Genomic DNA, 66,039 nt, shown 5'->3' with positions numbered 1-66,039 from the left:
TGGTGACCACACGATCACAGTAATATATTTTAACGATAAACATATGTTTTAACAAACAGACAAATAAAGAAAGAAAGAAACTATCAAAGAAACAAATAATCATAAAAATATTTAAACAAACAAGTTATGAAAAAAAATACATTAGTACCCACCATAAAACAACATTATCATCAATCATAAACAACATTATCATCAATCATAAACAACATTATCATCAATCATAAACAACCTCAACAGCAACAACTACAGATCACGTGTTTCATGTTGACAACTACCAGCACGGGGTCATCATCTCGTTCACGATAATAATAATAATAATAATAATAATAATAATAATAATAATGATGATGATGATGATGATAAGGGTAATAATAATAGTAATAATAAAAATATATCTAATAATAATGATAGTAATAAAAATAATAATAACAATAATAATAATGATAGTAATAAAAATAATAACTAATAATAATTAATAATAATAATAACAATAATAATAGTAATAATAAAAATAAAAATAAAATGATAATAAAAATAATAAGTCATAAAAATAACAACAACAACAACAACAACAACAAAAATAACAACAACAACAACAACAACAATAATAATAGTCACGTGTTTCAGGTTGACTACTACCAGCACGGGATCATTATCTCGTTCACGATGTTCGACAAACCTCCGATCATAATAATAATAATAACAATAATGATGATGATGATAAGGCGTATCATAAAATATTGTTTGTTTCCGGTTACCCGACCGACCCTAATTTGAACCTGCCGACCCTAAAACTTTTTTGTATATCCAAAAATGTTTTTTTAATATAATAACGATTTCCACGAAAACATTCCAAAACTATCACAAGCACTAATTTCGTGTCATTTAGGGGATAACCCTACTGTCTTTTCCGATTTGAGGACGTATATCGGTGGTTTTACTGTCGCAAATCTAGTTTTATTGGCGACCCATTAGCCACGAAATGTTTTCTTCTAACAATTGATTGATGGAGTTACTTCCCTTCAAATTGAAGTTCGGTAACTTTCGTGAGATATCGGGCGAAGAGTCGGAAAATTGTTTTCACGAATATATGCGATCTTTTCCGATTTACTCTACATCTAGCGCAGCGAGGTGTTCCGATTAATAATAATAATAATAATAATAATAATAATAATAACTATATTTAATTATTTACTCCAGCGACAAACTGGCCTTGTAGAAATTTAGTGACCTTCTGATAAACTAGGGGAGGGAATGTTTACCGATACTGATGGAGTTTACTGCCAAATCAAATGATTAAACATGTCAGTAAGATCTCGATGCGTTTCGTTATTTTTTGTAAGTGGTCACTGGGAACTTCGCGGGTTTCCTCTAAAAACAGTGTCAGAATGACCATGTGTTTGACGTCCAATAGCCGATGATATTAAAGATACAAATCAATGTGCTCTAGTGGTGTCGTTAAATAAAACAAACTTTACTTTTCAACATTCGTTTGAGCATCCTGAGCATTTGTACTGCATTTCTATTCATTGGACCAATTGACTGCATCAAACCAAGTGTGTACTTTAATACTGGATGCATACAGAATAAAACTAACATTGCAAATTATAAAATTGGTAAGTCTACCATTTCTTAGATACACTAGGAAAGATAATATTTATAAAAAAAAAAAATAATGTTATTGATGGACAGATAAATATAGAACCCTTCTTGTTAGTTTTCATTAAAAGAAATTGTTATAACTTATTTACTGGTTTCTATCCAATTAAAGTTAAACCAAGTCTGTCCTGGACCAATACAGAAGTTAAGTGTTAGTATGAGAGTAAACCTGCCTATTATTAAACAGCAAGGGGTCTTTTGTATGTACTCTCCCACAGATAGGTTAGCACCATGTTGCCCTCAAAATCAAAATGCCTTATCTTTTATAAAGTTATAAGTTGCCCATGTAAAAAGAAGCCTTTAAACACACCTATTTGGATAGTACTACATATTTTAATTTTTTAAATTAAGTTATGAAATGGATATAGAAAATAAAATGGCCATACGGTTTTTGTCCTTTTGAAAATTGTATAATGGAAAGAAAAGTCATTATATTTTAAACTGCACATAAAATATGCCCCCAAAACGTCACTTTACTATGCCTTACTTCATTTCTAGGGAAAACACTGTGATGAATGGTATTGTTGGTTTGCATAATGCATTTCTATACATGCAGAGGTTATTTTGGATACCGGTAGTCAACACCTTTATTTAATATCCATAAATAAAATTATTTTCCAAAATAAAATGTTTTTCCTACCTACCTACCTTATATTTTTCCAGCATGTAATAGGAAACAAGTTTTAAAAAAATTCCGGCCTAATAATAATAATGGTAATAATAATAATGGTAATAATAATAATAGTAATAATAATGATGATAATAATAATAATAATAATAACAGTAATAACAGTAATAACAGTAATAAAAATAATAACAATAATAACAATAATAATAATAATAATAGTAGTCACGTGTTTCAGGTTGACTACTACCAGCACGGGATCATCATCTCGTTCACGATGCTCGACAAACCGCCGATTCAGGGCGACACCCACGCCAACACGATGGAGGTGCAACTCGGAGACGCCGTCGCCAAACTCCGGATCACCGTCACAACCGGACAGTTTGTCGTCGCTCTCAACCCAAACATATTCAAAGGGGTAGGCTTCCTGTACACTCCCACTCGTGCAGAGATACGATTTTACATATTACATTGCTCACTTTTTGTCTCTCTCTTTCTCAGGACCGGCCTCGGTGGCGTCGTGGCAGGCCATCGGTCTACAGGCTGGTAGGTACTGGGTTCGGATCCCAGTCGAGGCATGGGATTTTTAATCCAGATATCGACTCCAAACCCTGAGTGAGTGCTCCGCAAGGCTCAATGGGTAGGTGTAAACCACTTGCACCGACCAGTGATCCATAACTGGTTCAACAAAGGTCATGGTTTGTGCTATCCTGCCTGTGGGAAGCGCAAATAAAAGATCCCTTGCTGCCTGTCGTAAAAGAGTAGCCTATGTGGCGACAGCGGGTTTCCCCTAAAAAAAATCTGTGTGGTCCTTAACCATATGTCTGACGCCATATAACCGTAAATAAAATGTGTTGAGTGCGTCGTTAAATAAAACACTTCTTTCTTTCTTTTTCTCACGTTTGTTTTTCTACTCACTCTTTCTCATTCTCTCCACCACCCACCCACCCCCCTCCATCACACTTTCTCTCAGTGTCTCTCTCATTCTCTCTCCCCTCCGTCACACTTTCTCTGTCACTTTATCTCCGTCTCTCTCTCTCTCTCTCTCTCTCTCTCTCTCTCTCTCTCTCTCTCTCTCTCTCTCTCAAACTTTCTCTGTCAGTTTATTTAAGTGAGTCACTCTCTCTTCTCTCAAACTTTCTGTCACTTTTTCTCAGTGAGTCTCTCTTTGTTGTTGTTCTCACACTCATCATACAACGTTTTACTTCCAGGTGAAGCCGCTGGTAGCACAGCCATACAGCGACAACGGGGACGTCGTCGTCAACTACTACTACGGCAATCAACCGCCACCTCAAGGCTACAGTGGAGGTGAGTTCTTTATTTCTCTACAGGGCCGGACCTGACTGAAATAAGTGGGGTGCATAACACAAAGAATCCAGACTCTTAATAGGACATTTCAAAGTAAACAAAAATAACTGTGTTAAAGAAAAATTAGGAACAATGTTTCATGTTTTCGGGTGGGTAGGATGCAAAGGAAGCAGGTACGCCCCACTCACTCACTCCCGCCCCCCCCCCACCCCCCCCCCCCTTCTCATACGCTTATGCTCGATATCTCCTTCCACCCCTATCTTTCTCCTGCCCTATACCTACCCCACCCCTTGTCTCTGAGTTGGTCCCTCTCGTTCTGTGTCTCTTTGTGTCTCTCCCTCTCTGTGTCTCTCTCTCTCTGTGTCTCTCTCTCGCTCCCTCTCTCTCCCTCTGTCTGTCTGTCTGTCTCTCTCTCTCCCTCGCTCTCTGTCTGTCTGTCCCTCGCTCGCTCTGTCTCTCTCTCTCTCTCTCTCGCTCCCTCCCTCGCTCTCTCTGTCTGTCTGTCCCTCGCTCTCTGTCTCTGTCTCTGTCTCTCTCTCCCCCACCCCCCAGCAGTTAGGACTAGGGATGGGACGGTTCTGTTTTTTGTTTTTATTTTCGGTTTGGTTTTCGGTTTTTGGTCCACGGTTCGATTTATTCGTGGTTCGGTTTATTCACGATATGTTTTACAAGTAGTACAAGTACGCCAATTATCATACATATATTTTTATAAACTACTTTAAGAGCAAGACATTTTTATTGTTAAAGGTCATTTGTAAAATAATTCTAAATATAAAATTATATCTTGACTAGAAAACAAAAATTGCAATTTTGCCGTGCCATGTTAGCGTGTTGGGTCTGGAATACTTGGGCAATGTGTCCCCAGGATTTGAGTTCAGAGAGTTGGCAAAATAAGTTGGGGGCGAGAATGCTAGGGATAGTCTCTTTTTTTCTTTTTTTTTAATTCAGTTGTCTTTAGATGCATTCTGGCCTACATTATATATGGGTGTGACCGTGTCATGTACACATTATAGAAATCTAAAAGAAAGATATATGTCAAGACATATTTCTGTCATGTTTATGATTACTTTGATGATCTCAAATCTTTGATGAGAAGTACGTGTGTGTGTGTGTGTGTGTGTGTGTGTGTGTGTGTGTGTGTGTGATGTGTGTGTGTGTATGTGTGTGTATATATATATATATATATAGTCAAACCTGTCCTAGCGACCACCTGTATTCTGCGGTCACCTTCCTTAAACGGCCACTTTTTTCCCTCCCTAACAATTTATAACGTAAATGCGCCTGCAATAAGCGGTCACCTGTCTAACGCGGCCAGCGGCCACCCAAATCGGATCCCAAATCGCTAAAATACCTGTATTAAGCGGCCACAGTGAATGTTTACTATTATATAAAAGTGATATTTAACAACAGCGATAAGGTGCAGCAAATAATCGATCTTCACACCTTCAGGAATACTAGTGCCCATTCAGTCCCGACATCTCTACTGTGTATCAGTTAAGAAAGTATGACTGTGGAAAACATCTAATTGCCTCTTGGCAGGCTACACTTGACATTTGTAGATTCACATACTATGACAATACACTGCATGAAGTAGAAATTAAACAATTACATGGAAAGAGAAAACAAACGTGTTGAGAACGGTTAATTTAATATTCCAGTTGCAGTTTTTTTCTGAACGTTTATTTATAGTAAACTGTGAAGCACATATCCATTAATTAGCAGTACAGATGCTAAAACAAGAAACGACAACATATGTTTTAAAGACTATATGTCGCAACCTGTAATCAGCGGCCACCTGTCTTAAGCGGCCAATTTTATCTACTCCCTTGTGTGATCGCTTAAGACAGGTTTGACTGTATATATATATACAAACTTCGCCTTGATCTCGCCAACTTTGCCCTGGTCGTGTGTCTGGAGCGACACCAAAGTCGCCCTGTCAAAACTGAGGCCACATGCTTGGCAACATGCGTTCACGGGTGACTGACCAGGAATTTGGAGATGGCGACATGCGTAATTAAGGATTAATTATCCCGGTTTAAATGCTTATCGTGGTACATTGCTTTTTTGTTGTTTATTACTGTAAAAAATAGAAATAAATTCAAGTCTCCCTCTGGTTAAAAACTTCTCCCTCTCAAGGTCTAAATATATATATATATATTAAAGTACGGATTACTCGATATATGCACAAATACATAATATATTGGCCTACTGTTTAAAGTGAAAAAAGTGAAAAGTAGTTTGCGTACATTGTAGTTCAGGAACTGCGGACGATTTCGTCCCAATAAAAACTTACGGAAATTAACGATGTTGAATCGTTTTAAATTAATATGACGGAAATTGGGCGTCATTTTATAATTCTTAAAGTTAAAGGGACACTCCTGAGTTTGTTGCAATTTTTAAGATGTTATCGACTAACAGAGACTTTTTCACGACTGTAAATACATATCAAATATATTTTTTGCATAAAATATTAGTGGCTTTATATTAAACGTGTTTCTGATCGTTTTAATATAGGTACTAGGTTACATTTTATTTTATTTCCTAAAAACTATTTTTTTCGTATGTATGAAATTATTTGAAGACAAAATGCAGTTTGGGCTTGTTTACAAATATTAAGACGACCAGAAACACATTGAATATATATACAGACACTTATATTCTAAACAAGAAACTGTATTTAATTTGTAAGTTTAATCGTAGAAATATTTTATTAGTCGGAAACATCTTACAATGCAGCAAACTCAGGAATGTCCCTTTAACACTTGTTTCCTTTTTTTTAAATTTTGACAACTGGGACGAAACATACTTAAAATGTTTATTCTCACGGCGGATAAATCACTGAGGTCAGTCCCTATTTTGAGATGTTACAATTTGTACTGTCCCGGCAAGAAATTCGCGAGTTCTGTGCAGGATCCGAACAACACCTATCGCCCATACAAACATGTCCGGTTTAAGGAAATCGAATGTTGTGATTGGCCGAAATACTTTATGGGTCATCGGGATTACCAGCAACGTTTATACATTTAATTATTTTTTTTTAAAACAACAACAAACAAACAAACAACAACAACACCCACACAACGAAATGAAAATTTGGAAACGGTGCAGCGACCTACAACTGCAGTTTTCGACAACATCGAATAGTTGTTCCATCCCTAGTTAGGACCTGACGTAGTTCAAAATGTTTTCAGGTGTCGGTTTAAACACAAAAACAAATCCATTTTCTTTCCTAACATTTACTTATTGTCTGTTTATTTTCTATTGCAGGCGCCATGGCAGGACTTGCAGTTGCTATGCTGTTGATAAGTTTTCTTATCGGGTTTGGTGTTCTGTTTGCCATAAATAAACTGAACTTGTTCGGTAGGAAAAACGTGGAAGGTGGTCTTGGGTTCGAACCGAGAACCTACGAAAACACGAAGCAAGCAGTGGCTGAGGAACATAACGCTTAGTTTGACGCAAATCTGAGTCTTATAGACTGGTCGCCCACATTGCAGCGTTTTAAAAAAAATCTGGCGACCACTCTACTCCTATTAAAGGGACATTCCTGAGTTTGCTGCATTGTAAGGTGTTTCCGACTAATAAAATATTTCTACGATTAAACTTACATATTAAATATATTTTCTTGTTTAGAATATCATTGTCTGTATATTTAATGCGTTTCTAGTCGTCTTAATATTTGTAAGAATCCCAAACTGGGTTGTCTTCAAATAATTTCGTACGTACGGAAAAATATATTTTAGGAAATAAAGTGAAATTTAACCTAGTGCAAATATTAGAATGATCAGAAACACATTTAATATACAGCCACTACTATATTATGCAGAAAAATATAATTGATATGTAATTATAATCGTTAAAAAGTCTCTGTTAGTCCATAACATCTTAAAAATTGCAGCAAACTCAGGAATGTCTCTTTAAAGGAGCATGATATTAATAACCTTTTAACAACAGGGTGGTATTTTTCGCCAAGACAGACTTTTAACACGAGAGATAATATTACGCTTGTTTACTTTTGTGAATGATAAACGGTCGAAGGCTATTTTATGGTTTGAGCACTGCGTCGGAATACATGTGTAAACTGCTGCACGTGCGAGTATTAATCTATAGCCACGTAAGAAACAAAAGTTGGGAAATAAAATGAACTTTGACCTACTACAAACATTAGGATGGCTACAAATGTACTGTATATAAAACACGGATATTAAAAAAAAAGGTTTTAATTATATTGTCCAATTTTAGTCGTTGAAGGTACAAACCCTAGTTTTTAAACACTAAGGCATATTTTTCACTATTAGAGCCCTTTATGATCACTGAAATCAAACATTACTTATATTGCATTGTTTAGAATATCCATTTCCGTACAACTGAAGTGTTTCAGGTCATCCTAGTGTTTCTAGTACCACGAAATGCATTTTTCATAGTTTTAAAGACAAACATGCGTCTGAGAAGTAAGTGTTACGGAGTCGCGTTTTAGTCTATTTTAAGGGTATTTCAACGTCACAGACTCTTGTTTCTCTCTGTTGTATACAATTTTGTTACATTTTGTAAATTAACCAAACTTAGTGTCCTTTTTTACGGGTTAAAACTGGTCTCCAGGTGAAAAATATGCCTTAGTGTTTAAAAACTAGACTTTACCCATTTTAGTTGATATTGTATGTCAAACATTTGACAAGTTGAGCATATCGTCTTAGAGGTATTTGTCCATTAGTAGCAAAGGGTATTTTATATGCACCACCCTACAGATAGGATAGCACATACCACGGCCTTTAATGTGCCATTGCATTGGCTGGAACGAGAAATAACCCAATGCGATTCCGGTCAACTATTTTTCATTCCAGCCTATGCACTACGACTGGTATATCAAAGGCCGTGGTATGTGATATCCTGTTTTGGGGTTAGTCCATGTGAAAGACTCCTTGCTAAGGAAAACATTTAGTGGGTTTCCTCTCTAAGACAATGTGTCCAAATTACCAAATGTTTGCCATCCAATAAACGATGATTAATAAATCAATGTGCTCTAGTTGTGTTGTTAAAGAAAACAAAATGAAACTAGTTTTATACAAAAATGTCCAGCGCACACAAACGGGTCCATGTGCCTTTAATTTTAGTATGCTACCGTGTCCTCGTCTCAATTATACTCAACCCCGCTTTCACTCATTATGCACGAGTCGTGGACATTCCTCGAATGAAAATCGGAAAACTCCATCAGCATTATGGTCACCAGTTACTGTATGCCAGGCATGGCGAAAGCAAGTAGACATTGGGGGGGGGGGGGGGGGGGGCCTGACAGATTAAGGGGGGGGGTGCAAAACAAAGTCTCTAGGGGGTTAGGGGTAAGGCTCTCCGGTAAAATTTTCAACACTAGATGTCCTGAACACGTAGTAGTCTTGGGAATAGGTTATTTAAACTGCAAGAATAATAAGAGTTTACGTTTTGCCACACAATCGATTATTGCTTTTCATAAGCGATCATCACATCGGTAGAGTCAAACCGATCAATGTTCGATTATAACCAATCACTGGATCGTCACTAACACGTGGTATTCGAGATTACATTTAGAGTAGTTGTGCCTGTATAAAATAGAGGGCTGTGACGTCGGACTTAATGTCAGTAATGTGAGACTGAATATCAGTAATGTGAGACTGAATATCAGTAATGTGAGACTGAATGTCAGTATTTGGGGACTGAATGTCAGTACTGTGAACTGAATATCAGTAATGTGGGACTGAATGTCAGTACTGTGGACTGAATATCAGTAATGTGAGACTGAATGTCAGTAATTGGGGACTGAATGCGAGTAATTGAGCACTGAATATCAGTAATGTGAGACTGAATATCAGTAACGTGAGACTGGATATCAGTAACGTGATACTGAATATCAGTAACGTGAGACTGAATATCAGTAATGTGACTAAGCAAAAACGGTTGGGTATAATTTTGATTAGGACCTTAGACCTTTTGACCCTCCTGAGACGTTTTCATGTTGTCATGTCCATGTAAGACTTTTTTATTGTTTTATTTGTAACACTTCATCAATATTATTTCGGGTGATCTAAACGTATTGCGAAATTAAACGGAACATAAATAACACAATAATAGAAAATAATCAGTCAAACATATTTCAAACGGTGTGTTTGTATATCGTTTGTTATAAAGGTTGCTTGTATTAATATGTGCTCGCTCGCTCGCTCGCTCTCTCTCTCTCTCTCTCTCTCTCTGAATCCCCACCTCTCTCTCTCTCTCTCTGAGTCTGAATCTCCCCTCTCTCTCTCTCTCTCTCTCTCTCTCTCTCTCTCTCTCTCTCTCTGAGTCTATCTCCCTCTTCCACCCTCCCACCCTCTCTCTCAGTCTATCTCCCTCTCTATCTCTCTCTGAGTCTGTCTCCCTCCCCCCCCCTCCCCCACACCTCTCTCTCTCTCTTTCTCTCTCTCTCTCTCTCTGCTTTTCTCTTAATTCTTCTTTTCTCGAATTACGTGTGCATGTCTTTCTCGCTCTTTCTCAGTCTTACAGAAATGGTAAGACTGTTCATTGGATGTAAGCACGTATCAGTGTTTGATTGGTTGATTCAAGGGCACGTTAGTTTGAATATTACAGCTTGTATTGTGTGTTTAATTTATTATACCGCTTCTATATAGAGAATATTCTATGATTAAAGATTTTTGAATTAATTTTAATTTTGAGTTGTATTACATTTATAATATCGGCTGAATGTAGAAATAAGTTTCCCATTTCACACCTCACCGCATGCAACCTTTCATGCCTACACTAATACACGTCACTGGGGGTTTCGTAGCTATCAAACATTTATTTCCATGGCAATAAAATTGAGGAGAAGAGGGTACTATATACGTGGGGTAAGTGTTGTGAATCGTGTGCAATGCGAGTAATACCATATGCCTAATACGATTTCTATCTAATGTCTCGTCTACTGGAGGACAGCCACTCCCGAGATCCTTATCTGGGTAATACATCCTTCCTGTACCGCCACGGAGGACTGCCACTCCATTCACAGAACAGAACTGTATTACACTCAGGCCGTTCCACAACGGCGTTAGAGGAACATACATAATAAATAGTATAAACGTGACAAGATGGTTTACAGGAGGATGAAATAATAACATATGATAATACATAATACATGCATTTACTTGTATATGATATTAATTGATAATAACTGTAACAGTAGTAGTAGTAGTAGTAGTAGTAGTAGTAGTAGTAGTAGTAATAATGGTGGTAGCAGTAATGGTAGTCGTAGTAGTATAATAATAGTAGCAGTAGTAGTAATAGTAATGGTAGTACATGGTACAGTAATAATAATAATAATAATAATAATAACTGTAATATAGCTAGGAAACAGTTTTGATTGTGACATGAGTTATTCAGTTACCAGGACGTTTAAAAACCTGGCAAATTACATTTATAAATTTCGCCAACTTCGTTAATACACTTATTTTCTTACTGCTCATTAGTTCTTTGAATTTGTAGGTGCTTGGTCTAGTATAATAATAGGGATGTAAAAATCTTACTCGGGAATTATGAAAAAATATACATACAAATAAATAATGGAATTCATCACCAATGTCACTTTTATCACGAACACCTGATATCGCCGTTTTGACAGCGACTCGTGAGCAGTGGCGTAGTGTGGGCGGGGCCATCTGGGCGGTTGTCCCGGGCGCACAATTCTGGACTGGTGGAAAGGAGTCAGGAAGTGCTAACGGTCCACTGGTTAGGGGGCGCAATACTTGCCTTGCCCCGGGCGCTGGCAACCCACGTTACGCCACTGCTCGTGAGTGCATGTGATAACAGCTGTACTTATTCTAATGAGCTCTGTCCGATGCTAAGTTTGATTTAGTAAACTAGTCGGGAGTGGCAGTCCTCAATTGAGCGGTGTAGGAAGGATGACACTGTATTATCCGGTAACGATTCTGCTCGAGTGGCAGTCCTCAATTGAGCGGTGTTGGAAGGATGACACTGTATTATCCGGTAACGATTCTGCTCGAGTGGCAGTCCTCAATTGAGCGGTGTAGGAAGGATGACACTGTATTATCCGGTAACGATTCTGCTCGAGTGGCAGTCCTCAATTGAGCGGTGTAGGAAGGATGACACTGTATTATCCGGTAACGATTCTGCTCGAGTGGCAGTCCTCAATTGAGCGGTGTAGGAAGGATGACACTGTATTATCCGGTAACGATTCTGCTCGAGTGGCAGTCCTCCTGGGATTTTGGGGTATGGCGCTATGGAACTGATTATTTACAATATGCGTGTTTAATGAAACCACAGTCAACAAAGGGTATGAGGACCTCCCCCATAAATAAAATTGGTTAGGTTTAAGGTTAGGGATAAGAAAATCATTCAGTAATGATAAGAGTCCTTAATTTTATCAAAATCTGCAAAATATTTGGGTTTGGCGCTACTATACCCGTTTTACCCTTGAGTTTGGCGCTACTATACCCGTTTTACCCTCTGGCAGAAAGCCTGATAATGGAGTCCATTACTATTTTGTGATACAGTTTTGATCACAAATAACGGTTTTGTCGTTCTGACCAGATTTAATTCTCCATAAAAAAAAAACTGACAACAGGATAACTTGTTCAACATTTGAAGACAAAACACCGCGAGCGCCATAACACTGGACACAACTATTACTATTGCGCATGCGTGTGTTGTGGCATTTCATGTCTTTACACCTAGTCATATATGGAAGGTGTCTGGTCCCAGTTCCACGAAGCGATCTTAGTCCTAAGATCAACTAAAGTGAATAGGGTAGCTATGCGCTTAAGGTAATCTTAGGGCTAAGATCGCTTCGTGGAACGGGGCTCAGGTCAGTGTGAATCAACGTATGCCTCCTCAACTTGGAACCCAGTGCAAAACATTCTGTGCACACCTCACAATTGATTTTGAATCATCATATGCGTTCTCAACGTAGAACGCAGCCTAAAACATTGTGTGCACACCTCACATTTGAATGGGGTTTTTTTTCTCACTATTGTGAATCATCATATGCTTTCTCAACGTTGAACGCAGCCTAAAACAGTTTGTGCACACCTCACATTTGAAAGGGTTTTTTTTCACCATTGTGAATCATCATATGCTTTTTCAGACTGGATTTATGAGTAAAATAGTTTGTGCATATCTCACATTTGAATGGTTTTTCGCCCTTGTGGACCATCATATGATGTTTCAGGCTCGATGTATGAGTGAAACATTTCGCACAGATTTCACACACGAATGGTTTCTCGCCGGTATGTGTCAGTGTGTGACATCTCAAGTCTCCATTCTTTGTGAAACGTTTTGAGCAAATTTCACATTTGAAACGTTTCACACCCATATGAATCAACATGTGCAGTTTCAAAGTGGAACTCTGGGTAAAACATTTTGTGCACAATTCACACTTGAATGGTTTCACACCAGTATGAGTTAACTCGTGGCGTCTCAAGTTGCCACTTCGTGTAAAACATTTTGTGCACATTTCACATTTAAATGGCTTCTCGCCAGAGTGACACTTCTTGTGCTGTCTAAATGTCGCAGACTGGCTAAAGCGTTTTGTACAAATCTCACACAGGAATGGTTTTTCACCAGTATGGATCAACATGTGCTGTGCAAGTAGGGGGCGCTTTTTGAAACTTTTTGTGCACACATCACACAAAAACGACTCATTAGAATGTCTCAACAGGATATGATTTTGCAAGCTGGCACGCCGTCTAAAACATTTGGTGCACAGTTCACACGTGAACGATCTTTCACCAGTGTGGATCTGCATATGTTTTTTCAAGCTGAAATTCCCCGTGAAACCCTTTGTGCACTTTTCACACTTGTAAGGTTTGTCATCACTATGAATCATCGCATGCTGTTTGAGTCCCGATTTGTTAACAAAACGTTTTGTGCACACATCGCATTGAAATAGTTTTTCTCCGGTGTGGAGCCACATGTGTTTCTTAATGTTACCTATGGTTGTGAAATCCTTGAGACACACCCCGCACGTGAAGGGTCGTTCCCCGGTGTGCACGCGCATGTGTATCTCTAAGCAAGACTTGCTTTTACAGCACTGCGAGCAGACGTTGCATATGATACACGACTTACCACTGAATGGCATGCTTCAGCTGACGATTTCAACACTCCTCAAACTTGACGTCTTCAGTTGACGATTTCAACACTCCTCAAACTTGAAGTCTTCAGCTGACGATTTGAACACTTCTCAAACTTGACGTCTTCAGATGACGATTTCAACACTCCTCAAACTTGACGTCTTCAGATGACGATTTCAACACTCCTCAAACTTGACGTCTTCGGATGACTATTCTAACACGTCTCAAATTTGCAACCAGTAAGCGTCACAAAGTGCCGCACAGTGTCCAGCTCTCAAACGTTGTACCACGAAGTCAGCAAGCTCTACACAAGAAACAGATTTATGAATAAATAAAATAGAAATTAAGACTGCTACATATCTAAAAATATTCCGTAGCAGTATAGTTAACTGCCCTGTTCAAGGATTTTAGCAGGATGTGTGTGTGTGTGTGTGTGTGTGTGTGTGTGTGTGTGTGTGTCTGTGTGAGTGTGTGTGTGTGTGTGTGTGTGTGTGTGTGTGTAAGGGGGGGGGGGGTCTAGCTTCTGGCGAGCGAAGTTCATAGTGGGTTGAGTCAAAATATATTGAAAACAAAACCTTACCCTGCTCGCTCCAGCCAGTGCACCACGACTGGTATATCAAAGACCGTGGTATGTGTTATCCTGTCTGTGGAATGGTGCATATAAAAGATCCCTTGCTGAAATCAAAGAGAGTAGCCCATGAAGTGGTGACAGCGGGTTTCCTCTCGCTATATCTGTGTGATCCTTAACTATATGTCTAACGCCATATAATTGTAATTAAAATATGTTGAGTGCGTCGTTAAATAAAACATTTCCTTCCTTCCCCTACACGCACACGTCACAAAACTGATTTGGCTCATTTGCACAGATTCGTGTTTAAAGGCTAATTATTAGGAACTTGAAGTGTGTTTTGTTTAACGACACAACTAGAGTACATTGATTTGTTAATCATCGGCTATTGGATGTCAAACATTTGGTAATTTTGACAAATAGTCTAAGAGAGGAAACCCGCTGCTTTTTTCCATCAGTAGCAAGGGATCTTTTATATGCACCACCCCCACAGACAGGATAGCACATACCACGGCCTTTGATATACCAGTCGTGGTGCACTGGCTGGAACGAGAAATAGCCCAATGGATCTACCGACGGGGATTGATTCCAAACCGACCGCATATCAAAAGAAAGAAAGAAATGTTTTATTTAACGACGCACTCAACACATTTTATTTACGGTTATATGGTGTCAGACATATGGTTAAGGACCACACCATTTTCAGAGGAAACCCACTGTCGCCACTACATGGGCTACTCTTTCCGATTAGCAGCAAGGGATCTTTTATTTGCGCTTCCCACTGGCAGGATAGCACAAACCATAGCCTTTGTTGAACCAGTTATGGATCACTGGTCGGTGCAAGTGGTTTACACCTACCCATTGAGCCTTGCGGAGCACTCACTCAGGGTTTGGAGTCAGTATCTGGATAAAAAATCCCATGCCTCGACTGGGATCCGAACCCAGTACCTACCAGTCTGTAGACCGATGGCCTAACCACGACGCAACCGAGGCCGGTGACCGCACATCAAGCAAGCATTTTACCACTGATGTACGTCCTGCCCTAGGAACTTGAAGTACGTTCATAAGCTGAGTGATAGCCAATCAGTTATTTGGTTTTACATAAATGGTTGCATGCCCGTAGCAGGGGGGGTGGGGTGGCCAGCCCCACATAATTTTGGCTCTTTTTTTTCTTTTTTTTTTCTTTTTTTTTTTGATAACTTTTACATCTCAACTGAATGTAAAAGTTGTAGCGAGATTAACAGATGGAGATTAACGGCGAGAGTTACAGTAACGTGCAAATAACCTTTGAATCGAACCCCCCGACCCCCCATATATCTCTCGCCTTCGGTGCTCGTTCAACTGCCCCTTCCCCCCCCCCCTCCCCCAATAATGTCCACCAGAGCTTCTAAGATTATGGTTGCCCCACTCCCATGGCTAGTGATATTCAATGTTGGGCTAGTAAATAACTAATATTACCACTCCCAACAGCTGGTAAAAACAAAAGTTGGCAAATCCTGCATTTTAGTCTATTTTTTTAAATATTAATATCCTGTAACCCACTACCCCCCCCCCCCCCCACACACACACACCCCCCCCCCCCACCTCCCACACCCCCAACCTTAAGTGTTTTTAAGCTCCATCTCCCTCTTTAGGTGACAGATCCGATTATTACTGTTATTTAGTAAAATTGTATTTACTTAAAGTAAAGTAGGGCAAGTGGATTATTAATCGTGGCTAGTAAATGTTTTAAATCACTGATCTCATGGCTAGTGGATTTTATAAAAATTCTAGAAGCCCTGTGTCCACCTTGCGCTCCTTCAATTGCCCCCCCCCCCCCCCCCACCCCCACCTCACCCAACCCCACCCCACTCCCCTCCCAATAATGTCCACCATGCTACGGGCCTGGGTTGGTTATGTAATTAAACAGGCTTGGTATCTATGCACCATACTTCACTTGAGAGAAATATGGATCACAGCAATCGGTAATTTTCTTATCAAGCTGATTTTGGAAAACTGAATATCTAAACAACTATTCAAAAATGAGGATTTGTGATATGTGTGATAAACAAAATATCCACAAATATATGTCTCATATCCGTTATGTGATTTACACGGACGTGAACATAGAACGTAAAATAAAATATAATAAATAATAATAATAAAAAGGGTAACTTGGGAACATATTAGGAATTTTGGGCTCGACGTTATGGAAGGAAGAAGGAAGGGAATGTTTTATTTAACGACGCACTCAACACCTTTTATTTACGGTTATATGGCGTCGGACATATGGTTATGGTCCACACAGATATTGAGAGAGGAAACCCGCTGTCGCCACTTCATAGGCTACTCTTTTCGATAAGCAGCAAGGGATCTTATATATGCACCATCCCACAGACAGAGTAGCACATACCACGGCCTTTGATATACCAGTCGTGGTGCACTGGCGGGAATGAGAAATAGCCCAATGGGCCCACCGACGGGGATCGATCCCATACCGACCGCGCATCGAGCGAGCGCTGTACCACTGGGCTACGTCCCTCCCCCTGCACATTATGGAAATAACACAAAATGATACAGGCATCTGTGTATAGTGCTTACCACCCCACCCCCGTCACCATTCCCTCGCATTTCTGCACGTCTGGAGACTAGAGAAAAATACGTACGTTGTTTTTATCGAACAGTCCGATTCCGTGTTCCGCTTCATTGATAACGTAACACTGACTGAAAGTATACGATATATAAAGTACTTGTGTTTAGTGTGATATAAGAAACATATACAGTCTCTATAGTCATTTACTTCATAAGCACCAAACGAGCACAGCAAGCATACAATATTTTTGTCAAACATTTAAACCTACACTAGCAAGTTAATAAATTTACTCGATAAATATAATTATGTTGATTACAAAGGAAGTAGACACAAAGAAACTATTTTAACCTCTTGTTTGGACTAGATCAGTTGAAATGCGGATTTTTATTAATAATGTGACAATCAGATATAATTCCGTTTTCCATATCGTATGGCTGGTTATTTTACATTTTATTTTATGTAGTGGAATTTTTTTTGTTTAACGTTACTACTAGAGAGCGGCGACCGTACGTAGCCCAGTGGCAAAGCACTCGCTCCATGCGCGGTCGGTCTGGGATCGATCCCCGTCGGTGGACCCATTGGGCTATTTCTCGTTCCAGCCAGTGCACAACGACTGGTATATCAAAGGCCGTGGTATGTACTACCCTGTCTTTGGGATGGTGCATATAAAAGATCCCTTGCTGCTAATCGAAAAGAGTCGCCCATGAAGTGGCGACAGCGGGTTTTCTCTCTCAATACCTGCGTGGTCCTTAACCATATGTCCGACGCCATATAACCGTAAATAAAATGTGCTGAGTGTGTCGTTAAATAAAACATTCCTTTCTTTCTTTCTACTAGAGAATATTATTTATTAATCATTGCCCTATTGGGTGTTAAACATTCAGTAACATCCATTCAGTAATTTTGACATGTAATCAGTGTTTCTGCCAGAAAGAAAATTGTGGGTGTGGCGCTAACGAATTGAATGCAACCATAGTCAACAGAGGGTATGGGGGCCTCTCCCAGAAAGAAAATGGGTTCAGTTTCGGGGTAGGGTTAAAAAAAAGAATACAGTAATGATAAGAATAATTAATTTTGTCAAAAGGTTAAAAAAATGTTTATAAAAATCAGCCATAGCCTACCCGTTTTACCCTCTGGCAGAAACCCTGATAGTCTGTATTTTGCTAATGGTAGCAAGGGATCTTTTATATCCACCATCCAACAGTACATACCATGGCCTTTGATATGCCAGTCGTGAAGCACTAGCTGGAAAAAGATGTAGTTATATCGAGTGTATCTGTGTTATATTGGAGTCATTTTATATAGTGATCATGTATGCTTCTACTTGAGGTCAAACTTTAATAAACAATTATGCAAACCAATTAAAATTAGCTCTACTGGTTAATTGCTATTACCTGTGGATCTAACAGCACCCCATTGGAGCTTATGTCCATTTGACCTATGATTCGATCAATTAAAACCTTACTTGCAAAATCATGCCAGTGATTTGAATATAATTTGAAAACATTCAAAATTATGCCGAGGGTATACGAAATGATTCAAGTGAATTACGAAGTATGCCGGAAACTAATTTCAATATAAAATTTTATATAAAATTCGTTTCAAGACCAGGGGGAAAAAAACGTGATGGTATAGCCATAAAATCTGTTTATACTAGTATACAATCCAGAGTTTATTACTGCACTTTACCCCCTGTTTTTTCAATGTTGAAATAGACCAACAAGTTCGCCTATTGCATAAATAGTTTCGACCGATATTTTTATAATTTGTATGCTCCCGAATAACGCAATAAAAGGCGATGTGTAATTGGTCGATATTTAAATTGTTATTTATAGATGAAATGTCACCTGGACATGGGGAGTCCACGCAATGCTGTTAGATCTACTGGTAGACCAGTAGAGCTAATTTTAATCAGATTGGCAATTATGTATCTGCCTGATAGAGAGCCCGCGAAATGTTTCAAAGTGTGAGGGGGGGGGGGGGGGGGGGGGCGTATTGTCGGTGCGGTGATCCGGGGGAGGGCTGGAAATACGTGGTTCGGAAAACCATAACTTGTTTTCAGGTGTTCAAATACGGTATTTACACTCACTGTTTAGCTCCCTCAAAAATATTGTTAAACATGACCTGTATGATAAAGTCATGAAAACAAGATTTTAAAAAGAGAGAGAGAGAGAGAGAGAGAGAGAGAGAGAGAGAGAGAGAGAGGATTTGTCACGAGTGGGGTTTTTTTTAATATAGAAAATATCAACCGAGTCTATGTTAATCGGGTATTAACTAGACGAGATCCACCTCTAGATCCGTCTCTGCTGTATATTAAAAGTGTCTCTGATCGTACCACCGGCCTCGGTGGCGTCGTGGTTAGGCCATCGGTCTACAGGCAGGTAGGTACTGGGTTCGGATCCCAGTCGAGGCATGGGATTTTTTATCCAGATAACGACTCCAAACCTTGAGTGAGTGCTCCGCAAGGCTCAGTGGGTAGGTGTAAACCACTTGCACCGACCAGTGATCCATAACTGGTTCAACAAAGGCCATGGTTTGTGTTATCTTGCCTGTGGGAAGCGCAAATAAAAGATCCCTTGCTGCTAATCGGAAAGAGTAGCCCATGTAGTGGCGACAGCGGGTTTCCTCTCAAAATCTGTGTGGTCCTTAACCATATGTCTGACGCCATATAACCGTAAATAAAATGTGTTGAGTGCGTCGTTAAATAAAACATTTCTTTCTTTCTGATCGTACCAGTGTTTGTGTTAGATCAAACTTCTTTTTTCCCCCTATTATATATTGTTTTGTCAAAACCAAATGCAGTTCGGGCTTCTTACAACTATTAAAGGGACATTCCTGAGTTTGCTGCATTGTAAGATGTTTTTGTACCGGCCTGTGGCGTCGTGGTTAGGCCATCGGTCTACAGGCTGGTAGGTATTGGGTTCAGATCCCAGTCGAGGCATGGGATTTTTAATCCAGATACCGACTCCAAACCCTGAGTGAGTGCTCCGCAAGGCTCAGTGGGTAGGTGTAAACTACTTGCACCGCCCAGTGATCCATAACTGCTTCAACAAAGGCCATGGTTTGTGCTATCCTGCCTGTGGGAAGCGCAAATAAAATATCCCTTGCTGCTAATCGGAAAGAGTAGCCCATGTAGTGGCGACAGCGGGTTTCCTCTCAAAATTTGTGTGGTCCTTAACCATATGTCTGACGCCATATAACCGTAAATAAAATAGGTTGAGTGCGTCGTTAAATAAAACATTTCTTTCTTTTTTGCAAGATGTTTCACACCAATAAAATATTTCTACGATTAAACTTACATATTAAATATATTTTCTTGTTTAGATTATAAGTGTCTGTATATCCAATGTGTTTCTGGTCGTCTTAATATTTGTAAGAAGCCCAAACTGGATTTTGTCTTAAAAAAGTGAAGCAAATTCGGGAATGTCCCTTTAAGACGACGAGAAACACGTTGAATATACGTACACTGATATTGTGAAGGAAAATCTATATTCTGTGTGTAATTTCACATTTTGAGTCGTTCAAACAATTTATGAGTTGCAAACATCTTATTAATTACAATGCAACAAACTCCTACAAACACACACACACACACACACACACACACACAAACACACACACACGCACACGCACACACACACACGCGCACACGCGCGCACGCACGCAAACACACGCACACAAACACGCACACGCACACGTACACACACACGCACACGCACACACAAACACACACGCATCACCAAATCATAGTACTTACCACAAAACCTACCAGGTAGACTGGTAGTAATAAACACAGGGTCTTGTCCATGGAGGCAAGCGGGGAACTTTTAAAAACTTTTTTTTGTGCATTTGTCCCCACCCATGCACCTCCGCTAGGTCCGACCCTGAAACCAATATATAGGCCCGTAGGAGCCAACTAGACTGTGTGTGCACACACACACACGCACACGCGCGCACGCACACGCGCACGCGCACGCACACACACACACACACACATACACATACCTGTAAATGGGGCGTACCGGGGACATGGTATTTTTTAATACAAATTGGGGACATTTTTAATTGAATGTTTTTTCTTAATCCATTTGCATTTCTGGGAAGTGACTGGTGTTGGGAATTATTTGGAAGCCTCATTTTATGAAATTTGTAATAAAATAGTGTTTGAGGATTTTTACTAACAAACTGGGGACACACATATACATACACACCTTGTGAAAAATACCATCAGACCGGGCACATTTTAGAACTAATATAGTTGATACGTCTTCAGTAATTCATTTGTTAGTACATGTCATGCGCTGATCCAGGTATTTTGTACGGGGGCTCCATGAGTTGTGGCTGTTTACAAGTTGGGCCCCTCTTCTTTAGATGAAAAAAAGTCCAATACTATTAGACTTCTTGTATACGTGAGAATTTTAGATGCAGCATAGAGCTGAGGATAATGAACAGTTGAACTCCTACTGGTCATATTATATTATGTATAATATATATATATATATATATATATATATATATATATAAACCTTTGGAATGCACTTAAAAATCGGAAACTTAACTTTTGCTAAATATTTTGCTTTTAGATGCTAGCAGTTATTTGTTTTAGTATAAACCTTACAAGTTTTGTCTGCTAATAATAATAAATCATGATGTAATTAGATGAAGAACTATTTAATTTATTCTGGCTCCTGGAACTTGAACACAAACAGCTCCAACCAGCATGCCAGAGCAAGCTATTTTATAAACAGTTTTTCTTACAGCCCAGCATGTGACAAATTGTGCGAGTCCACGTGGCATACAGTAAACGTTTAATTTCGCAGCAGCTCCGAGACACCTAATTGGGTGTTTCCAGCTGTGTGCACAGTAACCTTATCCTACATTGAGATGGTGAATTGGGCTCCCTGGTATTGTAACAGGTTGCTAGAAGCTCTTAACAACTTTAGAAAAACAATTTGTCAAACAAAGCAAAGCCTTAAAACCAGTTATAACAGATACATTTGTTATACTAATTATTACATGAAATGTAAGCTATCATACCAGTTATAACAGATATATTTATTACACTAATTAAACAGGAAATGTAAGCTATCAGAGTAAACTGCTCCATTTGTAGTGTTGAGCTACTGACTGAATTAATAATCAACTGTTAAGATAAGTTAATACGTTTAATGATTTTTAATACACAGTAATTTAACAAAACAAAATGAATACAGGGCCAGTAACTATATTCGGCATTTTCCCTTAAAAGTTTTCACTCGTTCTAAAGTGTCTACGTTTTGACATGTTCTAAAACAAATGTTCTTCAACTTAATGATATAAACAGCAATTTAGAGAGAATAAAATAACAAATATATTTACAATCAACGTGTAATGATTCCTAGCAGAATGCGCATTTTCGTAGGTTTTACAAAAATGGACAAAAATCTCATCGAGTGTAAGATGTTTGCATGTAACATGGGTCAGATATTACTGAAACAATGTTTAGAAGTTATATGTGATAAAAACTTACTAAAATAAAGACATTAGCAAATAATTACCACAATTTTACTGTCCCTTAATTCATTTTGTTGAGTACATTTTAAATATGCAAGTAATACTACTAAAGGTACCTGTGTTGAAACCGAAATCTATTGATCAATATACTTTAAATTACACATACATGCACTGGCGTATCCGGGTAGCCAGGGATTGGGCACAAGAGGACCTTGCCTTCTCGAATATATCTCTTTTTCATTTCACAATACCAACTTTTATAATGCATGTCACCCCATAACATGTGTAAAAGCAGTGCCCTCTATCTCCACTCCACCCCCAATAAACAATCCTGGCTACCCTAATATATATATATCTGCCCCGTTAGGGTTTATTGACTAGTTGGATATTGGCATGGATGGGAAAGAAATATTTAATGGCACGCCAGCGCATGCTATTTTTATTGAATCGTGATCGTGACTATGTGGATCTACAAAACAAAGCTGGCTATGACACAGAACAACTCGAAACGAATCCAGCAAGTAATATCTTGAAATCTGAGCTGGATTATTATCACATCTTTTTTAAGCCAGTGTCTTTCCGCAACGTTAATTTTTAATCCAGACCCTGGCATCTTGATGTGGAAGTTGTTTAAACCACAGTTATCATATATCCTCTCTGTAAGGTATTTAGACACTTGGTCTGTAAAATGCTGCATGCGTGTACAGGAATGAACTACTCTACTAGTCTTATCATATTAAATTGCAAATACATTGCGGTAACTGTAGATTAAAAATAAGACATGTTCAGGTATAGTTTCATGTTTTGATTGTCAATGTTTTGAAAAAATTGTATAAAGATTGTTGATTAAAATATTTAATAAACTGATGTTATAATAATGATAACAGTGAATGCCATTAAGTACAATAAGACCAGGTGTAAAAATATCTAAATACAGTGTAATGCATTCGTCATCAGCATTGATCTGAAGCGTGATTAAGTATAATGTTTGTCTAAGGCGCTCGTAGAATGATATACATGTACACACACATATTTTATTTAAACACACTATAGCAGTAACCACTTTGTTACAATGACCAGAGATCCCTCATCATTGGAATATCTGAAATGTTACAATTATTCCAGTTAATGTAGTAATATATAGATATTTTAGTCCAGGAAATATGAATGTGCATACATTTCAACTACTACAATGAACAATATTTATTATTAGTATGCATATTTATTTTATGCCATTTATATAAAGGGGTCGCTTCTTCTAACCAATTAGTTATAATATGAAAATATGAACTACCATGAACGGACTCCGATTTAAAGAAAAATACTTGACGTTTATCTACTAATTCATGTTCAACTATATGTCAGATATTATATAATGTCTATAAAATATAAAAAGACTAGAAAAGTTACAATCCTGTGATGATGCCTTTGAAATAATATAAACTTATTTCCCTCTATGCTAAGTAACTTAAAATATTTTATTGCGTATGTTCATAAAACATTTATCATCTTTGGGCTGGCATCCTTTTACAATAAACAATTCCTAGGCATTTTCATTTTAAATTGCAACTTAAATTTATTTTTTATATAATTCAAATTTTATATAATTCAAATTGTCTACAAAATACAGTCATAGCTAGACCATAATTTTTAACTAAGGTTGTTGCATATGGGAGCCATGTTTAAAACAAAAGAAAGAAAGAAAGGAATTTTATATTTAATGACACACTCAACACAACTACAGGTACGTGGTGTCAGACATGTGGTTAATGACCACAAGTATATTTTAGAGAGGAAATTATGGGCAACTATTTTTTTATTAGCAGCAAGGGATCTTTAATATATGCATCATCCCACAGACAGGATAGTACATATCATGGTCTGTAACACCAGTTGTGAAGCACTCGCTGGAACGAGAAATAAGTCCAATGATTCCACTAACAGGGATCGATCCTAGACTGACCGTACACCAGGCCACCACTTTACTACTGGGCTACGTCCTGTCCCCGGCAAATTAATTTAATTATATTATTTTTTCTCTAATACACATAGTAACTATTCAGACTAAAATAAGGGAAAACAACTTTCCTGTTTAACTAGTTTCTCTATGTCTCTGTTCAGTTAATATTTTCTCAACTGCGTGTTTCTTTTGCAGAACTAAATGAACTCTGCAATCACTTCTGATTAAACTATTCACATAACCGGCATTTATTCAGCAACTAGCTAACAACATACACATTTTACCACATTCCAGATGTCTAAGCACTACACACTTCCAGCCCCCCCCCCCCCTCCCACCCACCCCGCCCCCCGCCCCCATTGTCAGCAGTCCATCTCAGATTACCACCAACGGACCGGTCATTGTGATGCGTAAACAATTAATTCTAGCTACCTCTGCCAGCGTTGTTATTTCGTTGTAAGCCAAAACACCCAGCCAGAGATAGTTTACATAAAACACCATTGTTGGATGTAAGCCAAAACACCCAGCCAGAGATAGTTTACATAAAACACCATTGTTGGATGTAAAGACTTAGAGCTAGCATGTGTCATTAGCGTGTCATGCGGTATTGCACCTAGGATTCAATCTTCTCGGACAGTTCACAGCCCACCACAATCCAATGTTGTGAGCTAACGTGTTATGTCTGTCAGCTATGGGTGATACTACAAAATTCAAGAGAGACAGAAAAAGGTAGTGCTGAAAACATGGTTTTGGCCTTTTGTGGAAATGGACATAAAAGATAAATGTATAAAAGCATAAATAAATGATTGATTTGAATGAGACATTGTGAAATGATAGTACACATTCCCATGATGCTGACAAGGTGATTAACTCATGTTTGTATAATTCACCATATAATGTATATATAAACAGTAATTTGAACATTTAAATGTGTATGCTTCCTCACTAAATTAATAAGTCCCCATTAGGAACATAGTGTGTATATAACTGTTCACATTTGTATGCACCATATTAAAACAATATGTTTTTAAGTCCCAGGTTTGTATGTACCATATCAAAGTAATATGTGTGCAAGTCCACGGTTCGTATGTACCATATCAAAGCAATATGTGTGTAAGTCCCCGATTTGTATGTACCATATCAAAGTAATATGTGTGCAAGTCCACGGTTCGTATGTACCATATCAAAGCAATATGTGTGTAAGTCCCCGATTTGTATGCACAACTGTGACAGGCCTAGACCTTCCATTTTTCAGGGGTAGCCCACCGAATGAATGTTTAACGACACCCCTGCACGAAAAATACATAGACTATTGGGTGTCAAACTAACAGAGGAGGAGACACAAATATGTATGATGTAAAGACTATGTAACTGTCTCTCTCCTAGATATTTGTCTATCCAACTACCTCGAACTGTCGGTCTAATAAATAGATATCCCCTGCGGAATATCGAACACTTTCAATCATATCGATGTCGTTCAAAATTATATTCTGAATCTTTCTGAGCATCTAGCATTAATTTATGAAACAATTTATCAATGAATATTAAAATTTCCATAACAATCAGATCTTTCAAAAAAAAAATTAAAAGCAAAAGATCTGGGCGAAAGAAAGCTACACATTGCACTGCAGACTTCGATTAGGAATAAGTGATTTAAACGGCCAAAAATTTACACGCTTGGTTGGAGAAAATCCACATTGTACCTGTGGTCATCACGCTGAAGACTCGGAACATTTCATGTTATTTTGTCCTCTATATAATAGAGAGCGCCAGTCTTACTTATCGAGTTAAATCATTTAAATTTAAATATCAACACATTAATATATGGCGATCTCAACTTAACACTATAAGAAAACAGTCTCATCTACAAAGCAATTCACAATTTCACTGGTGAAAGCAAACGTTTTGACTGATAAAACCGTTCACCTTCTCCTTTATTCTTGTCTCTCTGTTCTAATCTATTTACAAATATTTATATTTTGACAGGTTAAATATACAGTAATTTTATATTCTTCAACACTAAATGCATATTTTGTACTTTCTATGTTGACCAGTTAATATTTCAGTTGTATAATGTAGGGAAAGGTCTTTATATAGGCTATGCCTGTTGACCAATCCCATATGTTAATATAAACAGAAATAAATATTGTTTAAATCAAACATTTATGAAGGTATAAAAATGCCAGATTTGTGCTCTACGGTGAATGAATGAATGAATGAATGTTTAACGACACCCCAGCACGAAAAATACATCGGCTATTGGGTGTCAAACTCCGAACATTGACAAACACATTAAAGTAAAATAAACTATGGGGGTATATGAACATACAGCCATACAAAAATTACCAGTCATAAAATATATACACTTTGGTGACTAGATATAAGCACCAAAAAATTCTTTGTCAAGTAATTAATTAAACACTTGGGTAAATATTTGTCGTTTTACGGACAATCTTTAGATGTATAATATGCTGTAGTTGAAATGTTTTGAAACAGTATAATGTTAAATTTCGTAATATCCGAGCATTATTATCATTACATATTTTCTAAAATATTGTATATCTAATCGGCAAATAAGTTGAAAATGATATTCATCTTCTACGTCTTTACATATATAACACATTCTAACATCTAATAAAATAGGTTTAAGCTTGGTCTATTGCCCTGTTTCGACCGATAATCTATGTTATGTCATATGAAGATAGTCAAACAATGCAGATTTAAATTCTTTGTTTGTTTTGCATTTCCATATACGAACCATTTGATGTAAAGACTTTACCTAAACATGAAAATCTACTTACAGTTTCTACATTGCTATCACCATACTTAAACTCCATATTGTTTGACAACTGTATCCCTTTCGAATATCATGATCTTTCTCTTTTCAGTATTCACATATAATTTACAACATATACTATAATAACGAATAGTATCTAAACATAATTGTAAGTCATCCTTATTATCTGCCAATAAGTCTGTGTCTCATCTCCATACAATAGTAAATTTAATTTGATCATTCAATATCGATCCCCTTAAAACCTTTAACCTTTAAATTGTTAATATACACAAGAAAGGGAAATACGTTCTCCTTATCTTACTACATCTGTACACATAGACACAATGTTCAGATCATGTGCCATGCATTTTAACAAACGATTTTGTACAATTATACATTCTACATATACTATTTAACATTCTTCCTTTAATTTCATTTTTTAAGTTTATACCATAAATTGTCACACTACATAATGAAAATCTTTTGAAAAATCAACAAAGGCGCAAAATAATTTACGGATATCTACAAAATGCATAATCAGAGAATGTATATAGGCTATATATATATATTATCTGTAGTGCCCACGCCTGTGCGGAATCCAGACAGTCCTTCAGTATAATAGGTTTCTGCCAAATACTTAGGTGATTGATCAATATTTCAGTAAAACATTGAGTAAAGTTTTTCTTGATGGTTCAGCAATTTCTATTTATTTATTATTTTTGTGTGATTTTTATTAAAAAAACATTAGAGTGGCAGTTTTTTCAGGGATGGTCAGATAATCGGAACTACAAATATTCTTTTGTTTTGCCTTATTACGGATGAAATCTTTTATGTTTGTCCAGTGTCGCGTTTGCAGACAAGGTTCTGCAGCAACACACTGATCTATTTGCTTCTTCCCAGGAAGACACTTCATTGCGAAGTAGCAATGCAGCTGCTTTTGCACCGCCTCTCTTTCTTCTTTGTTCCATGATATTTTTCGTCCTTTTGGAACAGTTGTTTCGAGCACATCATTATTTTGCTTTTCTGTAAAGAGACGTGTGTTGAAGGGTTAATATGACAGGAACAAACTATATAGGTCACAAAATATTATATACAAATGAAACATTTGATGTCTTGGTTTGAAGAATTATAGACTGACAGTTAAAACAATAAGTTATTAATATATGTAATTATAACCAACTAATTTCTTTACTACTAGAAATGTTTTTTAAATTACGGTTTTCGTATCTTTCTCTCCCGAACTAGTGTTGTCATTTTTAAATTGTCATGCAGTTTTTCTGTATACGTTCTATTCTTTGAGAAGCCATTGTTTATATCGGGTTACGGTATATTGGAATTTTAATATGTTCAATCTAATTATGCAATTGTATTTGTCTAATTAATTTTTAATTATCTATCGCAAATAAATGTTAAAATAGTAAAATATGGTTCGTGCAACTGTGATGAAGCACTTTTAAAAACGTACTATTCAACCTTAAATAAACCTATCTGTATAATATAAATTTTTAATATTAATTTTATTTAATAAGTTGACTTCTAGTTGTGGACATAAATAATGTATAAGATAGTTCCAGTAAAATAGGATGCTTGCGCAATACAAACAGAATACAGGGTTTTTCTTTCTTTCTTTTTGATTTGTTCCTTTATTTTTGGTGTTGTTGGTTTTGTTATTTATTTATTTATTTATAATATTCATTATTTATTTATTCATTTATTATTATTATTAATTTTATTATATTTTTGGTGGGCCTATGTTTATTATTTTGGGCGGTTTGGGTGGGGGTTATGCGTGGGACTAATACATACGTCATAATATTTAATTTACGTTATGAAAACGAAAATAAATAGTTATCAAAATAATTTTAAAAAACCCAAAATCATATCGAAATATTATTGTTGTTATATAAACGTTTGATGCCAAAAGAAACACGTGGTAGAACATGCAACACGTTTCCAAACTACATCTTTATATATTATGCATGGAGAGTAACATCATGTAACGAAATTATTAGAATTATTATACTATGAATTATTCGCACCTTTAATCATTCTAAAAGTAATAAAAACATTTAAATAATGAATAAAAAGACATATTCCATTACTTACCGATATCGAATTCGGCTAGAATTCCTCATGGCTGAGGAGTAGACCGGACTGGAAACCTGTGTATTCACACTTATGTCTCCGTTTCGCGGCATTTACCAACGCACGCACGCACACACACACACACACACACACACACACACAACCCAACTCGGACAAATGTACGCGATTTTTAATTGTTGTTTTTTGTCCTATTGTATATAAATACCGACACCCCCCCCCCCCCCCCCCCTTTAGAAATTGTGCCCCCTTTGACTGCAGGATGTGCCTCCCCCCACCCCTCTCCACCTCCAGTTGTATTCATTCATATGGTGCTGATACAACAATGTTAGAACATGTTTCTAATTTCCATTATTATTCATACGTATCTAGTGCTAGCACAACCAATAAGCTATACACGCCAAGTCATCTCCTCCACTGCAGAACTGTCTTCTCATGTGTCCATATCAATATCGGCGCATGGGCAGACAATCACGCTCGTCCTCGATTCAAAGCCCCAGATGACCGAATCAAGGGAAGACCTCGTAGGGGCGGTTCGAAGGTTACCTTGGTTGTGCTAACACTAGGCAAGTATGAAAAATAATAAAAATTAGAGAGAAAAAATATCGAAGTGTTATTAAACTTATTGTGCTTGCACAACAAATATGCTATAACAGGCATGTGATAACACTGAATTCAACCTTAATGGGATTTAAAAGAGGATTTGCTCATTCGACCAACGTGGCTCATCTCAAGTAATGACAAGGTGTAGGACAAGCAAGACATACGAGGTAGTTAAGTCTTAGTGACTTAACATTATCAGTTACCATCTTCCACGCCCACGTGGGGCAAAACCATATCACTAAGTGAAAGGAAAAGCACTAGACTGTTGTAGAGGTTGTATAGCATTTTCGTTGTGCTAGCACAGTAAGTTGAATAAGCCTTATTGTATCGTAAGAAAGAAATTTTTATTTAACGACGCACTCAACACATTTTAATTACGGTTATATGACATGTGGTTAAGGACCACACAGATATTAAGAGAGGAAACCCGCTGTCGACACTTCATGGGTTATTCTTTTTGTTTAGCAGCAAGGGATCTTTTATATGCACCATCCCATAGACAGGGTAGTACATACCACGACCTTTGATATACTGGCTGGAACGAGAAATAGCCCAATTGGCCCACGGACGGGGATTGATCCCACACCGACCGCTCATCGAGCGAGCATTGTACCACTGGGCTACGTCCCACCATGTATAGTAAGAAAAAAAGTTCGTTTTATTTAACGACGCCACTAGAGCACATTGATTTTTTATCTTATCATTGGCTATTGGACGTCAAACATAGTCATTCTGACACTGTTTTTAGAGGAAACCCACTGTCGCCACATAGGCTACTCTTTTATGACAGGCAGCAAAGATCTTTTATTTGCACTTCCCACAAGCAGGATAGCACAAACCATGGCCTTTGTTGAACCAGTTATGGATCACAGGTCGGTGCAAGTGGTTTACACCTACCCATTGAGCCTTGTGGAGCACTCACTCAGGGTTTGGAGTCTGTATTTGGATTAAAAATCCCATTCCTCGACTGGGATCCGAACACGGTACCTACCAGCCTGTAGACCGATGGCCTAACCACGACGCCACCGAGGCCGGTCTGTACCGTAAGAAGCAATTGAGTCGAACACGTTTTGTACATACCTAATTATATATTATTTATTTCCTGATACAGAATGAATCGACATACGTCTTCTCAGCGTCCAGTGCAGCGTAAAACATTTTGTGCACTTTTCACATTTGAATTGTTTTTTTCACCCTTGTGGATCTTCATGTGCTTGTTTAAGTCCGATCTCATTGTAAAACATTTCGCACAGATCTCACAGACGAACGGTTTCTCACCGGTGTGAGTCAGAATATGACGCTGCAGGTGGTCATTCTTTGTGAAACGTTTTGAGCACATTTGACATTTGAAATGTTTCACACCCATATGAATCAGCACGTGGTTTTTCAAAGTGGAATTCTGGGTGAAACGTTTTGTGCACGTTTCACACTTGAATGGTTTCACGCCGGCATGACTCAACTCGTGGCGTCTCAGGTTGCCACTTCGTGAAAAACACTTTGTGCATATTTCACATTTATACGGCTTCTCACCAGAGTGACACCTCTTGTGCTCTCTAAATGTCGCAGACCGGTTAAAGCGTTTTGTACAAATCTCACACAGGAATGGTTTTTCACCAGTATGGATCAACATGTGCTGTGCAAGTAGGGGGCGCTTTTTGAAACGTTTTGTGCATACATCACACACAAACGACTCATTAGAATGTCTCAACAGGATATGATTTTGCAACCTGGCACGCTGTCTAAAACATTTGGTGCACAGTTCACACGTGAACGATCTTTCACCAGTGTGGATCTGCATATGTTTTTTCAAGCTGAAATTCCCCGTGAAACCTTTTGTGCACATTTCACATTTATAAGGTTTGTCATCACTATGAATCATCACATGCCGTTTGAGTCTCGATTTGTTAACAAAACGTTTTGTGCACACATCACATTGAAATAGTTTTTCTCCGGTGTGGAGCCACATATGTTCCTTAATGTTACCTATGGTTGTGAAATCCTTGAGGCACACCCCGCACGTGAAGGGTCGTTCCCCGGTGTGCACGCGCATGTGTATCTCTAAGCAAGACTTGCTTTTACAGCACTTCGAGCAGACGTCGCATTTGATACATGACTTACCACTGAATGACATGCTTCAGCTGACGATTTCAACACTCCTCAAACTTGACGTCTCCTGCTGACGATTTCAACACTCCTCAAACTTGAAGTCTTCAGCTAACGATTTGAACACTTCTCAAACTTGACGTCTTCAGATGACGATTTCAACACTCCTCAAACTTGACGTCTTCAGATGACGATTTCAACACTCCTCAAACTTGACGTCTTCGGATGACTATTTCAACACGTCTCAAATTTGCAACCAGTAAGCGTCACAAAGTGCCGCACAGTGTCCAGCTCTCAAACGTTGTACCACGAAGACAGCAAGTTCTACACAAGAAACAGATTTATGAATAAATAAAATAGAAATTAAGACTGCTACATATCTAAAAAATATTCCGTAGCAGTATAGTTAACTGACCTGTGCAAGGATTTTAGCAGGATGTGTGTGTGTGTGTGTGGGGGGGGAGGGGGGGGGTCTAGATTCTGGCGAGCGAAGTTCGTAGTGGGTCGAGTCAAAATATATTGAAAACAAATATATTTATCAAAACCTTCCCCTGCTCGCTCCAGCCAGTGCACCACGACTGGTATATCCTGTCTGTGGAATGGTGCATATAAAAGATCCCTTGCTGAAATCGAAAAGAGTAGCCCATGAAGTGGCGACAGCAGGTTTCCTCTCGCTATATCTGTGTGATCCTTAACTATATGTCTAACGCCATATAATTGTAATTAAAATATGTTGAGTGCATCGTTAAATAAAACATTTCCTTCCTTCCCCTGCACACACACATCACAAAACTGATTTGGCTCATTTGCACAGATTCGTGTTTAAAGGCTAATTATAAGGAACTTGAAGTGTGTTTTGTTTAACGACACCACTAGAGCACATTGATTTGTTAATCATCGTCTATTGGATGTCTTACGTCATACATTTGGTCATTTTGACAAATAGTCTAAGAGAGGAAACCCGCTGCTTTTTTCCATTAGTAGCTAGGGATCTTGTATATGCACCACCCCCACAGACAGGATAGCACATACCACGGCCTTTGATATACCAGTCATGGTGCACTGGCTGGAACGAGAAATAGCTCAATGGGCCCACCAACGGGGATCGATCCCAAACCAACTGCACATCAAGCGAGCGTTTTACATTGAGGTACGTTCCGCCCTAGGAACTTGACGTACGTTCATAAGCTGAGTGATAGCCAATCGGTTATTTGGTTTTACATGAAAGGTTGCAGGCCGCCCCCCACCCACCAATAATTTTTTTTTTGTATATAACCTTTACATCTCAACTTAAAAGTTGTAGCGAGATTAACGGATCGAGATTAATGGCGAGTTACAGTAACGGGCAAATAACCTTTGAACCATGCCTCCAGATCCCCCCCCCCCCCCCCCCCAAAAAAAAAAAATACCTCATGCCTTTGGCGCTCCTTCAATTGCCCCCACCCCTCTCCCCATCCTCCCCTCCCAATAATGTCCACCATGCTACGGGTCTGGGTTGGTTATGCACCAGGAATGTCAAATAATTCACTGTAATTAATCAGGTTTGGTATCTATGCACCATACTTCACTTGAGAGAAATATGGGGCACAGCAATCGGTAATTTTCTTATCAAGCTGATTTTGGAAAACTGAATATCTAAACAACTATTCAAAAATGAAGATTTGTGATATGTCTGATAAACAAAATATCCACAAATATATGTCTCATATCCGTTATGTGATTTACACGGACGTGAACATAGACTGTAAAATCAAATATAATAAATAATAATAATAAAAAGGGTAATTTGGGAACATATTAGGAATTTTGGGCTCGACGTTATGGAAGGAAGAAGGAAGGAAATGTTTTATTTAACGGCGCACTCAACACATTTTATTTACAGTTATATGGCGTCGGACATATGGTTACGGTCCACACAGACATTGAGAGAGGAAACCCGCTGTCGCCACTTCATAGGCTACTCTTTTCGATAAGCAGCAAGGGATCTTATATATGCACTATCCCACAGACAGGTTAGTACATGCCATGGCCTTTGATATACCAGTCGTGGTGCACTGGCTTGAATGAGAAATAGCCCAATGGGCCCACAGACGGGGATCGATCCCATTCCGACCGCGCATCGAGCGAGCGCTGTACCACTGGGCTATGTCCCGCCCCATGCACATTATGGAAATACACATGTAACACAAAACAATGCATGCATTATGTGCATAGGGCTTACCACCCCACCCCCATCCCCTCGCATTTCTGCACGTCTAGAAACTAGACAAAAATATGTCTGCTGCTTTTTATCGAACAGTCTGATTCCATGTTCCACTTCATTTATAACGTAACACTGACTGAATTCTCGGAACCGAACATACAGCCCAAGACAAAATCTGCAATATCCACTGACTAGGTATAAAACAACACTAATATATATATACATACATACATACATGCATACATACATACATACATATATACATACATGTGTATATACTAGGTATAAAACAACACATATACACACACACACACACACACACATATATATGTGTTAACCATTATTTACTCAGGTAAGTTTTTGTGTTTTATTAATAAATATACCATGTTAAACCCTATTATTAAAACAGTTATATTCGATGAGGTAACACTATGTTTTAGTAGGTTGTAGACTGTGACATGAAAATAATATGGGAGTTATTAATTGCTACCCTAACTTAGATTATAGGGGGCAATTTAAAATATTAATATTCACATACTAAAGGGAGCTATAGATTATTCTCCTTGAACTAATCTCAGGGGAGTGATGGGTAGCTAGAAAAAGATATAACTCCCCTTAGATGACAAGGTCTGAGGTTGGCTATATTTTATTATTGCTATTTTCTTTTCCCCTGCATTCAACCGGTAAGGAAGGTCAACATCATCAGATAATTTCAAAACAAAATCATTTCATTATTTCAAGAAACTGGGGTTTTTTTTTAAAGAATAAAATAATGTATTCAGTGGAACATTTTCACTGTTGCCAATACATCTATATACGAATGACAATAATAATACTGTAATTTAAAGTTGTAAAGTAACAACTTTGCAATTGTTTAATTATAACATTCTATTTGGAAATAAAATAATTATGTTAAATCATAAAAATAATTATCTTGAATCATGCATATAAATTTTATTATTATACATACAAATTATATATTTTGTAGCCTACATCATAATTATTATAATATTAATAATTATCTTATCATTTCAAAGTTGTTAAAATTTATAATTAATATTACCTGAAAATTGCATCAACAAAAATTGTTCTGCCAAACCTGCCTCTAGTCAGGTCCCCTCGACAATAGAGGGTTACGCGTCATTCTAGATTACCCACGATCCATAGCGGTCGGCATCAACACCTAATAATAGCTAGGCCTACTTGTCGAATCTTATTGTTAGATTTCATTCGTCCTGAACCAACATAATGCCGACTACTTGTGGCATTGTTAGTTGTAATGCCCGCTACGGGAGAGACAAGGATTTTTTTTTTTGCGGGGGGGGGGCTTCCTAGCATTATTACGCACCAGGGTGAAGAAACTAAAGAAAAAGGTGAAAGACGAAGGAGGCTTTGACCCAAAATTTTCATTTTGGCTCAAGTTTAAGCTATAAACCGATCAGACCTAGGGCATGTCCTAGTTCATAAAAATAAACTCGAATGTAAATGCACATTGAGTTTATACAGCCGGCGACATTTTCCATTAGCAAATACAGAGCCGTTCCGAGCAATTTTGCTCGGAACGGAATTGTGGTCGAAATAGCGACTGACACCACCTTTTCCCACCCTAATCGTGTAGTGTGACCTTTTTCGGGCATATGCAGACTACGAAATACTTACTTTGAAACGATCTTCACTTTGAATTAAAGGAAAAACGACCGACTGTAGGACTTGGGTTTAAAACGCGCGGTGCATTATGGGAGGAAAATGAAACTCGGAACAATCTTTTATGTGGAAAAGGAACGGTGAAGTCATTTCTCGTTCCTCGTTTCGAACGGCTCTGTATTTGCTAATGGAAAATGTCGCCGGCTGTATAAACTCAATGTGCATTTACATTCGAGTTTATTTTTATGAACTAGGACATGTCCTATTGACAGTTCAAACCCAGTTTTTGATAAAATTGTGTGTGTGTTGTGCCGTTACAAATAGGCCCTATGTACCCATCAGTTGTTCCATTTGACTGAAGAATGAAAATGCCATCACACACCTGTAAATATGTTTTATTAGGACATTTATAATTAGCATCTGAATACCCTGGGGAAAAAATACATTCAAAACAGATTCACTTGAAAAAAAATTATCTCCAAAAAGAACTCTATATATTAACAAAAATAATCCTCCAAACATGTTTGCAGTTTATTACTAGTCACTGTTGAGAATATTGGTAATTTTCAGGCATTGATTAATGAATAACTCTAGCTGCACTGGTGAGCCCTGGGAGGGGCGAAACATGTTAATGAACTAGGTAATGGTGTAAGAAATATTGGTCGCCTGTGTTCTACCTAGTACTTGTGCACAAAAAAAATTAAAACAAATTCATTACCATATGAGTGGTATGTGCTGCCCAGTTTTGGAACAGTTTAAAAAAATAAAAAAACCTGACTATGTCCTCCACCAAAAAGTAAAAATTTCATTAGTCATTTAATAAACACCATTCAAAATACACCACTAGAGCATATTGTTTATTAATCACCGGCTATTGGATGTCAAACATTTGTTAATTTTTACAAATAGTCTTAGAAAGGAAACCCACTACTTGTTTTCAAGTAGCAAGACGCGTACAAAATCAACACTTATCCGTTTATCCTGACAAGTGTAAATCTACTCGGGGGGGGGGGGGGGGGATAAAATGTACCTCTGTGTATTGGTCAATGCATCTTCATTTCGAACAATCAAAACCAATGTCCATCTACTTGAATAAAACAAACCCAGAGACAGGGTAGCACATACCACATCCTTTGATATACCAGCCGTGGTGCACTGGCTGGAACACGGAATAGCCCAATGTGCCCACAGACAGGGATCGATCCCACACCAGACAAACAGTTTACCACTGGACTACGTCCCAGACCCTATGTAACAAAGTAATGACACCTATATACATGCTGACAAAATAACTAATCACTAAAAAAGTGTTGTTAAATTATAATTATCATAACTGAATTTAACTTGCAATATTGAGGCCTGTAATTTTTCCCCCCATTTTTTGACTGTGTACACGTTTCGCCCTCCCAGGGCTCATCAGTGCAGCTTGGGTTTCATATCACTTAGTATTGATAAGAAAACTGCAGACGTGTTTTTTGGCGAGTTCTTTGGTGAGTTTGTCATAGTTCACATAGTTTTATAATTAAATTCAATGTTCATAAATCCATCACCAGTGATACTAAATACCTGTAAATGTGTACAGTAGTTTGTATTTGAAAAGTTATTTTCTTTTAGTTTTATTAAAACATTTCACTTTCTTCACTGCCACTCCCTTCCTATAGCCAATACAATACCACTTTCCAGTGGGTGCTTTCTTTAATTTCATACAAGAAAAATGAAACCATTCAAATGGCTTGTGGGTACAGTCTCCTGAATCGCATGCGATCATTGAATCATCGCAAATACAATATAGTGCTGGATCTTCATCTGATTTGTCAAGTGTAGCACCAGAATTGATGGATCAGTCGGCAGTTCTGGTACAGTCTTTGAGCAAAGTACTCTGAGGATTTTTCATTTTCCACATTAAAACGTGTGTCAAGTGACTGGACAGCAGTTGATACATTTTTTCTTGCTCACCAGCTGGGTTTTTTTAAAGTTCTAGATGTAGTGAAGTTAATGTTTTTAAGTGGTACATAGTCAACAGAAGTTCGTGATGAAGGCAACATTCAGTAGGCTGGTTCCTGTTTCACAGTGCTGCTTTCCCTTAACCTTACACTGGCTTCAATATAAAATAACGTGGATGCCATATAAGAAAATGATTCGCCAAGTCCTGCTTTACAATTACAATGGGCACAAAGAACTTTTCCAGCTTTATCGAAAATAATCCACAAATAAAGCGATGTGTTATTAAGCCGTTTGAATGCATCACCCTTGCACGTATCACATGGACTGAATCGTGGATGTAAACACCAACATTCCTCACCCAACCACACACAAAACGGTCATATGCATCCAAACTTTTAGGGACGGTCCATAAATGTCAATGGTTAGTAAAGTAAAGTTTGTTTTATTTAACGACGCCGCTAGAGCACATTGATTTTTTTATCTTATCATCGGCTATTGGACGTCAAACATATGGTCATTCTGACACTGTTTTTAGAGGAAACCCGCTGTCGCCACATAGGCTACTCTTTTTACGACAGGCAGCAAGGAATCTTTTATTTGCGCTTCCCACAGGCAGGATAGCACAAACCATGGCCTTTGTTGAACCAGTTATGGATCACTGGTCGGTGCAAGTGGTTTACACCTACCCATTGAGCCTTGCGGAGCACTCACTCAGGGTTTGGAGTCGGTATCTGGATTAAAAATCCCATGCCTCGACTGGGATCCGAACCCAGTACCTACCAGCCTATAGACCGATGGCCTGCCACGACGCCACCGAGGCCGGTCAATGGTTTTCATAATCCTAACAATGTTAGGATTGGGTTTGACCCCCCCCCCTCCCCTAATCCTAACATAAAAACATTGATATAATGTGTACGAAACATTGACCTTCGATGGACCGATGTTTTACCTAAAAAGCAATCCGAACATGGCTTTTACCCCCTCCCCCCATTCCGAACATTGTTCGGATTGTGAAGCACATCGATATTTATGGACCGTCCCTTATAATTCTGGAAGTTCTTCAGCGTATAAAAAGAGCTTGGCTAAAAATCAGGTAATTTATCAGATCTGCATACGTAAATGATGGATAGAAATGGGGATCCTGAAGCCATTTTCCACCGGCGATTTTGTAGTGTACGAATCCTGCTTCCCAATATATGCAGTTTTTTCCATATCTGCTTTTTGCCGTCTTATCCAGTGTATCAAAATAATCCTGCATGTTATCAAAATAATGCAGTGTCTACTAACAGTAAAACAAAAAATATTTAAAAGGACTTAAGTTATAAATCTTAAACTGCGAAGCTCGTATTTGTATACAACAATGAAACGCTATTGTTTGCCCTCCACCATGGCCGGCCGCACAGAGGTATGGGTAATATTGCTATTTTTAGTATATTCCCGTTTTTTTTTCTCTCTTATATGTCAACCCAAGCTGCTATAATACTCACAAGACATGCTGCAACTATGTGTTAGCTACAGAAAATAAATGACAATATGCAAGGCATGTAAAAAGTTAATATAACTTCCTTCTATGTAAAAAAGTAATCACTAAGGCTTTGCTTCACCCCCAAAGACCCGGATGATCGGTAACTAGGCCGTGTGACGTCACGCCGGTTCCGATAATAAAGTACTTGTGTTTAGTGTGATATAAGAAACATATAGTCTCTATAGTCATTTACTTCATAAGCACCAAACGAGAACAGCAAGCATACAATATTTTTGTCAAACATTTAAACCTACACTAGCAAGTTAATAAATTTATTCGATAAATATAATTATGTTGATTACAAAGGAAGTAGACACAAAGAAACTATTCTGACCTCTTGTTTGGACTAGATCAGTTGAAATGCGGATTTCCATTAATAATCTGACATTCAGATACACTTCCGTTTTCCATATCGTATGGCTGGTTATTTTACATTTTATTTTATGTAGTAGAAATTATTTTGTTTAACGTTACTACTAGATAGGGGCGGGACGTAGCCCAATGGCAAAGCACTCGCTCGATACGCGGTCGGTCTGGGATCTATCCCCGTCGGTGGGCCCATTGGGCTATTTCTCGTTCCAGCCAGTGCACCACGACTGGTATATCAATAACCGTGGTATGTACTACCCTGTCTTTGGGATGGTGCATATAAAAGATCTCTTGCTGCTAATTGAAAAAGAGTAGCCCATGTAGTCGCGACAGCGGGTTTCCTCCCTCAATACCTGCGTGGTCCTTAACCACATGTCCGACGCCATATAACTGAAAATAAAATGTGCTGAGTGTGTCATTAAATAAAACATTTCTTTCTTTCTTTCTACTAGAGAATATTATTTATTGATCATTGCCCTATTGGGTGTTAAACATTCAGTAGCATCCATTCAGTAATTTTGACATGTAATCAGTGTTTCTGCCAGAAAGAAAATTGTGGGTGTGGCGCTAACGAATTGAATGCAACCATAGTCAACAGAGGGTATGGGGGCCTCTCCCAGAAAGAAAATGGGTTCAGTTTCGGGGTAGGGTTAAAAAAAAGAATACAGTAATGATAAGAATAATTAATTTTGTCAAAAGGTTAGCTTTAAAAAAAAAAAAATTAATCTGCCATTTCCTACCCGTTTTACCCTCTAGCAGAAGCCCTGATAGTCTACATTTTCCTAATAGTAGCAAGGGATCTTTTATATCCACCATCCAACAGACAAAATAGCACATACCGTGGTCTTTGATATGCCAGTCGTGGAGCACTAGCTGGAGCGAGGTGTAGTGATCATGTATGTTTGTAACAGGTAATACTCAAGACTCGATATATCGAGCGTCTCTGTGTTATACTGGAGTTTATTTTATATAGTGACCATGTATGCTTCTACCCGAGGTCAAACTTTAATAAACAATTATGCAATCTAATTAAAATTAGCTCTACTAGTTAATTGCTATTACCTGTGGATCTAACAGCACCCCATTGGAGCTTATGTCCAGTTGACCTATGATTCGACCAATTAAAACCTTACTGGCAAAATCATGCCAGTGATTTGAATATAATTTGAAAACATTCGAAATTATGCCGAGGGTATACGAAATGATTCGAGTGAATTACGAAGTATGCCGAAAACTAATTTCAATATAAAATTTTATATAAAATTCGTTTCAAGACGAGGGAGGAAAAAACGAGATGGTATAGCCATAAAATCTGTTTATACTAGTATACAATCCAGAGTTTATTACTGCACTTTTCCCCGTTTTTTAATGTTAAAACAGACCCACGTTCGCCTATTGCATAAATAGTCTAGCCCGATATTTTTTGAATTTGTATGCTCCCGAATAACGCTATAAAAGGCGATGTGTAATTGGTCGATATTTAAATTGTTATTTATAGATGAATAGTCACCTGGACATGGGAGTCCACACGCAATGCTGTTAGATCTACTGGTAAAACAAAATGACCAACATATTAATTTTTCTTGTGGAATCATGCGCGTACGAGAAGAGGAGCGGGAGACACCACCACCCTCATCCTCACGCGTACACCTACAAACACACACACGCATCACCAAATCACAGTACCTACCACAAAACCTACCAGATAGACTGGTAGTAATAAACACAGGGTCTTGTCCATGGAGGCAAGCGGGGAACTTTTAAAAACTTTTTTTTTGCATTTGTCCCCACCCATGCACCTCTGCTAGGTCCGACCCTGAAACCAATATATAAGCCCGTAGGAGCCAACTAGACTGTGTGCGCGCGCACGCACACACACACACACACTCCCAACTCGGACACAAATGTACGCGATTTTTAATTGTTGTTTTTTGTCCTACCATATATAAATACCGACCCACCCACCCCCCTCCCCGTCCCTAGAAATTGTGCCCCCCCCCCCCCCCCCCCTCAGATATAATGACCTATTTGTTTTTTTTAGGTGAACCAGTGCTGAGGAACCGATTCCAGTGCTATCACAAACCGGGGACGTCCCCGGTGTGAGGGATGTCCCCGGTTTGTTGGTGTGTATTCACACTTATGTCCCCGTTTCGCGGCATTTACCAACTCACACACACACACACACACACACACACACACACACACACTCCCAACTCGGACAAATGTACGCGATTTTTAATTGTTGTTTTTTGTCCTATTGTATATAAATACCGACACCCCCCCCCCCCCCCCCTTTTAGAAATTGTGCCCCCTTTCACTGCAGGCTGTGCCTCTCCCCACCCCTCCCCACCTCCAGATATATTCATTCATATGGTGCTGATACAACAATGTTAGAACATGTTTCTAATTCCCATTATTATTCATACGTATCTAGTGCTAGCACAACCAATAAGCTATACACGCCAAGTCATCTCCTCCACTGCAGAACTGTCTTCCCGTGTGTCCATATCAATATCGGCGCATGGGCAGACAATCACTCTCGTCCTCGATGCAAAGCCCCAGATGACCGAATCAAGGGAAGACCTCGTAGGGGCGGATGGAAGGTTACCTTGGTTGTGCTAACACTAGGCAAGTATGAAAAATAATATAAAAAATTCGAAGTGTCATTCAACTTATTGTGCCAACACAACCAATATGCTATAACGGGCATGTGATAACACCGTGAATTCAACCTTAAAGCCGCACACCCTAGTTCCATCCAGCGAAAATAAATTATAATTTCGTTAATCTACAAACCTGTAACACACTTGGATCACGTTTTTATCAAATGGAGTGAAAAAGCAGGTTTTATATCGATAAATACCATGGGAATCACCATGTCCCAATTGCTTGAAATAATTTTGAAAGTTAGTATTCTGATGTCACCGGTAGATGTCGCTCGAAGCACAACAATGCCTACGTCACGACAAATTTCACAGAGTGCGCACAGACTTGGGGTACGTTCTTTTCACCTCTCCTGGACATGTTCCAACTGTTCTGTCCTGGTTGTATCCCCTCTCCAGATATCGTAAGACTTAGCAAAATTATTGGTTTTAAGGGTTTGTAACGTTTTGTATTGAGACACTTACTTGTCTGAACTTTATTGTTACTGAAAATGTTCACGAACTGTGAAGAAAAATCTCACAAATGAACAACAACAAATCGGATGTTGATTGCGCGAACCGTGCACGAGAAAACAAACCCGAACCAAAATGATAACGGTCACGTGGTATACCAACACCTGTGACGTTTACACAGGAAGATTCCCTCTAAAAATAGATTGGACCTCGCTTGCTTAACGGTTTTTTCTCGACAGCACGTCTTGTGAAAAAATGCAAAAAATGCATTTCGTGGTTTTACAAACATCAGGATTACCAAAAAGCACTTCAGGTGAATGGAAATGTGTATTCTAAATAATAAAATGTAAGTAAAGTGCAATTTTATTTGTGAAAAATGGGGTTTAATAGCGAAAAACAACGCCGTAATGGTTAACAAATAGCCGTAACTAGGGTGTGTCCCTTTAATGGGGAGGAGGTAAGAAAAAAAAGGGGGAAAAAAGAGGACTTGCCAATTCAACCAACGTGGCTCATCTCAAGTAGTGACAAGGTGTAGGACAAGAAAGACATACGAGGTAGTGACAACGTGTAGGACAAGAAAGACATACGAGGTAGTTAATGGGACATTCCTGAGTTTGCTGCAATTTTTAAGGCGTTATCGACTAACAAAGACTTTTTAACGATTATAATTATATATCAAATATATTTTTCTGCATAAAATAATAGTGGCTATATAATAAAGGGACATTCCTGAGTTTTCTGCAAGTTTTAAGATGTTATCGACTAACAGAGGCTTTTTCACGACTGTAATTACATAACAAATATATTTTTCTGTATAAAATATTAGTGGCTGTATATTAAACGTGTTTCTAATCGTTCTAATATTTGTAAAAGGTTAAATTTCATTTTATTTCCTAAAAACTATTTTTTCGTACGTACGAAATTATTTGAAGACAAAATCCAGTTTTGGGCTTCTTACAAATATTAAGACGGCCAGAAACACATTGAATATACAGACACCGATAATCTAAATAAGAAAACATATTTAATATGTAAGTTTAATCGTAGAAATATTTTATTAGTCGGAAACATCTTACAATGCAGCAAACTCGGGAATGTCCCTTTAAGTCTTAGTTAACATTATCAGTTACCATCTTCCACGCCCACGTGAGGCAAAACCATATCACTAAGTGAAAGGAAAAGCACTAGACTGTTGTAGAGGTTGTATAGCATTTTGGTTGTGCTAAGTCTTATTGTATCGTTAGAAAGAAAGAAATGTTTTATTTAACGACGTACTCAACACGTTTTAATTACGGTTATATGACGTCAGACTTATGGTTAAGGACCACACAGATATTGAGAGAGGAAACACCCTGTTGCCACTTCATGGGCCATTCCTTTCGATTAGCAGCAAGGCATCTTTTATATGCACCATCCCATAGACAGGGTAGTACGTACCACGGCCTTTGATATACTGGCTGGAACTAGAAATAGCCCAATGGGCCCACGGACGGGGATCGGGCCCACGGACGGGGATCGATCCCACACCGACCGCGCATCGAGCGAGCGTCGTACCACTGGGTTACGTCCCGCCTCTGTATCGTAAGAAAAAAAAGTTTGTTTTATTTAACGACGCCACTAGAGCACATTGATTTTTTATCTTATCATCGGCTATTGGACGTCAAACATATGGTCATTCTGACAGTTTTTAGAGGAAATCCGCTGTCGCCACAGAGGCTACTCTTTTTACAACAGGCAGCAAGGGATCTTTTATTTGTGCTTCGCACAGGCAGGATAGCACAAACCATGACTTTTGTTGAACCAGTTATGGATCACTGGTCGGTGCAAGTAGTTTACACCTACCCATTTAACCTTGCGGAGCACTCACTCGGGGTTTGGAGTCGGCATCTGAATTAAAAATCCCATGCTTCGACTGGGATCCAAACCCAGTACCTACCAGCCTGTAGACCGATGGCCTAACCACGACGCCACCGAGGCCGGTCTGTATCGTAAGAAGCAATTGAGTCGAACACGTCTTGTACATACCTAATTATATATTATTTATTTTTGATACAGTATGAATCGACATACGCCTTCTCAGCGTCGAGTGCAGCGTAAAACATTTTGTGCACTTTTCACATTTGAATAGTTTTTTCACCCTTGTGGATCGTCATGTGCTTGTTTAAGCCCGATCTCACTGTAAAACAGTTCGCACAGATCTCACAGACGAATGGCTTCTCGCCGGTGTGAGTCAGAACTTGACGCTGCAGGTGGCCATTCTTTGTGAAACGTTTTGAGCACATTTCACATTTGAAACGTTTCACACCCATGTGAATTAGCACGTGCTGTTTCAAAGTGGAACTCTGGGTGAAATGTTTTGTGCACGTTTCACACTTGAATGGTTTCACGCCGGCATGACTCAACTCGTGGCGTCTCAGGTTGCCACTTCGTGAAAAACGCTTTGTGCACATTTCACATTTATACGGCTTCTCACCAGAATGGCACCGCATGTGCAGTTTCAGTCTGCTGATCCGGCTAAAGCGTTTTGTGCAAATCTCACACAGGAATGGGTTTTCATCAGTATGGATCAACATGTGCTGTGCAAGTAGGGGGCGCTTTTTGAAACTTTTTGTGCACACGTCACACAAAAACGACTCATTAGAATGTCTCAACAGGATATGATTTTGCAAGCTGGCACGCCTTCTAAAACATTTGATGCACAGTTCACACGTGAACGATCTTTCACCAGTGTGGATCTGCATGTGTTTTTTCAAGCTGAAATTCCCCGTGAAACCTTTTGTGCACTTTTCACATTTGTAAGGTTTGTCATCACTATGAATCATCGCATGCTGTTTGAGTCTCGATCTGAACACAAAACGCTTTGTGCACACGTTACACTGGAACCGTTTTTCTCCCGTGTGGAGCCACATGTGTTGTTTGATGTTGCTCGTGGTTTTGAAAGCCTTAAGACACATCCCGCACGTGAAGGGTCACTCGGCGCTGTGGACGTGCATGTGTACCTCTAAGTGAGACTTGTTTTTACAACATATCCAGCAGATGGGACATCTGAAGGACGCCGTGTCCTTGAACGACATGCTACCTCTCAAGCTCGAGATCCTCACACTACGTTTGGAAGAGGAGTTTCACCTGTGACCTTCGACCAGCTACCTTTAACCCGTGACTGTTAGCAGGTGCACATTAACCTGACCTTTAGCATGTGCACATTAATCTGTGACTTTCAATCTGTGACCTTCAACTTGTGATCTTTAACCTGCGACTACAACCTGTGACATGTTACCAGTAAAGATAAAAATGTCTTTTCAGTGATGAATTTCTTCCAAATCAGCAAAAAAATATTAATATCTCCACTTTGTGACCAGAATAGATCAGAATGTCTTGTTTAGTGAAGAGTTTTTCTCAAATCAGCAACAAATAAACAATTTCTTATGAGTTTACATCAGAATGATGGGCTAATGTTTAGTGATGTTTTTGTCAATCAAGCGAGAAACAATTTCTGACAAGTATAATTATATTGAAAACTATTTTTCAGTGGTGAAATTTATTCCATCCATCAAGAACTAAACGTCCGAGTTGTTACCAACGTTGTAGTGTGAGGAAATCGTGTACTGAAACAGAAAGAAAGAAAGAAATGTTTTATTTAACGACGCACTCAACACATTTTATTTACGGTTATATGGCGTCAGACATATGGTTAAGGACCACACAGATTTTGAGAGGAAACCCACTGTCGCCACTACTTGGGCTACTCTTCCGATTAGCAGCAAGGGATCTTTTATTTGCGCTTCCCACAGGCAGGATAGCACAAACCATGGCCTTTGTTGAAGCAGTTATGGATCACTGGTCGGTGCAAGTAGTTTACACCTACCCATTGAGCCTTGCAGAGCACTCACTCAGGGTTTGGAGTCTGTATCTGGATTAAAAATCCCATGCCTCGACTGGGATCCGAACCCAGTACCTACCAGCCTGTAGACCGATGGCCTAACCACGACACCACTGAGGCCGATTGTACTGAAACAGAAACAAATAAATGATTCATTTCAGTTCAACTTATTTTTGTGCTTATATCCAATTACGGTTCAAGCATACTGTCCTGGGCACACACCTCAGCTATCTGGGCTGTTTGTCCAAGACAGTGGGTTAGTTGTTAGTAAGAGAGAAGAGCCTGGTGTAGTGGCCTTACACCTGCTCATTGAGACCATAAGAACTCTGTATCTAGCCTTAAGGTTTGAGTACTGTCTCTTAAGGTTCGAGTACTCTTACAGGTTATGCAAAATATATAACCGGTCTCGGTGGCGTCGTGGTTAAGCCATCGGACATAAGGCTGATAGGTACAGGGTTCGCAGCCCGGTACCGGCTCCCACACAGAGCTTGTTTTAACAACTCAGTGGGTAGGTGTAAGACCACTACACCGTCTTCTCTCTCACTAACCACTAACAAACTAATCCCTAACTCACAATCCTGGACAGACAACCCAGATAGCTGAAGTGTGTCACTGTGTGCCCAGGACAGTGTGCTTGAACATTAATTGGATATAAGCAAGAAAATAAGTATAAAGGAAAGGAAAATATATAAATATATATAACAATAATAAATGACAATAAAATTTATTAAAAATTTAAAATAAAAAAGGAAACGAACAAAAAAAAAAGGACAGGAAAAAGAGAAGGAAACCCATCACAACCATCCAAATCATGTTATGAAAATATGTCACATAATGTGTGAACACAGAATGTGTTACGCAAAACTAGACTTGCAGAGCAAGGTACTACGTCCCCGAATTTGGCAAAATTTTAATAGAGGACAAGTGGTTATGGGTTTGAAATGTTTGAAATTGAACACAGCATTTCATTCTAAACAGTACTTATTTTACTATTGTCTATCTAAAAATCATAAAAATATATATATATATTAATTTCAAAGATATTAGGCTACATAATTTTATTCGCTGTATCCTCTGGCAGAAACCCTGACTGTATTACTATAATACATAGTGCTTCCACAACGTCAAAGAACTTACTTACATGCCTAAGGAGTAGCGGCCCGCTACACTATATGGCTATGGGACAAAGACATATTACCGAACTAGCTAAAGCTTCCGTGAGTGCTAGCAACTTTCTAAAAGATTTGTCGAACACTGCATGTGTGTGTGTGTGTGTGTGTGTGTGCAAGTGTGTGTGTGTGTATGTGTGTGTGTGTCACAGTGGGACGTAGTCCAGTGGCAAAGCTCTCGGGTCATGTGCAGTCAGTATAGGATCAATCCCCATCAGTAGACCCATTGGGTTATTTCTTTTTGCAACCAGTACACAACGACTGGCACATCAAAGGCCAAGGTATGTGCTATCCTGTCTGTGGGATGGTGCATACAGAAGATCTGATCCCTTGTTACTAGTGCAAAAATGTACCACGTTTTCTCTCTAAGATTATATGTCAGAATTACCAAATGTTTGATATGCAATAGCTGATGATTAATACATCAATGTGCTCTAGTGGTGTCATTAAACAAAAGAAACTAACTTTTTACTTATTCGCAGTTCTGGAAACGCTCACTAACGCTAAACCACAGGATATGCCAGTACCCCAAACACAAACATATATAGGGGTCTAGCTTCCATATTCGCAGGTACGCAGCTGGGTACTACCTCAGATTAAAACAATTTTTTTTAAAAATTAAAATATATGATGTAAACGCACAGCTAATAGCATTTTATTCTATCGCCGAAAAGTCTGCGTACCACCTGAACATCCCAAGCTAGGCCCAGGGGTGTAGTGTGCGCTGGACCTGGGGGGCGGGGTGTTTCCAATATGAACCAAGTGGACCTTTTCTATTTTGTTTTTGCACCACCAGAAACTCCATATGTATAAACCTGTATGTTTTAGTTCTGAAAGCGGACCATTTGCTTCAGCAGGGGGGAGGGTGTGTGTGTGTGTGTGTGTTTCGTCCGAACCCCCCCCCAATCCCCAGACAGCGGTGGGCCCATCGGGCTATTTCTCGTTCCAGCCAGTGCACCACGATTGGTATATCAAAGGCTGTGGTATGTACTACCCTGTCTGTGGGATGGTGCATATAAAAGGTCTCTTGCTGCCAATAGACAAGAGTAGCCCATGAAGTGGCGACAGCGGGTTTCCTCTCTCAATATCTGTGTGATCCATAACCATATGTCCGATGCCATATAACCGTAAATAAAATGTGTTGAGTGCGTTGTTAAATAAAACATTCCTTTTTTTTTTTTTTTCCAGTACACACCTACTAATAAGTGGCAGGTTTCTGTTCAGAATTAATCAACCTATGCCTTGTTAATATTCAATTCCATAGCGCCATACCCAAAACTTTCTTTCTGAAAGAAACACTGTACATGTGTAAAGATTTTTTTTAGTACACACCTACTTCTAAGTTGCAGGTTTCTGATCAGAATGAATTAACATATGCCTTGTCAAACTAGCCTTTCGTGTGAACATCGTCAGGCAAATGTCACATTTGAACGGCGTTTCCTCCGTGTGAATCAACATGTGTTGTTTCAGGCTGGAATTCCAAGTGAACGCCTTCGTGCATATTTCACACGTGTACGACTCCCGGCTATTGTGAACCATTACATGCTTCTTCAAACTTGACCTGCTGACAAAACCTTTGGTGCACACGTCACACTGAAAGGGTTTCTGGCCCGCGTGGATCCACATGTGCTCTTTGACATTACCTAAAGTGGAGAAAGCCTTCTGGCAGACGCCACACATGTAGGGCTTCTCCCCGGTGTGCACACGCATGTGCACTTCCAGCTGAGACTTTCTCTTACAGCACATCGAGCAGATTTCGCATTTGATACTCGCTTTATCACTCGATGACATACTGCTAAACACAGTGAGGTCTGTGGTCCATGTTTTAATGATGACTCGCTTTATCACTGAATCACATACTGCTAAACACAATGAGGTCTGTGGTCCATGTTTTAATGATGACTCGCTTTATCACTGAATCACACACTGCTAAACACAGTGAGGTCTGTGGTCCATGTTTTAATGATGACTCGCTTTATCACTGAATCACACACTGCTAAACACAGTGAGGTCTGTGGTCCATGTTTTAATGATGACTCGCTTTATCACTGAATCACACACTGCTAAACACAGTGAGGTATGTGGTCCATGTTTTAATGATGACTCGCTTTATCACTGAATCACACACTGCTAAACACAGTGAGGTATGTGGTCCATGTTTTAATGATTACTCGCTTTATCACTGAATCACACACTGCTAAACACAGTGAGGTCTGTGGTCCATGTTTTAATGATGACTCGCTTTATCACTGAATCACACACTGCTAACACAGTGAGGTATGTGGTCCATGTTTTAATGATTACTCGCTTTATCACTGAATCACATACTGCTAAACACAGTGAGGTATGTGGTCCATGTTTTAATGATTACTCGCTTTATCACTGAATCACATACTGCTAACACAGTGAGGTATGTGGTCCATGTTTTAATGATGACTCGCTTTATCACTGAATCACATACTGCTAAACACAGTGAGGTATGTGGTCCATGTTTTAATGATTACTCGCTTTATCACTGAATCACATACTGCTAAACACAGTGAGGTCTGTGGTCCATGTTTTAATGATGACTCACTTTATCACTGAATCACATACTGCTAACACAGTGAGGTATGTGGTCCATGTTTTAATGATGACTCGCTTTATCACTGAATCACATACTGCTAAACACAGTGAGGTATGTGGTCCATGTTTTAATGATTACTCGCTTTATCACTGAATCACATACTGCTAAACACAGTGAGGTCTGTGGTCCATGTTTTAATGATGACTCGCTTTATCACTGAATCACATACTGCTAAACACAGTGAGGTATGTGGTCCATGTTTTAATGATTACTCGCTTTATCACTGAATCACATACTGCTAAACACAGTGAGGTATGTGGTCCATGTTTTAATGATTACTCGCTTTATCACTGAATCACATACTGCTAAACACAGTGAGGTCTGTGGTCCATGTTTTAATGATGACTCGCTTTATCACTGAATCACATACTGCTGATCACACAAGTCTGCGGTCCACCTATTGAGCAGTTACACTTCTCCAAGTTGCGATTCTTGTCCATTATAACGTGTACTTGAATGGTGAGCTTCTCTTGACCTGCAAACAAATGAATAATATGTGATCAGTATATATATATATATATATATATATATATATATATATATATATATATATATATATATATATATATATATACATACATTGTATATCAGAATGTATTGTTCAGTGGTGCACGTATCTCAACCTGCTAGAAATAAACAATTTTTTATCAGTATATATATATATATATATATATGTATCTATTATTAACTTCAGTCATGTATTTCTCACAACCTGCAAGAAATAACCAATTTGCAGGGTTTTTGCCAGAGGGTAAAATGGGTATGGCGCCACCCCCCAAAACGTTTGCAGATTTTTGTTTTTAAAGTTAACCTTTTGACAAAATTAATTAAAATTTATCATCATGTATGACATTCTTGACCCCAACCATAAACCTAACCCATTTTCGTTCAGGGGGAGGCCCCCCATACCCCTAGTTGACTGTGGCTGCATTCAATTCCATAGCGCCATACCCCAAATTTTCTTTCTGGTGGAAAATTAACACTGATTTGTTCAGTCATATATTTCTCTCAACTTGTAAGAAATTAACAATTTGTGATCAGTGTGCATCAGGATGAATTGTTTATTACTGGCCTTGGTGGCGTCACAGTTAAGCCATCGGACATAAGGCTGATAGGTACTGGGTTCACAGCTCGGTACCGCCTCCCACCCAGAGCGATTTTTAAAGACTCGGCGGGTAGGTGTAAGACCACTACACCCTCTTCTCTCACTAACCAACTAACCTACTGTCCTGGACAGATAGCCCAGATAAAGGTAGCCGAGATGTGTGCACAGGACAATATGTTTGAACCTTAATTTGATATTAGCACGAAAATAAGATGCGATGAAGGAAAGAAATGTTTTATTTAACGACGCACTCAACACATTTTATTTACGGTTATATATATGGCGTCAGAAATATGGTTATGGATCACAGATACTGAGAGAGGAAACCCACTGTTGCCACTTTATGGGCTACTCTTTTCGATTACCAGCAAGGGATCTTTTGTATGCAACATCCCATAGTCTTTGATATACCAGTCGTGGTGCACTGGCTCAGGCTGGAACGAGAAATGTCCCAATGAGCCCACCAACGGGGATCAATCCTAGACCGACCATGCATTGAGCGAGTGCATTACCCCCTGGGCTTCATCCTGCCCCTAAGATGAAAGGAATGAACTGAACTGTTTATTGATGAATTTCCCTCAAAGATGCAGGTTAGGGATTTAGTTCAGTCGGTTGAGGACGCGCTTGTGGTGCTCGTGTTACAGGATCAAACCACCTCAGTGGATCCATTCAACCGATTGGTTTTTTTTAGGGGGGGGGGGGGGGTGTTTGTTTTCTCTCTCTTTCGAACCAGTGCACCACAACTGGTCAAAGGCTGTGGTATGTGCTTTCTGGGTACCAGACATTTTTCTCCCAAGCCAGTTCGCCACCAGGTCTGTTCACCCCCAGTCAGTTCACTCCCAAATAGGATGTCAGTTCGCCCCCAGAAAGGTACCACTTCGCCCCCATAAAAAGACCACTGTGTCGATGTGAATGTGTGATCTGGACCCATCTGTGTGTGCCGAGTTTCCTCTAGTGTAACCATATCCTATTTTTAAGCGATTTCACACATTTCTATGTGCATTTTAAGATGCGCAGAATTTTACTTTCATAAGAATCCAGAATCCATAGTTAATTATTATGCTCAATTCTCAGTCAGGTGTGCCATGTTGCAGGTTCTTCATACCTGAATGGTAAACAGCCTTTCAGGTGTATTCAAAGAGCACCCATCGTGTTGAAACCGAAACCCATGGTTAGTCCCACAATAAGGTGGTTCACATCCTGGTAAATTAAATCTACTAATAGTAATATACTGCAGGCACTGGTTCTTTCTGCGGACAAATACAACAAATTACAATATCAACGGTTACTAAAAACGTTCTGCAATGTTAACTAACAGAAGGACGACTACAGCCTGCTATTTGCTATTTATACCACGGATAGGCGATGACAACTTGTGATAACAATGTTTAGGAATGATGAACGGCTGGACCAGCAAAACACACTAAAAATAGAAACACACACACACACAAACATGCCTCTAAAAAAACAATAAGATAATTGTTTTTAAAAAAGTAACATATAATTGGGAGTTGGGGGGCAAACTGACTTAAAGTTTGGGGCGAACTGACAAATAGTTGGGAGCGAACAGACAAACAGTTGGGGGCGAATCGACTTTGGGGCGAATTGTACATGGGGCGAACTGGTCAAACTGGGGCGAACTGGACAAACTGGGGGCGAAACGTCATGGATTTGTGCTGAATTCCTGTCTGTTGGGAAAGTGCACATAAACCATCCATTGCTGCATTAGGAAAAATGTTGTGGGTTTCCTCTAATGAATACAATATGATTAAAAAATCAATATGCTCTAGTGGTGTTGTTAAACAAAACTCAAAGCAGTAATGTTTAAACATCTGAGGCATCAACATAGTTGTTGTATGAACACAGCAAGCACTGACACAGAAACAATTATTCTGCAACTACTGATAAAGCAAAAAAATACATGCATTTAAACATTTTGTATACTAGTCCGACTTCGTGTTCCGTTTTGTCAATAGATGAGAAATTCTAAAATTATCATTATTAGAAATACAACAAAGTGTATAATTCGTATAATCATTTACTGTATAGTAATAAAGAATCACAATACGTAGATAAGTCCAACATAGGCATAAACTACATTAATAAAATTGAAATTTAAAAACAAACAATATATATACATTTGAGAAAAAAAAATTGTTACCACAAAGGAAATGGACATGAGAGACTATTCCGACCTCATATTCGGACTATTTCGATGACGATATGCGGACTGCAATTAACTTCCTATTTAGATGTGCATGTATAGTCCCGTTATTTTGCTGTAATCAGCCGCAAGTGCAGGTTAAGGGGCTCGAACCTTGGTTATGATGCCCAGTGTCTCCTGAGGGCATTCAAAAAGTTTTACGGTAGGTACCTGGAGGCCATATCTACTAAATACGATGCATCACTGCCCAAAATGATGGCCGATGCTATTCCCTGTGTTTGACTTACCTGCTATGCATGTATCGGCCTCGGTGGCGTCGTGGTTAGGCCATCGTTCTACAGGCTGGTAGGTACTGAGTTCGGATCCCAGTCGAGGCATGGGATTTTTAATCCAGATACCGACTGCAAACCCTGAGTGAGGCTCAATGGGTAGGTGTAAACCATATGTCTGACGCCATATAACCGTAAATAAAATGTGTTGAGTGCGTCGTTAAATAAAACATTTCTTTCTTTGCTATGCATGCTGTTTCATCTCTTTGGTGAAACTATATCTATTGCATACTTGGTTTTTTTGGTTTTTTTATCGTTTTAGATGAAAAGTTTGGTTTGTTTAACGGCACCACCAGAGTACATTGGTTACTTAATTACCTGCTATTGGATGTCGAACATTTGGTAATTCTGACAGGTATTCATCAGAGGAAATCCACTGCATTTTTTCCTAATGCAGAAAGGGATCTTTTATATCAGATGCGTAGCGTGAGCTGGACCTGGGGGGTGGGGGTGGGGGGGTGGTCCGAATATGAACCAAGTGGACCTTTTTTTTTGCACCACCAGAGACTCCATATGTATTTTTAAACCTGTATGTTTTAGTTCTGAAAGCAGACCATTTTATTCAGCGGTGGGGGGTCGTCCGAACCCCCAGCCTATGCCCCTGTATATGCACTTTCCCATAGACATGAAAGCACATACCACGGCCTTTGACCAGTTGTGGTGCACTGGTTGGAACAGTGGGCGGGACGTAGCCCAGTGGTAAAGCTCGATGTGCGGTCGGTCTGGGATCGATCCCCGTCGGTGGGCCCATTGGGCTATTTCTCGTTCCAGCAAGTGCACCACGACTGGCATATCAAAGGCCGTGGTAAGTACTACTCTGTCTGTGGGATGGTGCGTATAAAAGATCTCTTGCTGCTAATCAAAAAGAGTAGCCCATGCAGTGGCGACAGCGGATTTCCTCTCTCAATATCTGTGTGGTTCTTAACCATATGCCTGACGCCATATAACCATAAATAAAATGTGTCGAGTTCCGGTGTGCACGCGCATGTGGACCTCCAGCTGAGAAAAAACCCAATCAGTTGAATGGATCCACCGAAGCTGCTTGAACCTGCAACACAAGCACCTCAGGCGGGCACTCAACCGACTGAGTGTGGTGCCAATTACCCATTTCACTCTGTATTGTGCAGAGATACGGTCCAGATCCGGTGTTACGGTTTTGTCATTCAGGGGGCGAGACGTAGCCCAGTGGTAAAGCGCTCGCTTGATGCTCGGTTGGTTTGGGATCGATTCCCATCAGTGGACCCATTTGTCACTCCAGCCAGTGCACAACGCCTGGTACATCAAAGGCCGTGGTATAATATTATGTGCTATCCTATCTATGGGATGTGCATAAAAAAGATCCCTTGCAGCTATTCGAAAAAGAGTAATCCATGACATAGCGATAGCGGGTTTCCCCCTCTCAATATTTGTGTGGTCCTTAACCATATAACCGTAAATAAAATGTGTTGAGTGCATCGTTAAATAAAACATTTTTTTCCTTCCTTGACATTCAGATTTATGTAATAAAAAAAGTGTTTTATTTAACGACACCACTAGAGCACATTGATTTTTCATCTTAACATCGGCTATTGGATGTCAAACATATGGTCATTCTGACACTGTTTTTTTTTAGAGGAAACCCGCTGTTGCCACATAGGCTACTCTTTTACGATAGGCAGTAAGGGATCTTTTATTTGCGCTTCCCACAGGCAGGATAGTACAAACCATGGCCTTTGTTGAACCAGTTATGGATCACTGGTCGGTGCAAGTGGTTTACACCTACCCACTGACCCTTGCGGATCACTCGCTCAGGGTTTGGAGTCGGTATCTGGATTAAAAATCCCATGCCTCGACTGGGATCCGAAACCCAGTACCTACCAGCCTGTAGACCGATGGCCTACCACGACGCCACCGAGGCCGGTGGTTGAACAGATGTCGGACAAATCAGTATTAAAAACAAATCTGCTGATGACGTTGCACCACAACTGGTATATCAAAGGCCGTGGTATGTGTTATCCTGTATGTGGGATGGTGCATATAAAAGATCCCTGGCTACAACTGGAAAAAATGTAGCAGGTTTTTTCTCCAAGACTAAATGTCAGAATTGCCAAATGTTTGACATACAATAGCCGATGATTAATAAATCAATGTGCTCTAGTGGTGTCAATACACAAAACAAACGTCTTCTATATAACCATAATTAAAATGTGTTGAGTGTGGCATTCAATAAAACACTCTTTCCTTCCCAACCATTAACGCACCGTCCTGGACAAAGTTTTGTTTTGTTTTGTTTAACGACACCACTAGAGCATATTGATTAATTAATCATCAGCTATTGTAGTCATGAGGAAACCAGCTACATTTTTCCATTAGCAGAAAGGGAACTTTTATATGTACTTCCCCACAGACAGGACAGCACATACCATGACCTTTGACCAGTTGTGGTACACTGATTGGAATAAGAAAAAACTCAGTCAGTTGAACAGATCCACTGAGGTGGTTCGATCCTGCAAAGCAAGCACCTCAAGCGAGCACTCAACTTATTGAGCTAAATCCTGCCCCACGGGTGAACAGTTTCAGTTTTTTGTGTTCGAAGACCAATTACTAACATGCAAAATCATGGCACAGCAAATTTACTGTTAACTACTTGCATAGGTTATGTTAATACATGTATTTACAGACTGTCTTTGTCAAATAAATAACACATTCCACACATATACAAAAACACCAAAATCTGTTTTTCAAGATGTATTTATTGACATTTTTCAATTGAACACTGTATTATAGCATATCATTAATAACAATATCTATGTTTATACCATGTACATGATTTTCCATTTCTTGAAAATAACCACTGAAAAATTAATTCGGAATTAATTTCCCATAAACCACCACCAACATGACAACTTGCTGCATGTTTATTTGCCCTCCAGTTTTCATATACAGTCCAATTCGCTTAATTTCATAGCTCTGGTGCATGTCAAATTTATTCTAATATCCGGTATAACCCAATCGGATATACTGTTGGTTATAATCTAGAAATAGGGCTCTAACAGATAATTAATCTGCGATTATCTCTTAGTCTTAAGGACGGGATATATCCCAGTGGTAAAGCGGTCGCTTGATGCACGGTCGGTTTGGGATGGATACCTGTCAGTTGGCCCATTGGGCTATTTCTCCCTCTAACCAGTACACAACTGGTACATCAAAGGCCGTGGTATGTGCTATCCTGTCTATGGGATGGTGCATATAAAAGATCCCGTGCTAATCGAAAAGTGTAGCCCATGAAGTGTCAACAGCGGGTTTCCTCCCTCAATATCTATGTGGTCCTTAACCATATGTTCAACGCCATATAACTGTAAATAAAATGTGTTGAGTGCGTCGTTAAATAAAACATTTCCTTTTCTATTAGTCTTAATATTTCTAGATTATAACCAACAGTAAACTTTACAAATGCCCAGTGGACAGTCGATCTTACTCTTAACTGTGCAGAACAAACATTGTCGCTGTCATAACAAAGAATGCTAATATCTGTATATATTTCATTTGTTTACATACATGTATTTTAAAATAATAATAATAAATAAAACAGATTAAATATATTAAGGTTTCATTGTTACAAATCTACTGTTGTGTTTATCAGTGAGAGAGGGCGGGACGTAGCCCAGTGGTACGGCACTCGCTTAATGCACAATCGATCTAGGATCGATCCCCGTCGGTGGGCCCAGTGGGCTATTTTCTCGTTCCAGCCAGTGCTCCACAAACTGGTGTAACAAAGGCCGTGGTATGTACTATCCTGTCTGTGGGATGGTGCATATAAAAGATCCCTTGCTGCTAATCGGAAAGAGTAGCCCATGAAGTGGCGACAGCGGGTTTCCTCTCTTAATATATGTGTGGTCCTTAACTATATGTCCGACACCATATAACAAAATGTGTTGAGTGCATCATTAAATAAAACTTTTCTTTCTTTCTTTCCTCCGAGAGAGAAAAAAAGAAACATTGTTTAAAACAATGAACATTAATGTCGGTGTCACACCAAATATGATTTCACCAATGCACATTGATGTGCTTTGAACTGGAAGTGACTAGAACTGGAGTTTGATCATGAGCAAGCATTCTGAGACAACTGCCAAACAATGATACAATGTCATGTCTCTTACCGAGCCTAAGCAAAATTTTGTATTTCCCAAGTTCAAGTGCCATAACTCTGCTTAAAATGGGTATATGGCCTCAGACCACAATTAATTTCGCTATATGTTTCTATATAGCCTTAGTGGCTATAACATTTTTATTAATATCAGCAGGCCCGTGGATTTTTTTATGTACCTTTGCCTGCCTGGGGGAAACATACCCTGAAAAGGACAACCCCTGTTGTCCAGCTCTTTCTCCCAACATATTGGTTTAAACAAACACACCCTCTAAACCAGGCCGGAGTACACCCATTTTACACAAAAAGCACTACTTTTGCATGGGCCGGAATTACCACAAACCAGTCTTCAATGCCAACAAGTTACACAAACTACATGCTCTCCCCTGTCACTTCAGCCAAATAGTTGCCATTTCATAGCTGTCTGCCATGAAATAATCACAGTCAAACCGCAGACTACTTGCGCGGTCAAATTTCCGGATTTTGGACAACCAAATGGGAAGATAACTGTAATCTGAGGCCATATTGCCATAAAAGTCAAACATGATCTGTAACAGTACAAACCGGCCTTGGTGGTGTCGTGGTGAAGCCATCGGTGATAAGGCTGGTAGGTACAGAGTTCGCAGCCCGGTACCAGCTCCCACCCAGAGCATATTTTAACGACTCAGTGGGTAGGTGTAAGACCACTACACCCTCTTCTCTCTCACTAGCCATTAATTAACAACTATCAACTAACCCTCTGTCCTGGACAGACAGCCCAGATACATGTAGCTGAGTTGTGTGCCATGACAGCGTGTTTGAACCTTAATTGGAGATAGAACGAAAATAAGTTAAAACGAAAAATGTAACAGCTATACATGATAAATCTCTATACACAAAATTTTAGCTCAATATCTTGAAGAATTGTTAAAAAAAAGAATTTAAAAACAAAAAGGCTGGGAAAACTCATTTTCTTCTCTCCTAAGTTCAAGGACCATAACTCTTTCAAAAACAGGTAAATCGCCATGAAAGTCAAACTTGATCTGTAACAGTACATGATAAAGATACATGCATGTACATGTACAAAGTTTCAGCTCAGTATCTCGAGGTAGTGTGAAAACTTCCAGAAAAAAACATGAAGAACAAACAGACAGACAGACAGACAGAAAGAAAGAACGGAGGTAAAACTTATTGTCCCCTAATGGTTGGACTGGTAGGGAACTAATAAAGATGAAATATATGACTTGTGCCCCCCAGTCCCAACTAGAGGCTGTCATCCCTCCCCCTTATCCCCTGCTCCAGACATCCTTCTTATGGAAGTGTTGTATAAAAAGGAGCAATTAGCTAATTTGGCAATCTGTCGTGGATGGAGGAGCTTGCGAGAGCATGCAGACACCTGCGCCCATGACAGGTGTGCACTACAACAGCTTGTTCTGAATGTGCACATTATAAAATTAATGAATGTATTTTATCGTATTTCAAACAGGCAGTATACATGTGCATAATTTAAATAGAAAAGCCCAGTTTATTTAGTTTAATGACAACACTAGAGAACATTGATTTATTAATCATCGGCTATTGGATGTCAAACATTTGCTAATATTGACATATAGTCTTAGAGAGAAAACCTGTTCCATTTTTCCATGAGTAGCAAGGGATCTTTTATATGCACCATCCCAGACAGGATAGCACATACCACAGCCTTTAATTGATATACCAGTCGTGGAGAACTGGCTGGTACAAGAAATGGTTAAATAGGTCCATCCGACGGGGATTGATCCCAAATGGACCGCACATAAGGCGGATGCTTTACCACTGGGCTGCGTCCCGCTCGTATATGCAAAATGTTTTTGTTTTTTTTTAGGTCAGGTCAGGTTATAGGGCTTTACGTGCACATTCAGAGCAAGCTGTTGTAGCGCACGCCTGTCCTGGACAGTGTGGGGTTTTTTTTATACAACACACCTATTTATATATGGGAGATTTCTGATCAGTATACGATTGTATTTCAAACACTACATATATGTGTAAAACGTTTCTTTCTCATTTTTTTTTTTTTTTTTTTTTAGTATATACCTACCAGTACTTATATATGGGAGATTTCTGATTAGCATATTACTGTATTTCAAACAAAATGTTTGGTTTTTTTTCTCTTTTTATTATTACATACCTACTTATATATGGGAGATTTCTGATTAGCATATTACTGTATTTCAAACAAAATATTTCTTTTTATTAGTACACACCTACTTATATAAGGCAGGTTTCTGATCTATATGAATCGACATATGTTTTGTCAGGTTAGCCTTTCGTGTGAACATCGTTTGGCATATCTCACATTTGAACGGCGTTTCCTCGGTGTGGACAAACATGTGTTGTGTCAGACTGGACTTCCACGAGAAGGATTTCGTACATATTTCACACGTGTACGTCTCCTGGCTGTTGTGGACCACCGCGTGCTTGTTAAGACTTGACCGGCTGACAAAACCTTTAGAACAAAAATCACACTGAAAGGGTTTTTCGCCCGTGTGGATCCACATGTGCTGTTTGATGTTGCCGAGGGTGGAGAACGTCTTGTGACACACGCCGCACACGTAGGGCCTCTCGCCGGTGTGCACGCGCATGTGGACCTCCAGCTGAGATTTCCTCATACAACACATGGAGCAGACGTCACATTTGTACGACATGATAACTTTCACACAGAGGTCTTCGTTGAACGCTTTCAACAGAAATCTTCACGATGCTCCAATGATGACTTTCACACGCAGGTCTTCGCTAAACGCTTTCAACAGAAATCTTCATCCAGTGATGACCCAGTGTGCGTGCTCTAGGATGTCTTGTTTACTGTCGACATTTTGAACAGTTACGATCCTCCAATTTGGGACCAGTGTGCATTAGGATGTCTAGTTTACTGTCGACGTTTTGAATAGTTACGAACCTCCAACTTGGGACCAGTGTGTTTACTGTCGACGTTTTGAACAGTTACGATACTCCAACTTGGGACCAGTGTGCATTAGGATGTCTAGTTTACCAATGAGCTTCTCTCAAACCTACAAAAAATAAACATTCATTTTATTCATAATTATGTTCATGCTTATATCACATTAAGGTTCAAGCACGCTGTCCTGGCAGGGCTTCAGATCTCAACGGGGACGTTTGTCATTTCTGAGTATAGTGCAATACATACAGAAATGCATATCAAGTTATTTTAATATAATTAAACTTGACATTTCAGTGGGGGCAGGGTATTCATATTTACAAAATAGACTTAACTGCAACATTGACTTCTTTTTTTCACTAGCTGTCGGGCATGGTAATAGTGGTTATTTACTAGCCTGACATTGAATATCACTAGCCATGGGAGTGGGACTACCATAATCTAGAAGCCCTGGGTTAGTGAGAGAAGTCAGGACAGTGGCCTTACATGTACACCTATCGATCGATTCATTAAAACTTGCTCATGTGTTTAATTTTACTTGCTGTCGTCTGTTTTATTCTATAATAAATCAATGTACTCTAGTGGTGTCGTTAAACAAAACTTTTTAAGATAGCATGTTTTGTGTATTCTGTAATATATATTATTTGACCAAAAATAGGGTAGCCTAGACCCCATGGCCTACCGCCTGTATCTACACTTGATGTCTGATGATTTTTACTTGCTGTCATCTGTTTTATGCTATAATTTGTTAAGAGATACCACATCACTGCTCATAAACAGAAGCTTAAAAGATATCCTGTTGCCGACGTTATTAAAGGGTCAAAATGGGGGCGGGGCGTAGCCCAGTGGTAAAGTGCTTGCTTGATGTGTGGTCAGTCTGGGATCGATCCTGGTCAGTGGGCCTATTGGAAAGAATTTTTTTTTTTATTTAACGACGCACTCAACACATTTTATTTACAGTTATACGGCATCAGACATATGGTTAAGGACCACGCAGATATTAAGAGAGGAAATCCGCTATCGCCACTTCATGGGCTACTCGTTTCGATTAGCAGCAAGGAATCTTTTATATGCACCATTCCACAGACAGGGTAGTATGTACCATGGCCTTTGATAGATCAGTCGTGATGCACTGGCTGGAATGAGAAATAGCCCAATGGGTCCACTGACAGGGATCGATCTCATGCCAACCGCGCTGTACCACTGGGCTACGTCCCTCTCCTTGTGGGCCCATTGGATTATTTCTCCCTCCAGTCAAAGACTGTGGTATGTGTTATCCTGTCTGTGGAATACTGCATATAAAAGATCCCTTGCTACTAAATGTAGTGGGTTACCTCTCTAAGGCTGTCAGAATTATCAAATGTTTAATATTTAATAGCCAATGGTTAATAAATCAATGCACTCTAGTGGTGTCGTTAAACAAAACAAACTTCTATGTGTCAAAATGAAGGAAATGTTTTATTTACCGACGCACTCAACATATTTTATTTACGGTTATACGGCATCGGACATATGGTTAAGGACCAAACAGATATTGAGGGAGGAAACCACTTCATGTGCTACTCTTTTCGATTAGCGACAAGGGTTCTTTTATATGCACCATAGACAGGATAGCACGGCCTTTGATATACTAGTCAGGGTGCATTGGCTGGAGTGAGAAACAGAGCAATGGGCCCACTAACAGGGATCGATCCCAAACCGACTGCGCATCAAGCAAGCGCTTTACCACTGGGCTACACCTCGCTCCCGTCAAAATGAGGAAACATTTGTACAGTTACAGTTAAAGGTACAGACCCTAGTTCCAGCCCGTAAAAATGAGGAAACATTTGTACAGTTACAGTTAAAGGTACACACCCTAGTTCCAGCCCGTCAAAATGAGGAAACATTTGTACAGTTACAGTTAAAGGTACAGACCCTAGTTCCAGCCCGTAAAAATGAGGAAACATTTGTACAGTTACAGTTAAAGGTACACACCCTAGTTCCAGCCCGTAAAAATGAGGAAACATTTGTACAGTTACAGTTAAAGGTACACACCCTAGTTCCAGCCCGTAAAAATGAGGAAACATTTGTACAGTTACAGTTAAAGGTACAGACCCTAGTTCCAGCCCGTCAAAATGAGGAAACATTTGTACAGTTACAGTTAAAGGTACACACCCTAGTTCCAGCCCGTAAAAATGAGGAAACATTTGTACAGTTACAGTTAAAGGTACACACCCTAGTTCCAGCCCGTAAAAATGAGGAAACATTTGTACAGTTACAGTTAAAGGTACACACCCTAGTTCCAGCCCGTCAAAATGAGGAAACATTTGTACAGTTACAGTTAAAGGTACAGACCCTAGTTCCAGCCTATAAAAATGAGGAAACATTTGTACAGTTACAGTTAAAGGTACAGACCCTAGTTCCAGCCCGTCAAAATGAGGAAACATTTGTACAGTTACAGTTAAAGGTACAGACCCTAGTTCCAGCCTATAAAAATGAGGAAACATTTGTACAGTTACAGTTAAAGGTACACACCCTAGTTCCAGCCTGTAAAAATGAGGAAACATTTGTACAGTTACAGTTAAAGGTACACACCCTAGTTCCAGCCCGTAAAAATGAGGAAACATTTGTACAGTTACAGTTAAAGGTACAGACCCTAGTTCCAGCCTGTAAAAATGGACACCAAGTTTACATAATCTACAAACCTGCAACACACATTAATTTTGGATATGGTTATAACAGAGATAAGCTAAAGTCTGAGATGATTAACCAGGGAAATACCGTAAAAAATAACTACAGCTTGTCTCATTAACCATTGCTTTTTAAACGAACGTGTGTTCTTAAACACTAGGGTATGTCGCTTTAATGTTAGACCATCTGTCCACTGGTCGTTCGGTTGCTAGTCACTTCGTACCATGGTCATTTCATACCATAGTCATTTCGTACCTAATTTCGTCGTTTCGTACCCTGGTAATTTCGTACCATTGGAAAAAGTCATTTCGTACCATAGTCATTTTGTACCTTGGTCATTTCGTACCATAACTGGAAGTCATATCTTACCATGGCATAACAATTTATAACAATCACCCCGGTAGTGTCTTTTACAAAATAACATTAAAATACAAATTTGTGATTAATTTAAGGGATATTTTATCAGTAAAAGACTAAAAATTATTGCCACTTTGTATAAACATTAGCAATTGGCTAATTTGGCAATCAGTAGCGTAGTTAACGTTTTAATGGTTGTTATTGTTTATTTCTTAAACAAATAAGATGCAAAGAAGACCTAATAAATAAATAAATAATATTTTGGTTGGTCCATTATGTTGTTTTGCTGTTTTTGACTAATTATCTGGAGCCATTTCACACAAAATCGAAGTTGGCAGTTAGTAGTATACGGCTCTTGTCAGGTAAAATGGAAATAACAGTTGACAGGTATTATGGGTATCAATAACAATATGCTGCACAATAACTTGTTCTGATTTACAAACTGTCAAAATAAAGTTTTTAAAAAAACCCCACACTTCTTTTATGCTATAGTCGATTCGTTTTTTATATACTGGTACAAAATGACTAGGATACGAAATGACTGGGGTACGAAATTATTTTTCACAATGGTACGAAATGACTAGGGTACGAAATGACCAGGCAGCATGGTACGAAATGGATGGTACCATACAACTTGGGTACGAAGTGACTATGATTCGGTCTTTCAACAGTAAATCACTGACATTTTCATTTTCGTATTATTATAATATTATGATCGTAGTTGCTGTTTTTCAGTGTTTATTATTAATCCCATTCTTAATTAAATAGAAGCATATCACACACTAATACAGCCCAGTTTCACGTTCCAGTCCGTTTATCAAATATTGCTGCCGTCATCAAAATAAACATTTCTGCTCACAAATCGTGAAATATACAGTGTATGTAGTGACGTATTTCAAACTTACTATACCCTGGTGTTCAGTTTGTAGTTTAAAGTCAAAATGTACATAAAATGACACACAATTATAAATACGTTCTATATATAATAAACGTGCCACAGAATAAACAAGTTGACACAACAACAACAAAAAACCCGGATATGTATCCGAAAGCTATTCGGCTGACTCCGACCTCTGCTCCGGACTGGACATGCGCATCCGATATCTTGATGTTCGCCCCAAGTCAGTTCACCCCCAATTTGACCAGTTCGCCCCAACTATTTGTCACTTCGCCCCCCCCCCCCCCCCCAATATTATGTCAAGTCGTTTGTCCGTTATATTTTGTATTTAATTATTAATTTTATTTTGTTTTTGTTATGCGCGCACGTGCGCGTGTGTGTGTTCGAGTTTACACTATGGATCAAGAAATGGGAACAGATCTAGTCTGCTATCCATCAATCATCGCCTATTGGATGTCAAACATTTGATAATTTCGATATACAGTCAGACGGAGTTTGTCTAAGAGAGGAAACCCGCTACATTTCTTTTTTCTAATGCAGCAAGGGATCTTATATATGCATTTCCCACAGACATGATAGCACATACCACGGCCTTTGATAAACCAGTCGTGGCGCACTGGCTGGAATAAGAAATAGCGCGCATCAAGCGAGCACTTTACCACTGGGCTACGTCTCGCTCCTAGTCTGCTAAATATTAGTACACATATTAACACTACAAATATCACATTTAAGTGCAAATATTATTACACTTATTGACACTACAAATATTACATTTAAGTACCCCCCCACCCCCCCCCCCACCCACCCCCACCCAATAATTCTAAATTAAAAAAATGTTGGTAGTAAATCTAAATTGGGCAGAGATGAATTTTACCTGGAGAATGCAGAAAATTGCATTTCAGGACATCGATCTAGTTTTCAAAATTTTAGAGGGGGGTGGGTGGTGGGAATAGCTCGAGTCACTTCTAGCCCTCCCCTTATTGATATGTTGTAGTGAGGAGAGTTGGGGGTTGGCATACCCCTGAATCCCCTAGAAACTTTGCTTAGCGCCCTCGATCTCAGTCACCCCCCCCCCCCCTCCACAATGTCGACTTGCTTCCGCTATTGGTCAATAAGATGATATTCACGATTTGTAAACATGC

The 66,039-nt window shown here is 39.1% G+C and overlaps 5 protein-coding genes across 7 annotated transcripts in view; 1 reads left to right on the top strand and 4 right to left on the bottom strand.

The window, feature by feature from the left end:
* Positions 1–7,203, top strand: part of LOC121373079 — a 29,637-nt gene extending 22,434 nt beyond the window's left edge. Inside the window, exons 13-15 of the mRNA XM_041499525.1 lie at positions 2,523–2,702; positions 3,496–3,592; positions 6,860–7,203. Coding sequence (XP_041355459.1) covers positions 2,523–2,702; positions 3,496–3,592; positions 6,860–7,041 — 459 coding nt within the window. The 3' untranslated portion in view covers positions 7,042–7,203. The remainder of the gene's footprint in view (positions 1–2,522; positions 2,703–3,495; positions 3,593–6,859) is intronic.
* Positions 7,204–12,124: 4,921 nt separating this feature from the next.
* LOC121373598 (zinc finger protein 501-like) lies at positions 12,125–17,102 on the bottom strand. The gene is made up of 2 exons (XM_041500287.1): positions 16,894–17,102; positions 12,125–13,984 (listed from the first exon to the last, which is right to left on the bottom strand). The coding sequence occupies exon 2, from the start codon at positions 13,686–13,688 to the stop codon at positions 12,642–12,644; it is 1,047 nt and encodes a 348-aa protein (XP_041356221.1). The 5' UTR covers positions 13,689–13,984; positions 16,894–17,102; the 3' UTR covers positions 12,125–12,641.
* Positions 17,103–30,828: 13,726 nt separating this feature from the next.
* Positions 30,829–39,259, bottom strand: LOC121373599 (zinc finger protein 235-like). Of its 3 annotated transcripts, none has more exons than XM_041500288.1 (2): positions 39,137–39,259; positions 30,829–32,182 (listed from the first exon to the last, which is right to left on the bottom strand). In XM_041500288.1, exon 2 carries the CDS (start codon positions 31,884–31,886, stop codon positions 30,888–30,890), a length of 999 nt encoding a protein of 332 aa, XP_041356222.1. In that variant the 5' UTR covers positions 31,887–32,182; positions 39,137–39,259; the 3' UTR covers positions 30,829–30,887. The 3 variants fall into 3 exon arrangements, with proteins under 3 accessions (XP_041356222.1, XP_041356224.1, XP_041356223.1); XM_041500290.1 differs by lacking the exon at positions 39,137–39,259 and adding an exon at positions 38,765–39,052; XM_041500289.1 differs by lacking the exon at positions 39,137–39,259 and adding an exon at positions 35,125–35,541.
* A 5,418-nt stretch (positions 39,260–44,677) lies between these two features.
* LOC121373078 (zinc finger protein 729-like) lies at positions 44,678–65,038 on the bottom strand. Its single transcript, XM_041499524.1, has 6 exons — positions 64,905–65,038; positions 60,285–61,084; positions 52,637–52,689; positions 50,705–50,809; positions 49,097–49,567; positions 44,678–45,627 (listed from the first exon to the last, which is right to left on the bottom strand). Exons 2-6 carry the CDS (start codon positions 60,719–60,721, stop codon positions 44,774–44,776), a joined length of 1,920 nt encoding a protein of 639 aa, XP_041355458.1. The 5' UTR covers positions 60,722–61,084; positions 64,905–65,038; the 3' UTR covers positions 44,678–44,773.
* Positions 48,821–50,806, bottom strand: LOC121373597 (zinc finger protein 501-like). The gene has a single exon (XM_041500286.1). It carries the CDS (start codon positions 49,497–49,499, stop codon positions 49,047–49,049), a length of 453 nt encoding a protein of 150 aa, XP_041356220.1. The 5' UTR covers positions 49,500–50,806; the 3' UTR covers positions 48,821–49,046.
* Positions 65,039–66,039: the final 1,001 nt, after the last annotated feature.

The sequence above is a fragment of the Gigantopelta aegis genome, chromosome 5 (assembly GCF_016097555.1).
Source record: "Gigantopelta aegis isolate Gae_Host chromosome 5, Gae_host_genome, whole genome shotgun sequence".
In the NCBI taxonomy this organism is placed as follows: domain Eukaryota; kingdom Metazoa; phylum Mollusca; class Gastropoda; order Neomphalida; family Peltospiridae; genus Gigantopelta; species Gigantopelta aegis.
This window is presented reverse-complemented; position numbering and strand designations above follow the sequence as displayed.

What these genes read in the sequence shown, in the direction of transcription:
- LOC121373078 (XM_041499524.1), bottom strand. Translation starts at nt 60,721, where the DNA reads ATGTCGTACAAATGTGACGTCTGCTCCATGTGTTGTATGAGGAAATCT. An exon ending in TAGATTTAATTTACCAGGAT is followed by an intron (nt 50,810 to 52,636) that starts GTGAACCACCTT and finishes ATTTGTTTGCAG; the next exon opens with GTCAAGAGAAGCTCACCATT. An exon ending in GCAGACTTGTGTGATCAGCA is followed by an intron (nt 49,568 to 50,704) that starts GTATGTGATTCA and finishes TGTGTTTAGCAG; the next exon opens with TATGTGATTCAGTGATAAAG.
- LOC121373598 (XM_041500287.1), bottom strand. Translation starts at nt 13,688, where the DNA reads ATGCCATTCAGTGGTAAGTCGTGTATCATATGCAACGTCTGCTCGCAG.
- LOC121373599 (XM_041500288.1), bottom strand. Translation starts at nt 31,886, where the DNA reads ATGTCATTCAGTGGTAAGTCATGTATCAAATGCGACGTCTGCTCGAAG.
- LOC121373597 (XM_041500286.1), bottom strand. Translation starts at nt 49,499, where the DNA reads ATGTCATCGAGTGATAAAGCGAGTATCAAATGCGAAATCTGCTCGATG.